Genomic DNA, 51,413 nt, shown 5'->3' with positions numbered 1-51,413 from the left:
TTCAGAGCATTGAAGATTGCCTGGAGTTCCAATATATTGATCGGGAGGACTCCTCCTGAGTCCACAGCCCTTGTGCCTTTTGGCACCCCAAACGGCTCCCCAACCGGAAAGGCTTGCGTCCGTAGTCACAATCTCCCAGGATGGTCTCAAGAAGCACGTGCCTTGGGAAAGATGATCTGGACAGAGCCACTAAGAGAGCGAGTCTCTTGACAGGTTGTCCAACACAATTTGTTGAGACAGATCTGAATGGTCGCCATTCATTGTCTCAGCATGCATAGTTGTAAGGGTCTGAGATTGAATCTGGCAAAGGGAATGATATCCATACAGGACACCTTGAGTCCAATCACCTCCATACACTGGGCCACTGAGGGTCTCAAGGAGGCCTGGAGGGCAAGACATGCAGTAGTTAGCTTGCAACGTCTCTGATCTGTGAGAAATATTCTCATGGATATGGAGTCTATTATTGTCCCCAGAAAATTCACCCTGGTATTTTAGAGTAAGAGAACTCTTTTCCAAGTTTATCTTCCATCCATGTGATCAAAGAAGACTGAGAAGGGACTCAGAGTGTTCTCCCGCTAAACGAAAAGATGGTTCCTGAACCAAGATATTGTCCAGGTAGGGCGCTACTGCAATACCTCATGTTCTGGCAATGGCTAGAAGCGCCCCCAGAACATTTGTAAATATCCTTGGAGCAGTAGCTAGGCCAAACAGAAGAGCTATGAACTGGAAGTGCTGGTCCAGAAAAGCAAACGTGCTGGTCCAGAAAAGCAAACCTCAGGAACTTAAAATCTTCCCTGTGTATCGGAACGTGAAGGTATGCATCCTTCAGGTCTATGTGGGTCATAAACTGTCCTTCCTGAACCAGAGGACGGATTGACCGTATTGTCTTGTTTAGACACTTTAAGTCCAGAATTGGACAAAAAGTTCCCTCCTTTTATGGAACCACGAAAAGATTTGAATAAAACCCCAAACCTCTTTCTGCTGTAGGTACCGGGACAATTACTCCTAGAGAGGAGAACGCAACCTAAAAAGGCAGTCCCCTTTTCTGGTCTTGAGTCTGGAGAATAGGAATCTGCCCTGGGCAGATGAGATTTTAATCCTATCTGGTATACCTGAGATACAACCTCCAGGACCCATGGATCCTGTACATCCTGGAACCAATCGTCTGAAAAATCGTCTGAAGAATCGTCTGCCTCCTACTCGATCCGATCCTGGATCCGGGGCCGCTTGGATTTGTTCTCGGTGGGCTTCTTAGTCTGTTTGGACTAATTCTAGGACTGAGCCAGCTTCCAAATACTCTTGGGCTGCTCTGACTTGGATGTGGATTGCTGTCATTGTGATTTGTCAGGACGAAAGGAATGAAAATTAAACGATTGCCGTCCCTTAAGCCTATTCTACTTATCCTGTGGTAGGAACGCACCCTTACCTCTGGTAACCGCAGAAATAATGGAGTCCTGCTGGACCGAATAAAATCTTCCCCTTCAATGGAAGAGAAAGGAGTCTGGATATAGAAGTCATATCCGCAGACCAGAGAGCCTGGCGGCCTAGGACCGCAAAGTCAGAAGTCTTTGGATTTAGGTGAATAATCTGCATATTCACGTCACAGATGGAGTTAGCAATTTTATTCTCTCCAGAATATCCTCGAAGGGAGTTTCCACTTCAATTAGCTCAGACAGAGTGTCGCACCAGTAGGTAGCTGCTCCAGCAACCGCGGCTACAACTGCTACCGGTTGAAATAAAAACCCTGTATGTTGAAACATCTTCCTCAGAAAAGTTTCCATTTTCTTATCCATAGGTTCTCTAAAAGAAGAACTATCCTCCAGGGGGATAGAGTACACTTAGTTAGAGTAGAAATAGCACCATCCACCTTAGGGATGAAGCCCACAATTTCAATTGAGGGACCGGGAATAATTTTTTGAAAGTAGACGAGGGGGAAAAAGAAGATCCTATTCTTTCCCATTTGTTACTAATAATGTTTGCTATTTTAATGGGCACAGAAAAAGTCAGAGGGACCTTCCTGTCTTCATAAACCCTGTCTAATTTAGGGATCTTAGGTTCCTCATGTAGTTTAGCCTCTATAACCTCTAGCGTAGACAGAATCTCCTTTAAAACCCCCGCAGATGTTCAATTTTAAATCTAAAGGAGGGTTTCTCCGCTGAAGGAGGTTTAGAAACTGAAGTTTCCGATTCACCATCTGAAGCTACAGAGGTTAACTCATCCGGGATAGCTGGGACATAGTAGCTAAATCCGACAAATATTTAGATGACTCTAGATCAGGAGAACTATGTTTAACCTTGCTCTTATGTTTGCTAGAGGGAGGTAAGGCACTCAGGGCTGCAGACACCGCCGATTTTAACTGCGCTGTAAAGTCCGCAGGAAAAAAGTCTCCTCCAGATGGAGGATTAGTTGAGCTGCGGGGAACTGCATTTGGAGCAGGTAGCATAGAAAGGGTAGTAATCTCTCGGAACATAGATTCCTGAGAGATAGACAGCTCAGAGGGGCTAATAGCGCTATGATTATTAGTAGGCTTGTCTCTTCTTAGACTTTAGAACAGTGCTTAGGCAAATGGAACAAAATTGAGCAGACGGGCTCCTCACAATCTAAACAGGAATTATTAATCAGTACAAAAGGAGCAGAACCTTCTAATGTAGTATCAGAGTCCTTCATAGCTAGCTAAGTGAATATCCACAGAAGGACAAAAAAAAAAACGCTTTTATTTAAAAACGGCACTTTTATAAAACCAATGGCTGGGGCACTCACCACCTCCTAGACTCAGACAGCTAACAGTCAAAACGCTCTCCTTAGGAGAGATGTCCGCAGCAGGATCGTAGGAAAATTAAAAGACTGCACCCGGCCAGGTGGTGCATAGAACAGGACTTCCCCTGCTATGAAAAAGGTGCTAAGCTATTCTGAGCTGCGCAACACTCAAAAAACGAAAGTGAAACCTGTTTGTTCCAAGCCAAAAGTACACAGTCTATGAGCCCAAAAACTCTCACATTAAAGCAGTTTTAAATAACCCCTAGCTGTACCATAATCTCCCTGAAGGAGATATTAACCCTTGATCCTATTGAAGCATAAAGGAGCCAGACTGTGACCCTGTATAGCTAAAGTGTATATATAAAACGATCTTTCCCTCCAGGATCCATGCTGTGGAACAGGCACAGCCTCTCAAGTGTGACAGTCTTGCAGCGAAGCTCTGACATGGACTTGAGTGTGTAACAGCAAGCAGTGAAACTCGTCAAAACACTGATTGCTCAGGAGCTGTTAGGCGACAATCTGAATGGGTTTGCAGAAAAACTTTCCCTGTATCTCCAGACTCAAACTTTCATCAATACTCTCACTGAGAGGTTGACACGTTTACTTAAAACTCCAGTCCTTTCTTGAAGGGAACATACCCATTACAGGACTATCCAAAATCTTATGACACTTCTCTGCCACCTCCTATAGTGACGAAAGGCAAAGAATGACTGGGGGGAGATAGGGGAAGTGGGAGGTATATTTAAGCCTTTGGCTGGGGTGTATTTGCCTCCTCCTGGTGGCCAGGTGTTGTATTTCCCAACAGTAAGGAATGAAATCGTGGACTCTCTGTGCCTTATGGAAGGACATCACATATATGTTTGTGCTAAAAACTAAGGGATAGATTACGTGTGGTGCGCTAACTGTTGTGTGTGAGTGAAAAGGGGTTTATTGTTGGGTTTTTCTTTTGTATTACAGGTTGAAAATAAACTTGAGCGCAATTTAAGTTAACGTGCGTTGGGTTAGTGCAACCTCAGAGCTCTGTTAAACTATTTCTCAAAACAAAAAGCTGCACAAAACACATCAAAAATACATTACAAAGAACAGTTACACTCATAATAGCACCATCTAATAAAAATTATTTTAAAAACAAATTGCACAAAAAAGGCAGACGAAGGTCTTTAACATAGAGATACATACATATACATGTCTAAAAATGCTTGTGGCTCTGTGGACAGCACAGCTTCCTGTGAGTGCCAGTGGCACCCAGGGCTGAGCATGTTGCAGGGTCATCGGATGTGTACCCGGTCCGGTATGAGAGTGCAGTTCCCTTCCGTGTTTTGTATATGTCTAGGGTGGTTACATATTCCTGTGCACCCTTCCCTTGTTTTCAGTTTGTTTGGATTTGAAAGCTTGCATTGTGTGGCTGTTTTAGGGTCTCAGGTATTGGAGAGGACCTTGACGTGGTACCTGAGCTTGTCCCATTTGGCCAGATGCGGTGACTAACCTTTCCATTTTTACTTTTAAATCTTAGCTGAGAGCTTGTAAGTGAGTGCTGGGTTTTCTCTGTGTGTTGTATTAATTTGTTTTGTAATTTTCCCTATGGTTCTTGCACCCAGACCTGTCTGGGGTTAACTGCTTGTGGCTCTGTGGACAGCACAGCTTCCTGTGAGTGCCAGTGGCACCCAGGGCTGAGCATGTTGCAGGGTCATGGGATGTGTACCCGGTCTGGTATGAGAGTGCAGTTCCCTTCCGTGTTTTGTATATGTCTAGGGTGGTTACATATTCCTGTGCACCCTTCCCTTGTTTTCAGTTTGTTTGGATTTGAAAGCTTGCATTGTGTGGCTGTTTTAGGGTCTCAGGTATTGGAGAGGACCTTGACGTGGTACCTGAGCTTGTCCCATTTGGCCAGATGCGGTGACTAACCTTTCCATTTTTGCTTTTAAATCTTAGCTGAGAGCTTGTAAGTGAGTGCTGGGTTTTCTCTGTGTGTTGTATTAATTTGTTTTGTAATTTTCCCTATGGTTCTTGCACCCAGACCTGTCTGGGGTTAACTGCTTGTGGCTCTGTGGACAGCACAGCTTCCTGTGAGTGCCAGTGGCACCCAGGGCTGAGCATGTTGCAGGGTCATGGGATGTGTACCCGGTCCGGTATGAGAGTGCAGTTCCCTTCCGTGTTTTGTATATGTCTAGGGTGGTTACATATTCCTGTGCACCCTTCCCTTGTTTTCAGTTTGTTTGGATTTGAAAGCTTGCATTGTGTGGCTGTTTTAGGGTCTCAGGTATTGGAGAGGACCTTGACGTGGTACCTGAGCTTGTCCCATTTGGCCAGATGCGGTGACTAACCTTTCCATTTTTGCTTTTAAATCTTAGCTGAGAGCTTGTAAGTGAGTGCTGGGTTTTCTCTGTGTGTTGTATTAATTTGTTTTGTAATTTTCCCTATGGTTCTTGCACCCAGACCTGTCTGGGGTTAACTGCTTGTGGCTCTGTGGACAGCACAGCTTCCTGTGAGTGCCAGTGGCACCCAGGGCTGAGCATGTTGCAGGGTCATGGGATGTGTACCCGGTCCGGTATGAGAGTGCAGTTCCCTTCCGTGTTTTGTATATGTCTAGGGTGGTTACATATTCCTGTGCACCCTTCCCTTGTTTTCAGTTTGTTTGGATTTGAAAGCTTGCATTGTGTGGCTGTTTTAGGGTCTCAGGTATTGGAGAGGACCTTGACGTGGTACCTGAGCTTGTCCCATTTGGCCAGATGCGGTGACTAACCTTTCCATTTTTGCTTTTAAATCTTAGCTGAGAGCTTGTAAGTGAGTGCTGTGTTTTCTCTGTGTGTTGTCTAAAAATGTATATATATATAATACATATATGTGTGTGTGTGTGTACATATGTATTTATATGTGTATAATGTATTTACAGACATATATACACATATAAATACATATGTTTATATATATATATACACTATAATACATATATATATATATATATATATATATTATATATATATATATATGCATTGGAGTTAAGTAGATGAAAACATGAAAAATCATATTTATCCAAAATTCATATTTAATAAAGTTTTATACTGTGTATTTACTTATTTCACATCCCAATGTTCTGCACATAGCAGAATATGTTCTATGTATTTATAAATAGATATATTCCTATATATATATCTGTATATAGCTATACCTACATATAATCCTATTTATATATATAAATATATATATATAGGTATAGATATATATTATATTGTAGCAAAGTGCATTAGATATATGTAGAAATAGCTTTTTATGAATAAATAGAAACATTCTGCTATGTGAAGAACATTGGAATGTGAACTATTCATATTTTCATGTCGGGTTAGCGCAATATGTGAATACTTTTGTTTGCTCCATTGACTTCCATGGGGGAATACATTATCGAGTGCGCGATATTCTAATTTCGTCTTTTTAAGTGTGTTGGGTTAGCACGCAAGCAAAAACAGTTTACTTTCAACTTGTAATATGATCACTACCCAACACACGCAAAAAGCTTACTTCTAGCGCAGTTAACCCTCAAGCGGCAATGTTACATAGAGCTCCACTTGTAATCTGGCCCAAACTGTTAATCTCATGATTAAATCTTACCGAACAACTTGTATCCTGAGGCAGCTGATCAGAGCCTGGGTAACTGATTCTGCCCCTTGTTTTGTAATCTGGTTCTTCTCCAGACTTTCAGGAGAAAACAAGAAGAATAAAAACAGTAAAGTTAGACTTGTCACATATGTAGAACATCACATGCAAGGCTGCATACTTTTTTACATTTCTACTTCTAAAGCTAAGGCTGGTCTTTAAGGGGTGGGTGCTTAATTAGTAGCAGGTATTTGTGCATTGGTGACCCAGAGCTGGATGCAATGTTAGGGTTAAAACTGGAGAGTTTTTTGACAGGGTTTGAAACACTAGCAAATGGCTGCTAGGGCTACCTAGGCATGCCCTGCAAACTAAGTGGTAATTAGTCAAGTTCCTGCTTGTTTGACAAAAGTGTAATATATATTTAGACTAGACCACTTTAAAAAATTCAAACTTTTATCTCTCGCTATATATATTGTCATGAAGACCTCATGATTTTAGGATGTTGGGGTTAATTTTCTTGCTGCTATTTACAACTTCTTATCAGAACCATCTAAATAAAGGCAATCGGCTAGATAACGAGTCTTGCGTTATGAGTAAAAAAGCAGCGTTAAGCCTCATAACACTGCTTTTTTACTCGTACCTGCTATTACGAGTCTTGTAGGTACAGCTGTCCCGCACACTTTTTTTGCCTTACCGCAAATCAAGTTACGCAATTTGCGTATGGTCTATTTTCAATGGGACTTCCATAGCTCGGGTATTATTAGCTTTTTTTTTGTGGCCAAAAAGTGAGCGGTACAACCTATCCCGCAAGATTCGTAAATGTATTCTAAAGTCAGTAGTTATGAGTTTTACACTACAAAGCCGTAGCATAAAAATAAAATAAAATTACCTAAATATCAAGAAAACCAAACACTAAATTACACAAAATAAAAAAACAAATTACAAGATATTTAAACTAATTACACCTAATCTAATAGCCCTATCAAAATAAAAAAAGCCCCCCCAAAATAAAAAAACCCCTAGCCTAAACTAAACTACCAATAGCCCTTAAAAGGGCCTTTTGCGGGGCATTGCCCAAAATAAATCAGCTCTTTTACCTGAAAAAAAATACAAACAACTCCCCAACAGTAAAACCCACCACCCACACAACCAACCCCCCAAATATAACCCTAACGAAAAAAACTAAGCTCGCCATTGCCCTGAAAAGGGCATTTGGATGGGCATTGCCCTTAAAAGGGCATTTAGCTCTACTGCTGCCCAAAGCCCTAACCTAAAAATAAAACCCACCCAATAAACCCTTAAAAAAACCTAACACTAACCCCTGAAAATCCACTTACAGTTTTGAAGATCTGACATCCATCCTCAACGAAGCCGGGAGAAGTCCTCATCGAAGCGGCAAGAAGTCCTCAACGAAGCCGGGAGAAGTCTTCATCCAAGCCGGAAGAAGTGGTCCCCCAGACGGGCAGATGTCTTCATCCAGACAGCATCTTCTATCTTCATCCATCCGGCACGGAGCGGCTCCATCTTCAAGACATCCGTCGCGGAGCATCCTCTTCTTTCTGACGACTAATGACGAATGAAGGTTCTTTTAAGTGACGTCATCCAAGATGGCGTCCCTTAGATTCCGATTGGCTGATAGAATTCTATCAACCAATCGGAATTAAGGTTGAAAAAATCCTATTGGCTGATGCAATCAGCCAATAGGATTTAAATTCAATCCTATTGGCTGATCCAATCAGCCAATAGGATTGAGCTGGCATTCTATTGGCTGATTGGAACAGCCAATAGAATGCGAGCTCAATCCTATTGGCTGATTTTTTCAACCTTAATTCCGACTGGCTGATAGAATTCTATCAGCCAATCGGAATCTAAGGGACGCCATCTTGGATGACGTAATTTAAAGGAACCTTCATTCGTATTTAGTCGTCGTAAAGAGGATGCTCCGCGTCCGATGTCTTGAAGATGGAGCCGCTCCGCACCGTATGGATGAAGATAGAAGATGCCGTCTGGATGAAGATTTCTGTCCGTCTGGAGGACCACTTCACCCGACTTGGATGAAGACTTCTCCCGGCTTCGTTGAGGACTTTCTTGCCACTTCGATGAGGACTTCTCCCGGCTTCGTTGAGGATGGATGTCGGATCTTCAAAACTGTAAGTGGATCTTCAGGAGTTAGTGTTTGGTTTTTTTAAGAGTTTATTGGGTGGGTTTCATTTTTAGGTTAGGGCTTTGGGCTGCAATAGAGCTAAATACCCTTTTAAGGGCGATGCCCATCCAAATGCCCTTTTCAGGGCAATGGGGAGCTAAGGTTTTTTTAGTTAGGGTTTTATTTGGGGAGTTGGTTGTGTGGGTGGTGGGTTTTACTGTTGGGGGTTGTTTGTATTTTTTTTCAGGTAAAAGAGCTGATTTCTTTGGGGCAATGCCCGCAAAAGGCCCTTTTAAGGGCTATTGGTAGTTTAGTTTAGGCTAGGGTTTTTTTTTATTTTAGGGGGCTTTTTTTATTTTGATAGGGCTATTAGTAGGTGTAATTAGTTTAAATATCTTGTAAATTTTTTATTTTGTGTAATTTAGTGTTTTTGTTTTTGTAATTTTGGTTATTGTATTTAATTTATTTAATTGTATTTAATTTAGGTAATTTATTTAATTGTAGTGTAGTATTAGGTGATAGTGTAACTTAGGTTAGGTTTTATTTTACAGGTAAATGTGTATTTATTTTAGCTAGATAGTTAGTAAATAGTTAATAACTATTTAGTAACTATTCTACCTAGTTAAAATAAATACAAACTTGCCTGTAAAATAAAAATAAATCCTAAGATAGCTACAATGTAACTATTAGTTATATTGTAGCTAGCTTAGGGTTTATTTTATAGGTAAGTATTTATTTTTAAATAGGAATTATTTAGTTAGCAATAGTAGGTTTGATTTAGATTTAATTTAATTATTTTTTTTTTTTTTTAGTTTTAAATGCTTTATAGAAACATTCACAATACAGTCATAATTAAGAACATCAGTTATCAAGGTTATAGGAACAGTAGTCATATCCAGCGAATTTTGCATTATGGTAAGGTGCACGGAGCAGAGTTCACAAAATGTAATGAGAGAACTGAGCTCTCAAAGTTCTCAGCGAGGTATAAAGTCCTTCAACATAATAAGGAACTGGCATCCATGTTCAGCATTGACATGTAATTATGACAGTATGATAACCATTGAACAACAAATAATTAACAGACATTTCAGGTTTAACTCACAGATAGTACATATATATCAGCAAGATAGAGCGCTCTGCGAGTTAGTCTATATTTAGGTCTCAACAATAGATGATATCTCCAGATAGAAATAGGAGGAGGACAGAAAGAAGAGAAGTAGAGTATATTAAAAGAGGAGAGAGGGGAAGAAGAAGAAAAAAAAAAAAAAAAAAAAAAAGGGGGGGGGGAGGGGAAAGAAGTGGGTGGTAGGCGGGGGAAAGGGGAAAAAAAAGGGAAAGGGGAAAAAAGGGATAGGAAGGCATCATTTTAAGGGCAGATAAATGCAGGTAGGTGGTGGGAAGCGGATCAAAATCCTAAGGACCAGGAGGGTCAAGCCGTAGGTATACAGAGTCTAATTTAATTAATTTAAGTTATTGGGTGTTAGGGTTAGGATTAGATTTAGGTTTAGGGGTTAATAAATTTGGTATAGTGGCGGGGACGTTGGGGGCGGCAGATTAGGGGTTAATAAATGTAGGTAGGTGGTGGTGATGTTAGGGATGGCAGATTAGGGGTTAATACTATATAACTAGTGTTTGCGATGCGGGAGTGCGGCGGTTTAGGGGTTAATATGTTTATTATAGTGGCGGCGATGTCCGGAGCGGCAGATTAGGGGTTAATAAGTATAATGTAGGTTTCGGCGATGTCGGGGCGGCAGATTAGGGGTTAATAAGTGTAAGATTAGGGGTGTTTAGACTCTGGGTTCATGTTAGGGTGTTAGGTGTAAACATAAATTTTGTTTCCTCATAGGAATCAATGGGGCTGCGTTACTAAGCTTTACGCTGCTTTATAGCAGGTGTTAGACATTTCTCAGCCGATTCTCCCCTTTGATGTCTATGGGGAAATTGTGCACGAGCACGTACAACCAGCTTACAACTGACTTAAGCAGCGCTGGTATTGGAGTGAGGTATGGAGCACAATTTTGCTCTACGCTCACTTCTTGCCTAATAACGCCGGGTTTATAAAAGCTTGTAATACCAGCGCTGTAGGTAAGTGAGTGGTGACAATAACGTGTAAGTTAGTACCACACCCCTCATAATGCAAAGTGAGCCGTAATCCTCTCAGGAGGCTGTTGTCCCACTATCTCATAATCTAGGTGGATGACACTCCTCAACCAAAAAGACAGAGAAGATGTAGTGACTTTCTGACCCCTACGCTTACCCGCATAGATGACAAACAAAGATGAAGATTGTCTAAACTCCTTAGTAGGTAAAACTTCAAGGCACAAACCACATCTAAGTTGTGAAGCAAATGCTCCTTCATCGAGGAAGGATAGGGCACAAGGAAGGAAAAAAAATCTCTTGATTAATGTTACGATCTGACACCACCTTAGGAAGGAAACCTAACTTAGTACGTAAAACCGCCTTATCGGCATGAAAAACTAGGTAAGGGGGTGTCACATTGCAAAGAAGAAATCTCAGAGACTCAGCGAGCTGAGGCAATAGCCAATAGAAATAGAACCTTCCAAGATAACATGCATGGGGTCAAACGGAGCCTGCTGCAACAGACAAAGAACAAGATTGAGGCTCCAAGGCGGAGCCATCCTTTGAAACATAGGTCTGGTCCTAGTCAGGGCCTTAAAGGGCTGCACATCCGGAATCTCAGCTAATCTCTTGTACAGCAACACTGACAGGGCCGATATCTGCCCTTCAGGGAACTAGCAGATAGACCCTTCTCCAGTCCCTCCTGGAGAAAAGATAAAATTCTGGCAACTTTAATCCTAATGCCAAGAAAAACTACGCTTCTCACACCAGTGCAGGTAAGTCCACCACACCTTATGGTAGAAGCATTGAGTCACTGGCTTACGAGCCTGAATCAAAATGTCAATGACACTCTCAGAGAAACCTCTCTTGGCTAAGACTAAAAGTTCAATCTCCATGCAGTCAGCCTCAGAGAATCTAGATTTTGATGTAGAAATGGACCCTGTAGCAGCAAGTCCCTGTGACAGGGTAACTTCCAAAGAGGAGGTGAGGACATCCCCACTAGATCCGCGAACCAAGTACTTCGCAGCCAGGATGGAGCAATTAGAATCACTGATGCTTGCTCCTGATTGATGCGGGCCACTACCTGAGGAAGAAGAGGTAATGGAGGAAACAGATATATGAGTCTGAACCTCCAAGGAACAGCTAGAGCATCTATTAGTTCTGCTTGAGGATCCCTTAATCTCGATCTGTACCTGGGTAGTTTGGCATTTAGACGGGAGGTCTTTCTCTGGCATCTCCCATCTGATGCATATCACTGCAAATACCTTGGGTGGAGAGATCATTTCCCCGGGTGAAAGGATTGCCTGCTGAGGAAGTCTGCTTCCCAGTTGTCCACATTCGGAATGTAGATCGCAGACAGTATACAATTGTGGGGCTCCACCCATTCTAGAATTTGAGATACTTCTCTCATCGCTAAGGAACTTCTCGTTCCCCCCTGATGGTTGATGTAGGCTATCAAAGTTATATTGTCTGATTGGAATCTGATAAACTGGGATGAACCCAGAAGGGGCCGAGCCTTCAGAGCATTGAAGATTGCCCAGAGTTCCAAGATATTGATCAGTAGAGAGAACTCCTTCTGAGTCCATGGCCTGGCCTTGTGCCTCCTGGCACCCCAAACGGCTCCCCAGCTAGATAGACTTGCGTCTGTAGTCATAATCTCCCAGGACGGTCTCAAGAAGCGCGTGCCTTGGGACAGGTGGTCTTGACAGAGCCAGGCAAGAGAGCAAATCTCTCGAGCTGTCCATTACTATCTGTTGGGACAGATCAGAACAGTCGCCATTCCATTGCCTCAGCATGCATAGCTGTAAGGGTCTGAGATGGAATCTGGCAAAAGTAATGATAGCCATACAAGACACCATGAGTCCAATCACCTCCATACACTTGGCCACCGAAGGACTCAAGGAGGCCTGGAGAGCAAGACATGCTGATGTAAGCTTGCAAAATCTCTGAACTGTTAGAAAGATCTACATGGATATAGAGTATCACCTAACCTAGGAAATTCACCCTGGTATTTGGAGTAAGAGAACTCTTTTTCAAGTTTATCTTCCATCCATGTGATCGAAGAAGACTAAGGAATTCCAAGTGCTCCCTTGCTAGACAAAAAGATGGTGCTTGTACCAAGATATCGTCCAGGTAAGGTGCTACTGCAATACTTCATGTTCTGGCGACCGCTAGAAGAGCCTCCAGAACCTTCTTAAATATCCTTGAAGCAGTAACTAAGCCAAACAGAAGTGCTATGAACTGGAAGTGCTGGTCCAGAAACCTCAGGAACTGAAAATGTTCCTCGTGTATCGGAACATGAAGGTATACATCCTTCAGGTCTATGGTGGTCATAAACTGTCCTTCCTGAACCAGGGGAAGAATTAAAGTATTGTCTCCATTTTGAAAGAGGGGACACTCAAAACTTGTTTAGGCACTTCAGGTCCAGAATTGAATGAAAAGTTCCCTCCTTTTTGGGACCCACAAAGAGGTTTGAATAGAACCCCAGACCTCTTTCTGATGTAGGTACTGGGACAGTTACTCCTAAAGAGGCTAGATCCCGAATGCAAACTAAAAAGGCAGTCCTCTTTTCTGGTCTTGTAGACAGTCTGGAGAGTAGGAATCTGCCCCTTGGGGGAAGAGATTTGAATCCTATCCAGTATCCCTGAAATACGACCTCCAGAACCCAAGGATCCTGAATATCCTGAAACCATGCATCTGAGAAAAGCGACAATCTGCCCCCTTCTCGATCCGATCCCGAATCGGGGGCTGCCCCTTCATGCCGATTTTTTTTCGGCGGGCTTCTTTGTCTGTTTGGACTTGTTCCAGGACTGAGCCGGCTTCCAAGTACTCTTGGGCTGCTCGGGCTTGGATGAAGGTTGAGATCATTGCGACTTGTCTGCATGAAAGGAACAAAACTTAGATGATTACCGTCCCTTAGGGCTGTTCTTCTTATCCTGTGGTAGGAAGGCACCCTTCCCTCCAGTAACCGTAGAAATAATCAAGTCCAGCCCTGGACTGAATAATATCTTCCCCTTGAAGGGAAGAGAAAGGAGTCTGGATTTAGAAGAAATATCCGAAGACCAAGACTTCAACCAGAGAGCCCGGTGGGCTAGGACAGTGAAACCTAAAGACTTTGCATTTAGGCGTATAATCTGCATATTCGCATCACAAATGAAGGAGTTTATCTAAAGGAGGGTTCCTCCGCTGGAGGAAATTTAGTAACAGACTCAGAAAGTTCACCCTCTGAAGCTATAGAGGTTAACTCATCCTCGGATAGCTGGGAAATACAAGCTAGATCCGACAGAAATTTAGATGACTCTAAGTCAGGAGAACTATGTTTGACCTTTCTCTTGTGTTTCCCAGAGATAGTTAGGGCACTCAGGTTCGCAGACACCGCCGAGTGTAGCTGCACGGTAAAGTCAGCAGGAAAAAGGCCCCCTCCAGATGGAGAATTAGTTGTGCCGAGGGGGATTGCATGTGGAGCAGTTTGAGTAGAGGGTAGTAATCTCTCGAGACATAGAATCCTGAGAGTTAGTTGGCTCAGAGGGACTAATTGCACTAAGTGTATTAGCAGACTTAGCTCCCTTTTTAGACTTTAAAACATGCCCAGGCAAATGGAACAAAATTGAGCAGGTGGGAAAACCATAGCCTCCTCACAGTATAAACAGGTATTATTATTCACAACAGAAGGAGCGGAACCTTCTAATGTAGTATCAGAGCCCTCCATATCTTTGGTATGTACTCTCACTGATGGAATAAAAAAATGAACACAATAAAGCACTTTATATATAAAACGGCACCTTTATATTCCCAATAGCTGGGGCACTCACTACCTCCTAGACCCAGACAGGCTATCAGTGAAACCGCTCTCCTCAAGGAGCGATGTCTGCTGCAGGATCGTAAGGAAGTGAAAGAGACTGCACCCAGTCACGTGGTGCGCAAGACAGGACTTTACCTGCTATGAAAAAGGGCACTAAGATAATATAAGCTGCACAACTCCTTTAAAATTTGGTAGCCTGGAAATCATGATTCAAGATATTTGTTAAATAATGAAAGCGTTTTGTTCCAAGCCAAAAGCACACAGTCTTAAACCCTCACAAAGTGAAAGCAGTACATAAAATCCCCCAAACTGTTCCAAATAATCTCCCTGAAGGAAATATTAACCCTTGATCCTATTGAGGTATACAGGGAGTGCAGAATTATTAGGCAAGTTGTATTTTTGAGGATTAATTTTATTATTGAACAACAACCATGTTCTCAATGAACCCAAAAAACTCATTAATATCAAAGCTGAATAGTTTTGGAAGTAGTTTTTAGTTTGTTTTTAGTTATAGCTATTTTAGGGGGATATCTGTGTGTGCAGGTGACTATTACTGTGCATAATTATTAGGCAACTTAACAAAAAACAAATATATACCTATTTCAATTATTTATTTTTACCAGTGAAACCAATATAACATCTCAACATTCACAAATATACATTTCTGACATTCAAAAACAAAACAAAAACAAATCAGTGACCAATATAGCCACCTTTCTTTGCAAGGACACTCAAAAGCCTGCCATCCATGGATTTTGTCAGTGTTTTGATCTGTTCACCATCAACATTGCATGCAGCAGCAACCACAGCCTTCCAGACACTGTTCAGAGAGGTGTACTGTTTTCCCTCCTTGTAAATCTCACATTTGATGATGGACCACAGGTTCTCAATGGGGTTCAGATCAGGTGAACAAGGAGGCCATGTCATTAGATTTTCTTCTTTTATACCTTTCTTGCCAGCCACGCTGTGGAGTACTTGGACGCGTGTGATGGAGCATTGTCCTGCATGAAAATCATGTTTTTCTTGAAGGATGCAGACTTCTTCCTGTACCACTGCTTGAAGAAGGTGTCTTCCAGAAACTGGCAGTAGGACTGGGAGTTGAGCTTGACTCCATCCTCAACCCAAAAAGGCCCCACAAGCTCATCTTTGATGATACCAGCCCAAACCAGTACTCCACCTCCACCTTGCTGGCGTCTGAGTCGGACTGGAGCTCTCTGCCCTTTACCAATCCAGCCACGGGCCCATCCATCTGGCCCATCAAGACTCACTCTCATTTCATCAGTCCATAAAACCTTAGAAAAATCAGTCTTGAGATATTTCTTGGCCCAGTCTTGACGTTTCAGCTTGTGTGTCTTGTTCAGTGGTGGTCGTCTTTCAGCCTTTCTTACCTTGGCCATGTCTCTGAGTATTGCACACCTTGTGCTTTTGGGCACTCCAGTGATGTTGCAGCTCTGAAATATGGCCAAACTGGTGGCAAGTGGCATCTTGGCAGCTGCACGCTTGACTTTTCTCGGTTCATGGGAAGTTATTTTGCGCCTTGGTTTTTCCACACGCTTCTTGCGACCCTGTTGACTATTTTGAATGAAACGCTTGATTGTTCGATGATCACGCTTCAGAAGCTTTGCAATTTTAAGAGTGCTGCATCCCTCTGCAAGATATCTCACTATTTTTGACTTTTCTGAGCCTGTCAAGTCCTTCTTTTGACCCATTTTGCCAAAGGAAAGGAAGTTGCCTAATAATTATGCACACCTGATATAGGGTGTTGATGTCATTAGACCACACCCCTTCTCATTACAGAGATGCACATCACCTAATATGCTTAATTGGTAGTAGGCTTTCGAGCCTATACAGCTTGGAGTAAGACAACATGCATAAAGAGGATGATGTGGTCAAAATACTCATTTGCCTAATAATTCTGCACTCCCTGTAAAGAAGCCACACACACTGTGACCCTATATTAGAATCCCTGCTATATATAATAAAGCGGTATTACCCTCCAGGATCCATGCTGTGGAACAGATACAGCCTCTCAAGTGTGACAGTCTGTGTGTAAAAGCAAGCAGTGAAACTTGTCAACACTGATTGCTCAGGGGTTGTTAGTCAACAGTTTGGATGGATTCGCAGAAAAACTTTCCCTGCATCTCCAGACTCTAACTTTCATCAATATTCTCACTGAGAGGTTGACATTATTACTTAAAACTCCAGTCCTCTCTTGAAGGGAACATACTCATTACAGGACTATCCAAAATCTTCTGACACTTCTCTGCCATCCCAATCTGCCCCTCCTCTTGTAACGAAAGGCAAAGAATGATTGGGAGGATAGGGGAAGTGGGAGAGATATTTAAGCATTTGGCTGGTGTGTGCTTGCCTCCTCCTGGTGGCCGGGTGTTGTATTTCTCAACAGTAAGGAATGAAGTTGTGGACTCTCTCTGCCTTATAGATAGAAACATAATTTATGCTTACCAGATAAATTCCTTTCCTTCATGGCAGGGAGAGTCCACGACTTCTTTCCTTACTGTTGGGAAATACAACACCTGGCCACCAGGACGAGGCATAGACACCCCAGCCAAAGGCTTAAATATCCCTCCCACTTCTCCTATCCCCCAGTCATTCTGCCGAGGGAACAAGGAAAAGTAGGAGAAACATCAGGGAATAAAAGGTGCCAGAAGAAATAATATAAAAAGGTAGCCGCACATAAAAAAAAAAAAATTAAGGGCGGGGCCGTGGAAAGTAATTTATCTGGTAAGCATAAATTATGTTTTCCTTCCATAAGGCAGGGAAAGTCCACAACTTCATTCTTTACTGTTGGGAAAATGATATCCAAGCTCCAGAGGACACTGAATGAATAAGGGGAGGGAACAGAAAAAAAGAGACAACCCCTATTCGGAGCGCACCACAGCCTGCAAAACGTTTCTCCCAAAAGCTGCTTCACCCGAAGCAAAAACATCAAACTTGTAAAATTTAGAAAAAGTGTGTAAGGAGGACCAGGTAGCCGCCTTACAAATCTGATCCATTGAGACTTTGTTCTTAAAAGCCCAAGAGGAAGCCACTGCTCTAGTGGAATAAGCTGTTATCCTCTCAGGAGGCTGTCATCCCGCTGTCTTATAAGCTAAGCGGATGACACTCCTCAACAAGAAAGATAGATAAGACGTAGTAGCAGTCTGCCTTCTGACACTTCTCTGCCACCTCCAATAGTGACGAAAGGCAAAGAATGACTGGTGGATAGGGGAAGTTGGAGGGATATTTAAGCCTTTAGCTGGGGTGTCTTTGCCTCCTCCTGGTGGCCAGGAGTTGTATTTCCCTATATTAAGGAATGAAGTTGTGAACTCTGATCTCCCTGCCTTATGGAAGAAAAAGGTCTATATAGTGAGCCAATGACATGAGGCATTCACGAGTAGCCACCAATCATTAGCTTGCTCCCAGCTAGCCTACCTAGATATATTTTAGCAAAATATGCCAAGAGAACTAAGTTATTTTGAAGATGTAATTAAATTAAAAAGTATTTTTTTCATGTACCTTTGAGCTCTCATTTAAATGCCCAAAGGCCAGTTAATAATTGGGTTCCAGTGCTTAAGTAAGCAAACATTTAACTCCTAACAACAAGCCTGTTAAAATTAATATAAAATAAACAAAAAAGAGCTTTTAAAGCCTCCTACCTCCCCGTGCTACTCAGTTTAGCATATAGCCGAGCAGAAGGAAGGTTAACAGAAAGGTAGGAAAGAAAAATCAGGGGGTGATGAGGTGTAAATTAAACTGCCACCAAAAATAAAAATGTAAGAAGGTGAGGTCTTGTAGACCCTCACCATCATGAAAGAAAGGAATTTATCAGGTAAGCATCAATTTAGTTTTCTTTAATAGGATTGTGAAAGTCCATGAGCCTGGACGTGCAGGCTCTAATACCCAACCTGTGGGGTCCACGAAAGAATGGGTGGGACAAAAAGAAGGCAGTTACTATTTGCCAGACACTTGCAGAGGAGGCAAAAACATTGAAATGAAAAATTTGGTAAATGTATGTAAAGAAGACCAAGTTGCAGCCTTGCAAATCTGTTCCATTGAAGTTTAATTTTTGAACTCCCAAGAAGTAGAAACTGATCCAGTATAATTGGCAGTAATCCATTTAGGGGGCACCTGCCCCGCCACCAAGTAAGCTTTGTTAAAATACTTGTGTTAACTAAGAGGCAAAAGCAACTGAATTAGCCTTTTGTCCTCTAAAAGAATTAGAAAAATAGACAAATAGACTGGACTTCTGCTCATTTAAATTTGCTGAAGAAACAATTTTTTAAAAAATAAATAAAAATAGGTGAGTTTATGGTGGATAAATGGGCTTTATCACAGATGAAATTCTAACCAAAGGTTTGAACATCAGGAAACTTTGCTAGTTTACGGTGAAATAAGACAGAAAGAGCTGATATTTGACCCTTTAAGGAATGTACTGACACATTCTTGTCTAACTCATATTAACCCTGTGAGTGCCCAGAGCCGTCGCTAGCACTCACCCACCTTGAGGGCAATCGTGGGCTACCATTGACTCCCACCCCGGGGACATGGCCTGTATAGTGACAGGCATCGCCGGGGCTTCACATTTTGCACGGTGATGTCACGTGCAATGACGTCACTGCACAACTTTATTTAAAATTTACAATGTACAATATAGGTAAATGGGGGCATGCTGCTTAGAAGCCTGCATATCAGGCATCTAAGCAGCTACAGACCCCCAAGACCCACCGCTGGAAAGGTATTAGCCTAACCTTTCAAATGTATAAGTCTTGGGGATTCCGCTCCCCGACATCGCCGCCACTATAATAAAGTTATTAACCCTATTCACCCACACCCCAACATCGCTGACACTTTAATAAAGCTATTAACCCCTATTCCGCCGCTCCCTGCCACAGCCGCCACCACTAAATAAAGTTATTAACCCCTAAACCTCTGGCCTCCCACATCACCGCTACGAAATAAACCTATTAACCCCTAAACCGCCAGCCCCCCACATCGCAAAAAACTAAACTAAACTATAAACCCCTAAACCTATTACCCCCTAACTTTATATTAAAATTACAATATCCCTATCTTAAAATAAATAAAATCTTACCTGTGAAATAAAAAAAACTAAGTTTAAACTGAAAATTAACCTAACATAATTATTATACTAAAATGAAAATAACTACCAATTAAAGAAACTAAATTACACATAAAAAAAACGAACACTACTAAAAAAAATAATCTAAAATTACAACAAATAAACAATATTAAATTACAAAAAATAAAAAACTAACGGCCAGATTATGAGTTTTGCATTATGAGGGGTGCGGTACGTTATATTGGGGGGGGCTTTTTTTATTTTAATAGGGCTATTAGATTAGGTGTAATTAGTTTGAAGATATTGTAATTTGTTTTTTATTTTCTGTAATTTAGTGTTTTGTTATGTTTTTAATTTAGCTAATTGTTTTGAATTTAGTTAATTGTATTTAATTTAGGGAATGTATTAAATTGTAGGGTTAGGTTAGGTGTTAGTGTAACTTAGGTTAGTTTTGATTTTACAGGTAAATTTGTATTTATTTTAGCTAGGTAGTTAGTAAATAGTTAATAACTATTTAGTAACTATTCTACCTAGTTAAAATAAATACAAACTTGACTGTAAAATAAAAATAAACCCTAAGCTAGCTACAATGTAACTATTAGTTATATTGTAGCTAGCTTAGGGTTAATTTTATAGGTAAGTATTTAGTTTTAAACAGGAATTATTTAGGTAATGATAGTAAGTTTTATTTAGATTTATTTTAATTATATGTAAGTTAGGGGGTGTTAGGGTTAGACTTAGATTTAGGGGTTAATAAATGTAATATAGTGGCGGTGACGCTGGGGGCGGAAGATTAGGGGTTAATAAATGTAGGTAGGTGGTGGCGATGTTAGGGATGGCAGATTATGGGTTAATAATATTTTACTAATGTTTGTGATGCAGAAGTGCGGCGGTTTAGGTGTTAATATATTTATTATAGTGGCAGCGATGTTCAGAGCGGCAGATTAGGGGTTAATAATTTTATTTTAGTGTTTGCGATGCGGGAGGGCCTCGGTTTAGGGGTTAATAGGTAGTTTATGGGTGTTAGTGTACTTTTTAGCACTTTAGTTATGAGTTTTATGCTACGGCTTTGTAGTGTAAAACTCATAACTACTGACTTTAAAATGCGGTACGAATCTTGACGGGATAGGGTGAACCGCTCACTTTTTGGCCTCCGAGGTCAAGCTCGTAATACCGGCGCTATGGAAGTCCCATAGAAAAAAGACTATACGCAATTTGCGTAAGTTGATTTGTGGTAAGGCCAAAAAATTGTGCGGTGCCCCTAAATCCGAAAGACTTTAACGCTGCTTTTTTACTCATAACGCAAGACTCGTAATCTAGCCGTAAATTACAAAAAATAACAAACACTAAATTACAAAAAATAACAAACGAAATTATCAAAAATAAAATCAATTACACCTAATCTAATAGCCCTATAAAAATAAAAAAGCCTTTCAAAATAAAAAAAAAACTCTAGCCTACAATAAGCCCCTAAAGCAATCAGCTCTTTTACATGAAAACAAAATACAAAGACCCCCCAACAGTAAAACCCACCACCCAACCAACCCCCCAAAATAAAAAACCTAACTCTAACAAAAACCTAAGCTACCCATTGCTTCGAAAAGGGCATGTGTATGGGCATTGCCCTTAAAAGGGCATTTATCTCTTTTGCATTGCCCTTAAAAAGGCATTTAGCTCTTTTAAAAAAGCCAAAACCCTAATCTTAAAAAAAAAAAACAACCCAAAAAAGTAAAAAAAAACTAACACTAACCCCCGAAGATCCACTCACAGTTTCTGAAGTCCGGACATCCAGGCGCCGAGAAGCCTTTATCCAGGCAGCGAGGTGTTCATCCATCCAGACGGCATCTTCTATCTTCATCCCGGTAGGGTCTTCTATCTTCATCCCAGCGGCGTGGAGCGTGTCCATCCTTTAAGACATCCAGCGCGGAGTGTCCTCTTCATACGGTCGCCGCCATACACTGTGTCTTCAAGGCAGGAGAGCCTTTTCAAAATGGCTTCCCTTGCATTCCTATTGGATGATTTGATTTTTGAAATTCAAATCAGCCAATAGGATGAGAGCTACTGAAATCCTATTGGCTGTTCAAATCAGCCAATAGGATGAGAGCTACTGAAATTCTATTGGCTGATTTGAATAGCCAATAGAATTTCAGTAGCTCTCATCCTATTCTCTGATTTTAACAGCTAATAGGATTTCAGTAGCTCTCATCCTATTGGCTGATTTGAATTTAAAAAATCAAATCAGCCAATAGGAATGCAAGGGATGCCATTTTGAAAAGGCTCCCTTGCATTGAAGATTCAGTGTACGGCGGCGACCGTATGAAGAGGACCCTCCGTGCCGGATGTCTTGAAGGATGGACCCGCTTCACTGGGATGAAGATAGAAGACGACCCCAGGATAAAGATAGAAGTTGCAACCTGGATGAAGATAGAAGACGCCACCTGGATGGATGAAGACCTCGCCGCCTGGATGTCCGGACTTCAGAAACTGTAAGTGGATCGTCAGGGTTTTTTGTTATTTATTTTTTTTAAACTTTTTTTGGGTGTTTTTTTTTTATATTAGGTTTTGGGCTTTTTTTAAAGAGCTAAATGCCCTTTAAAGGGCAATGCAAAAGAGCTAAATGCAATTTTAAGGGCAATGCCCATACAAATGCCCTTTTCAGGGAAATGGGTAGCTTAGGTTTTTGTTAAGAGTTTTTTAGGTTAGTTTTTTTTATTTTGGGGGGTTGGTTGGGTGGTGGGTTTTACTGTTAGGGGTTTTTTGTATTTTTTTCAGGTAAAAGAGCTGATTTCTTTAGGGCAATGCCCTACAAAAGGCCCTTTTAAAGGCTATTGTAGTTTATTGTAGCCTAGGGTTTTTTATTTTGGGGGGGCTTTTTTATTTTTATAGGGCTATTAGATTAGGTGTAATTGTTTTTATTTTGAATAATTTAGTTTGTTATTTTTTGTAATTTAGTGTTTGTTATTTTTTGCAATCTTAGATTTTTTTTTAGGGTTAATAACTTTATTATAGTGGCGGGGATGTGGGTGGACGGCAGATTAGGAGTTAATAACTTTAATATAGTGTTTGCGATGCGGGAGGGCCTCGGTTTAGGGGTTAATAGGTAGTTTATGGGTGTTAGTGTACTTTGTAACATTTTAGTTATGAGTTTTGTGTAACAGTTTTGTTGCGCAAAACTCATAACTACTGGTCTCAGACAGTGGAACGGATCGTGTTGGTATAGGCTGGAACGCAAGCATTATAGCCTCATTGCACAACTTGTAATACCGGCGCTATGGAAATCCCACGCAAAAACGTCATTTTTTTTGAGTGCGGGATTGATGTTGCATTGGCTAAAATGCTTGCGGTACAGCTATACCGACACGACTCGTAATGACTGCTTTATGGTTTTTAAAACCGTAAAGTAAAACTCGTAATCTAGGTGCTTGTGCTCACCCCAGTCGAGTTATTAAAGAGTCAGCACTAATTGCCTGAAATGCATTTATGTCAAAAGTTCTGAGATAAGGAGGCTGTCTGCAGAAGCTTAGATACAAGATAATCATAGAGGTAAAAAGTATATTAACCCCTTAATGACCACAATGTACCCTGTATGTCACTGGTCATTAAGGGTTTTTTCAGGACATAATAGCACAAGTCTAGCAAGAACACACTATTAATGCACTCCCTCCAGCAGGCTTTGTGGAATAGAGCAGTCTCAACGCTGGTAGCAAGACCGCGCTATAAAACAATCAAGTCCCAAAAAAAGGCCAGCGACATACAGGGTACGTCTCTGGTCCTTAAGGGGTTAATATAACAGTGTTAGCAATGCAAAACTAGGGAATGGTAAATAAAGGGATTATCTATCTTTTTAAACAATAACAATTTTTGGTGTTTACTGTCCCTTTAAAAGATGCATTAAGATCATTTAGCAGTGGTGCAGATGGAAATGTATTTTTACAATAGGTTCCTACGAAAGTCGCAATTAAGCAAAAAAATATTTTAATAACACCAGTACTGTTATTGTATTATATTGATAGTGAATATTATAGTTGACAGCGCCAAATTGCACATAGAAGCTCACTATTTTAGATCACCTAACGGGATCTAGGTAAAGGATATTGTAGACCAGAGCTTTCCAAACTTTTCATGTTGGTGACACACTTTTTAAACCTACATCATTTCGCGACACAGTAATTCAGTTGTACTAGCAAAAAGGAGGTTAAACTAACTTGTTTTAAGAGATACGGACACATACATGAATCATATAATAATGAAATGTATTTACAAGTAACAGTATGTATGTACAAGAATTAAAAAAAGTTTAATAACACCAATAGCTACTTGATATTTTAATGGGATGTATGAGGTTAATGGGATGTATGAGGTTGATGGGATGAACACAGTTTCTGAATATTTGGTGGAATATTAGATAAAGACACTCGCATTTCATCATCAAGCATTTCTTAAGCTTCCACTTCCTATCTATATATCAAGAGCAGGAGCAGCAATGCACTACTGAGAGCTAGCTGCAAAAAAAACAACACTGACTTCAGCTCAGCGTTTAAGCTACCGCCCTCAGAGCTCTGTAAGTCTGACTGACTACAAACACACTGCTGTCCCACTCACTGACTACACATGTAGTCACAAGCCGATTGAGGAGACTACACGTGCAGTCAGGGGCCAATGTGCCGCCAATGGGAATAGTTTCAGTTCCCGCTGTGCTGCGCTAATAGGTTAAGATGATCTGTGTCCCCCTAGGTATCAATCACGTGTCAACCATGTGATATGCGTAGCAGGCAGGCGGAAAGTCAGAAACCAAAAAAAAAAAAAAAATTTTACAAAATTGTGCTGAAGCAGGGACACACCTACACACTGCTGCCGACACACTAGTGTGTCCCGACACACAGTTTGGAAAGCACTGTTGTAGACAAATAATAGGCGCGCTTGCAGGCTAAAGTATGATATCAGGCAATTACTGTTATATGTAAAATGAGTACATTTATTATTGCAAATGAAAACATATAATGATCAATGGGTTAAGCAAATCCCAATGGTGGAATAGAAAATTTATAGAAAATCCCAATATAGGGTATAGTCCAAAATTTCCAAGATGTAAAATGTGAAATATTCTTGGTAAAGTCCTGAGAGTAAATGAAATGATGATCTTCAAATAGTGTTGTGATGTGATAATCCAAAAAAGGCGTTAATCCATTATGAAAAAAATGGAAAAATAAATGTAGTGCACTATAAAAAACAGAATCAAAAATAAAAAAAATATTTTTTAGGTTATTCACAGTGGACTTGCACCTTATTATCAGAAACCCCATAGGTTTTCATTATTATTGCTATTCTTATTTTATTTTTAAATATTTTTTTATTGAAAAATGTTCATAGGGTTACAGGTGAATAGAGGAAACATTTTATACATAATATCTCATGGTGAGAGATAGGTGTCATAACAATAATGCAATAGTCTAGGTTGTACAGTCCATATCCTCAGAGAGTGGTTAACATAATATTGTCTGTTAGATGTCTGTTCCTCTATATGAGACACATTGTAATTGTAGATGAAGAATACATTCGGTGAAATAGCATTAACAATCACCTAAAATACGAGTTTTGAGCGCTATAAGGAAAGTAAAGAACGCAACAAAAGTGGCGTTATTTAACCCCTATAGTGCTGCCATTACAAGTTTTGAAAAACACTGCTTGCGCTTGCGATATGGACATACTGCACACAAAACAAGCGGTGTTTTGACGTGCTCGTGCACACTTTCCCCATAGACATCACTGGAGAGAGCCGGCTAAAAAAAAGTCTAACACCTGCGATCGCGGAAACAAAAGCTCCGTAACGCAGCCCCATTAATGTCTATGGGGAAAAAGAAAAGACAGTTTAAACCTAACACCCTAACATAAACCCTGAGTCTAAACACGCCTAATCTGCTGCCCCCGACATCGCCGACGCTTGCCTACGGTTATTAACCCCTAATCTACCGCTCCCGATATCGCCACCACCTAAATAACATTATTGACCCCTAATCTGCCGCTCCCGATATCGCCGCCACTATACTAAAGTTATTAACCCCTTATCCACCGCACTCCAACATTGCCAAACTATATTAAAGTTATTAACCCCTATTCCACCGCTCCCGATATCGCCACCTCCTAAATAAAGCTATTAACCCCTAAACCTCTGACCTCCCACATCACTACCACTAAATAAACATATTAACCCCTAAACCACCAGCCCCCCACATCGCAACAACCTAAATTAAACTATTAATCCCTATCCCTAACGTAACCCTAACACCCCCCAACTTTAACATAATTAAAATAGATCTAAATTAAACTTACAAATATTAACTAAATAAACCTATTAACCCCTAAACCACCACCCCCCCACATAGCAACAACCTAAATTAAACTATATTAACCTCTAAATCTAACACTATCCCTAATGTAACCATAACCCTAACGTAACCCTAACCCCCCCTAACTTTAACATAATGAAATTAGATCTAAATTAAAGTTACTATTTTAACTAAATAATACAGTAATAATACTTACCTGTGAAATAAAACCTAAAGTAGCTACAATATAACTAATAGTTACATTGTAGCTAGCTTAGGTTTCTTTTTATTCACAGTTAAGTTTGTATTTATTTTAACTAGGTCGACTAGTTAGTAAATAGTTATTAACTATTTACTAACCACCTAGTTAAATACAAACTTGGCCTTTGAAAAAACAGTTGGCAAAACGCGCATCAGGCGTTCGCACTGCTTCTCCTGCCTTAATTTAATTTTGTTTAAAAACGAGCATAATACTTTTTTAATGTTGGCCTTATATGGCATTCAGTCTCTTATCTTTAGGCTTTAATCTAACTTGTTACCTCTCTAACGTAGCTGGCTACACTATAAATGAGCGACCTCCTAACAGGATATAAAAGCAGAGGTTTTAAGTGCTAAATCAGCAACGTGTGAGACAATCACTGGTACTCTTTCCCAACCTAGCTTTTTCTATTTGGGGTCTGAGGTAGATGCCCATTGGTGAGAGTGATTACATTTTACTTATGCTACTTTGTTGATAATAGGGTTTATAGAGATATAGGTAATAACTACCGCATTTCAGGAGAAGTATGTGTACAACACACCCCTGTGTTTTCCTTTGAACACAATTTTACATAACGATATATTATCTCTCACATTCCGTGAATGGATGATCTTTTAATTCTTACTTTTAACTAAAAGTAGATGTATGGGGTCACAGTAATAGTTAGCTTATTTACGTATTTATTGATCCTGACAGACCCTGGATATAATTTGTGGTGAGGTACGATGATATATTGTAACTGAACGTACCATTTGGGACTCTATGTAACATTTTTGATACAAAACTTATTGAACTCTCATCCCCTTACCACCTCCTATTAACAGTGGTCTCAGAAACAGGGAAATCCCATCACTACACATATAGATATTTAGCCCATCATCTACCTAACCCTTTTGTATATTATATGTGTTTGTAAAGTGTATAACAATATTTTTTTAATTTATTACTTAATAAAAGTTACATTTTATTAGCTACTCGCATCCTCTCTATCCATTATCATATGGTCAATTTAGTCTCTTATTTCAGTGTGCCACACTATACCTTTCTTTCCTTTCCCTTTTATTCTTTTGGATAATTATTATTTTGGTATTTAGGCACTGCCTTTGTAGGGATACGTGGGTTTACCCTCCTAGGATATTCTAAGAGACTTCATATTTTCTCCTTTACCTCTAATTTTAGAGGTTTCCTCAGACTTAAAGGGCCATTAAACCCAAATATTTTCTTTCATGATTCAGATAGAAAATACAATTTTAAACAACATTCCTATTTACTTCTGTTATCTAATTTGCTTAATTCTTTAGATATCTTTTGTTAAAGAAATAGCAATACACATGGGTGAGCCAATCACATGAGGCATCTATGTGCATCCACCAATCAGAAGCTACTGAGCCTATCTAGATATGCTTTTCAGGAAATAATATCAAGAGAATGAAGCAAATTAGATAATAGAAGTAAATTAGAAAGTTCTTTAAAATGGTATTCTCCATCTGAATCATGAAAGAAAAAAATGTAGGTTTAATGCCCCTTTAAATACAAACTTACCTGTGAAATAGAACCTAAGATACCTTACACTAAAACCTACCATTACAAAAAATAAAAAAAACACTAAAATCACAAAAAATAAAAAAACCTACCATTACAAAAAAATTAAGATTATTCCTATTCTAATACCCTTTAAAAAATAAAATAAAAACACCCCAAAATAAAAAAGCATAATCTGGAATAAACTACCAAGAACACTTAAAAGGGCCTTTTGGGGGGCCCTTAAAAGGACCTTTTGTAGGGTATTTCCCTGAGATAAACAGCTCTTTTGCTCCAAAAAAAATACAAACACCGCCTAACACTATACAAACCCCCAACCCCCCAAACTAGCAAGAGCCCTTAAAAGGGCCTTTTGGGGGGGCCATTAAAAGGGCCTTTTGTATGGCATTGCCCTGAGATAAACAGCTCTTTTGCTTCAAAAAATACAAACATCCCTTAACACTATACAACCCCCACCCTCCAAACTACCAAGGGCCCTTTAAAGGGCCTTTTGTAGGGCATTGCCCTAAGTTAAACAGCTCTTTTGCCCCCTAAAAATATACATTACACAAAATAACAAACAAATGATCAAAAATAAAAAAAAATATTCCTATTCTAATACCCATAAAAAAACACCCAAAAATAAAAAACCTAATCTAGAATAAACTAGATCTAAATGTCCTTTTAAGGGCAATGCCCATACAAATGCCCTTTTCAGGGCAAAGCGTAGCTTAGGTTTTTTAGAATGAGGTTTTTAATTTTGGGGGGTTGGTTGGGTGGTGGGTTTTACTGTTGGGGGGTCTTTGTGTTTTTTTACAGGTAAAAGAGCTGATATATTTGGGGCAATGCCCCACAATAAGGACCATTGGTAGTTTATTGCAGGCTAGGGTTTTTTTTTTTTGGTGGGCTTTTTTATTTTGATAGGGCTATTAGATTAGGTGTAATTCTTTTTTATTTTGGATAATTTCGTTTGTTATTTTCCGTAATTTAGTGTTTGTTATTTTTTGTAACTTAGTATTTTTTTGTTTTTGTATTTAGATATTTTGTAATTTTTAGAGTAGTGTTAGGATTTTTTTAATGTGTAGTTTAGTTTAATTTAATTGGTAGTTAGTTTAATTTTAGTTTAATCATTATATTAGTTTAATTGTTAGTTTGAACTTAGTTTTTTTAATTTGACAGGTAAGTTTAAATATAATTTAAGATAGCTAAATTGTAATTTTAATATAAAGTTAGGGGGTTGTTATGTTTAGGGGTAAATCGTTTATTTTAGTTTATTTCGATGTGGGGGGCTTTCGGTTTAGGGGTTAATAGGTTTAGTATAGTGGCGGCGGTGTAGGGCTTAATAACTTTAGTATAGTGGGGCAATGTGGGTGGAAGGCAGATAAGGGGTTAATGATATTACAATAGTTTTTGTGATGCGGGAGGGCTGTGGTTTAGGGGTTAATAAGTTTATTATAGTGGTGAGGATTTCAGGGAGAGGCGGAATAGGGGTTAATATTTTTTGAAAGTGGCGGAGATATCGAGAGTGGCAGATTAGGGGTTAATAAATTTATTATAGTGTTTGCGATGCGGGAGGGCCTCGGTTTAGGGGTTAATAGGTAGTTTATGGGTGTTAGTGTACTTTTTAACACTTTAGTTATGAGTTTTATGTTATAGCTTTGTAGCGTAAAACTCATAACTACTGTAACTACTGTAAGGCTCGCTTTTTAGCCAGAATGCAAAACGTAATTTTTACAAGTACGGTACTGACGTTGCGTTACAGGCTAAAAGGCTTGCGGTACACCTATACCGACAAGACTTGTAATGGCTGCGTTAGGGAAAATTATGCATTAGGAGCCACAACACTGCTATTTGACTCATAACGCAAAACTTGTAATCTAGGTGAATGCGTTTAATAAAATAAGCATAATAACATAAAAATCTGTTGAACCTTGTAATTTTTAGCTCATATAAGAATGTAGTATATGGCATATTTACTATTTTAGATTAAAGATATCTGTTGTGTATCGTTGGAGTGTAGATCAGTGGTTTCATATCTCCGTGTGCAGGGTCAAGGCTATACTATAATATAGATCCATCTGGCTAATTAATTGATTGTGAAGTTTTTCAAGTTTGACAGTGGAGTGTACTTAAGATCGCCATTCAGGGATAGAAGGGACAGACTTTTGTTTCCAATATCTAGGGATGACTTGTTTAGCGCTGTTTAGAAAGATAAGTAGGGCATGTTGATATGTTTTGGATAATTTTGGGACAGGTTTGTGTAACAATAAAATAGCAGGGTCAAATGGTATCTGTGTGGAGAGTAGTTAATTTATTTCTTCCAATACGGAGGACCAAAAATTGGAGATAATTGGACAGGACCACCATATGTGGATAAGGGTGCCCTTTTCCCCACATTCCCTCCAGCATCTATCTGATGCATTAGGATAAATTGCTTTAATTTTATTGGGGGTCAGGTACCATCTTAATAAGGCTTTGTAATTAGTTTCTAGAATTGATGCGGATATACAGGGAGTGCAGAATTATTAGGCAAATGAGTATTTTGACCACATCATCCTCTTTATGCATGTTGTCTTACTCCAAGCTGTATAGGCTCGAAAGCCTACTACCAATTAAGCATATTAGGTGATGTGCATCTCTGTAATGAGAAGGGGTGTGGTCTAATGACATCAACACCCTATATCAGGTGTGCATAATTATTAGGCAACTTCCTTTCCTTTGGCAAAATGGGTCAAAAGAAGGACTTGACAGGCTTAGAAAAGTCAAAAATAGTGAGATATCTTGCAGAGGGATGCAGCACTCTTAAAATTGCAAAGCTTCTGAAGCGTGATCATCGAACAATCAATCGTTTCATTCAAAATAGTCAACAGGGTCGCAAGAAGCGTGTGGAAAAACCAAGGCGCAAAATAACTGCCCATGAACTGAGAAAAGTCAAGCGTGCAGCTGCCAAGATGCCACTTGCCACCAGTTTGGCCATATTTCAGAGCTGCAACATCACTGGAGTGCCTAAAAGCACAAGGTGTGCAATACTCAGAGACATGGCCAAGGTAAGAAAGGCTGAAAGACGACCACCACTGAACAAGACACACAAGCTGAAACGTCAAGACTGGGCCAAGAAATATCTCAAGACTGATTTTTCTAAGGTTTTATGGACTGATGAAATGAGAGTGAGTCTTGATGGGCCAGATGGATGGGCCCGTGGCTGGATTGGTAAAGGGCAGAGAGCTCCAGTCCGACTCAGACGCCAGCAAGGTGGAGGTGGAGTACTGGTTTGGGCTGGTATCATCAAAGATGAGCTTGTGGGGCCTTTTCGGGTTGAGGATGGAGTCAAGCTCAACTCCCAGTCCTACTGCCAGTTTCTGGAAGACACCTTCTTCAAGCAGTGGTACAGGAAGAAGTCTGCATCCTTCAAGAAAAACATGATTTTCATGCAGGACAATGCTCCATCACACACGTCCAAGTACTCCACAGCGTGGCTGGCAAGAAAGGGTAAAAAGAAGAAAATCTAATGACATGGCCTCCTTGTTCACCTGATCTGAACCCCATTGAGAACCTGTGGTCCATCATCAAATGTGAGATTTACAAGGAGGGAAAACAGTACACCTCTCTGAACAGTGTATGGGAGGCTGTGGTTGCTGCTGCACGCAATGTTGATGGTGAACAGATCAAAACACTGACAGAATCCATGGATGGCAGGCTTTTGAGTGTCCTTGCAAAGAAAGGTGGCTATATTGGTCACTGATTTGTTTTTGTTTTGTTTTGAATGTCAGAAATGTATATTTGTGAATGTTGAGATGTTTATTGGTTTCACTGGTAAAAATAAATAATTGAAATGGGTATATAATTGTTTTTTGTTAAGTTGCCTAATAATTATGCACAGTAATAGTCACCTGCACACACAGATATCCCCCTAAAATAGCTAAAACTAAAAACAAACTAAAAACTACTTCCAAAAATATTCAGCTTTGATATTAATGAGTTTTTTGGGTTCATTGAGAACATGGTTGTTGTTCAATAATAAAATTAATCCTCAAAAATACAACTTGCCTAATAATTCTGCACTCCCTGTAGATGCTTTTGCAGTTCGTAGGAAATTGGCATTCCATTCTTCTTTAGATGGTGGGGGGGACATGAGGTCACGTGACCAGGTGTTGGTGTAGGTAGGTAATAAAGGAGGATTTAATGAAATTAGTAATTTATAAATTAGTGATAATGTGCATTTAATTGTTAGATTCCCTGAACATAGAATTTCAAATGGTAGTCTTTGCCTGAAGAGGTTATGTTTGTTAGGATGTGTGAATGTGAACTGTTGTAGTTGGAGATAGGTGAGCCAGTTCTTGAAAGATTCTAGGCAATTCTCAATTAGTTCTATATTTGTTTTCAGTCTTTCTCCATTTGAGATTGTGTAGAATGGTATAGTGTCATTTAATGTTGTCATTGGGGAGTGGCGGAAGAATTGTATAAATGGCAGAGAGTTGTCTAGTAATATGGGTGTCAGTGGGGAGGGTACAGCTTTTTATTTTTATTTTTATTCAGTTTTTTATAGTACACTATGTTATTTTCCATTTTTTTTATTATGGATTAATGGCTTTTTTGGATTATCACATCACGAAACTATTTGAGGATCGTCATTTTGTTTACTCTCAGGACTTTACCAAGAATATTTCAGATTTCACATCTTAGACATTTTGGACTATACCCTATATTGGGATTTTCTATACATTTTCTATTCCACCATTGGAATTTGCTTAACTCATTGATCATTATATGTTTTTATTTGTAATAATACATTTACTAATTTTATACATAACATTGCCTGAGATCATACTTTAGCCTGTAGGTGCTCCTATTATTTGTCTACTTTATTATAATGATAATCAAGACAGTGTGAGTGTGAGTTTTTTAGTCAAATATTAATTTTTTTAATTAAAAACATGTATTTGTAGATGTCTGAAGTGACTGTATAACTATGCCCATCATGCCAAGATACCTATAGAATTCATATGGTAAATGAGTGTTGCGGATGTATTCTGAGGACAATAAGTTAATGTCACGTGCAAATAAGTATCTTCCTTGCTGAGTGAACAAAGGGGTTACATAAATACATATATCTTTTAACCTTAAAAGGTATGAATGGGCTATTGTATGAGTCAGTTTTGGGGGACCTCCCAGTTTCTATTTCGAGAAGAAGTATTCAAACACATTAACAGTCTTTTTCGGGAGCTTTTCTGTTAAAACTCACTTGCGGCAACAAGGTTTTAACAAACTAAAGGATATAGCATTGTGATCACTCAAGAAACTCAGTGACCAATTCAGTCGGAAATGAAAAAGCCTTTTTAGGAACAAATCGCCGATAGATTGCAATAGAAACCATTGTCAGTTAGGTAAATATTATATTTATAAAACATAAGTCTAACAATTACAATAATTTGTGTGAGTGCTTTACACTTACTCCAAAATCCTTAGTTTCCGCATGTGATTTAACTCAGTAGCTAGAGCACAGGCCCCTTCATCACCAATACTATTCCAAGACAATCTAAAACAAAAAAGATTGCTGTTATAATTGACTTTTAAATGATTATCCTAAATATATTTTAAAGGTTAAACACTACATTTGTAAGATTATTGTTTACCAGACAATGAGTAGACTCGGTTGTATTGAAAAGTGTAGCAATATGTTGTCTATTAAAGTGTATTAAAGTATAATGGAATTTTATGACAATAAATTATTAGATTTTCAAAAGGAACAAAACCTACTCCTGTGTTATGTGAAATCCAGATAGTTTGTGTAACTGTAGTTCAACAAGAAATCCCCCCCCCCACTTTGTGGAATGTAATATATATCTAGAAAAATCAGTTTTAGAGAGTAGATTATATTGTTCTAGAAAGAAGTGAATTCATAATGGCTGAGAAATGATACTTTCTGAGTTCTTATAAGGGTTTATGAATTCCTTGGGAGCTATTTTGAGTTACTGTGGGTACGTCAATAATTTTTAAGTCATAAGAGTGTTCCATAGCTGAAAGAATTTGGGAAACACCAAGCAAAATTAATTAAGAGGCATCTACTTATACAACAATGTTTATATTACTCAAGGCAGTGGATTCACTAATGATAGTTTATTTATCAACTAGTGTTAAAGCCCAAGTACACGGGCCAAAACGGTAAAGGAAATAAATATACCTATCCCTCTATCTTTATCCCTATCCCTCTATCTATCTAGCCCTCTATCCATTTATCCCTATCCCTCTCCCGCTATCCCTCTAACTCTATCCATCTATCTCTATCATCTATTCCTCTATCCCTATCCTTTTATCCCTATCCCTCTATATCTATCCATCTATCCCTCTATTTCTCTATCCCTATATCTCTATCCCTTTATCCCCATCCCTCTATCTATATCCCTATCCCTCTATTGCTTTATTTTTCTGAAGTGTAGGATCCCCCTAACCCTCTGACCTCCCCTCCCCCCCCCAAACGGCTCTCTAACCCTCCCCCCCTCTAAGTATTGCCACCATTTTAGTTACTGGCAGCTGTCTGCCAGTACCTATAAACCCCCTTTTTTTAAAAAACATTTTTTTAATTTATATATTTTAAAAAAAAAATCTGTAGTGTAGTGGTCCCACCACCTCCCCCTCCTGTTATCGCCATTTAGTAACCCCCCTGCAATCCCCTTTTCTGTAGAGTAGCTGCCCCATCCCTCCCTGTTTCTTTAAAAAAAAAAATCTGTAGCGTAGGGCCCTCCCACTCCCTCCACTGCTGAGTCGCCCACCGGCAAAACCCGCCACACGCCGGCACCAGCACACAGTGTCACCGTCTGTAACGATCAGGCATCTGCCCTCATAAGGAGGCAGAACACCGATCACACTCCGGCTCCATATGCAGCAGATGCCTAGAGCTTTAGGAGCTCCAGCTCTCCGCTCTAAATTAAAGGGATAGTAAACCCAAAAAATTTCTTTTATGATTCAGATATAACATACAAATTTAAACAACTTTCAATTTAATTCTATTATCAAATTTTCTTTATTATCTTGTTATCCATTGCTGAAGGGACAGCATTGCACTACTGACAGGAAGCTGAAAATATCTATTTAGCCAATCACAAGAGACAGATGTGTGTAGGCACCAATTAGCAGCAGCTCCCACTAGTGTATATGTGCGTATTCATTTTTTAACAAGGGATACTAAGAGAACGAAGCACATTTGAAAATAGAAGTGTCTTAAAGGGACATTAAACACTAAATACATGCTAGATAGAATGATGCATTCAAAGAAAAGATTAGTCCATGACTAACATGTAGATGTATTTTTTAAAGTTTCATTAGTTGTTTAAAAAGTGACAAATAAGTGTAAAGTTTTAGTGTCTATAAAACACTGGGAGCTGCCATGTTGTAACTTGTGTTACCTTCTCTGCTGTGGCCAATTAGGGACAGTTATAAATAGGTCACTAGAGTGTGCAGCCAATGGTTGTGCTGGATTTAACAGTGTTCTGCACTTCCATTTCTAACAGGAACTGAAAAGCTCACAATTTCAGAATGGAATTACAGGCAAAGAGGACAAAATAAATAATGAAAGTATATTGCAGAGTTGTGTTATTATATACAATTTATCATTTTATATTACCATCTCAAAGTGTTTAATGTCCCTTTAATATTACATGCTCTATCTGAATCATGCAAGTTTAATTTTGACTTTCCTATCCGTTTAACAGCTGAGAGTGCTGGAGCTTTCTGAAGCTATCTCGCACCTGTGGTTAAGGCAAGGTATGTTTGTCCTCACGCAGTTTCTACTGTGCATGACTGTATCGGACAAACGTACCTGGCCTTTTATAATATAGGATTTTTCCATCTATCTATTCAGCAAGAGATAGAAAACTAGAGAAGCTGGAGAGGCTGGTAAGACGAATAAAGCTGGACAGCCTGAAGAGGCCTCATATTTTGCCCATTGTAGATTAATGCTATTACATTCACAAAACAACAGAAAGCTTTAAAGCCAAAAACAAAATTTATGCTTACCTGATAAATTAATTTATTTTATGGTGGCGAGAGTCTTTGAGCAATTACTTTTGAGATTCAACTCCTGGCCACTAGGAGGAGACAAAAATTCCCAAAGCTCTAAAAGCACTAAATACTAAATACCTCCCACCTCTCTGATATTCTAGTCTGATGTATAACAAAGAAAGGAGAAGTAGAAAGACAGGAAAGGACAAATTAGGGAAAATGAGGTACAATCTAGAACTGCCCCCAGAAAAAAAAAAGTAAAAAATGTAAATGGGCGGGTATCTTGGACTCTCACCACCATGAATGAAATTAATTTAACAGGTAAGCATACATTTTGTTTCCTTTCATAAGGTGGTGAGAGTCCACAAGCCATTTTTTCTTGGGAACTAATACCCAAGTTGTGGAGTCCACGAGTAATTGGGCAGGACATATAATGTTTAAGGAAGGCACCTACTTGCCAGGCAGAGCTGCCTTAAGAACTTTTCTACCAAACACATTAAAGTGGTAGAATTTAGAGAAAGTATGTTGCTGCCTTGCAAATGTATACAATATAATCCTCATTCTTGAAAACCCAAGAAGTAACTGATCTAGAAAAAGGGCAATAATACATTTGGAAAAATACTATCCCACCTCCACATAAACCTTGGTAATCAGGAGATTTAGTCAAAAAGCTAAAGAAACTGATATGGCCCTGTGACTTTTATGTGGACCAATGAACTAACAATTAAAGGATTGTCTAAAAACCTTTGTAATTTTTAAGTAGAATTCTAATGCTCTTACAATAAGAGACCATCAAATGAATTATTTGGATTAGGACAAGAAGATGGGCTATAATCTCCTTACTAATGATATCCGAAAAATCACTCTAGTTAAAAAACAAAACAAAACACAGTCTTCCAGCAGAAGATATTGCTAAAAACAACAAAAACTTTCAAGACAATCAAATTGTCCAAAGCATGCAGGTTTGAAAAGAGAAACCTGAAAAGCTTGTAAACAAAAACAAATTACTTTTTCAAAGAGGAGAAGTTGGTTTAGGCACTGAATATATCCTGACTAAGCCAGAAAAAAAACCTGGATGTCATAACACTTAGCAGTTTACCTGTAGCATGAAACAGAAAAAGCAGAAATATGACTCTTTAAAGAGTTACTCATTATCCAAAATGACTTGCCATAAGAAGAATTCTTGGAATTCTAAAAGAATGCCAGCTAAAACCCTGGTTTTCAAAATCTTTAATCCATCAAGCTGAGAGACTTGAGGTCTTGATGATTGGAAAAAGCTTGACATCTAAATAAGATTCACAAACCAAGTTCTGCGTGACCTGACTGGATTAAGAATTAATGAAGAATGCTCTATTCAGTTCGAACTAAGACTCTTGGAAACAGAAGCCATCAGGTCTATCTCTGAGTGTTTGTTGGGGTGTGTGTATGTAACACTATCTAATACTCCATGTACCAATTTACACAGTCAGCCCCTACTTCAAAATAAATACATACATAAATATGTACAGCACATATACAGTAAAAGACAGATACTAAAATACATCTGTACACACCTATAAAAAAAAAAATAAAAAAAAAAAATATATATATATATATATATATACATACATAGAGATACATATATGAATGTTAAAGCCCTTTGCATGCTTTCCCCCCCCCCTAATACCTGAAACCTTATATCTTTGAGCCCTTTGTAATGCAATATTTTTTTTAAATAATTTTTTATCAGACAGTGTAAATATGAGTGTGACTGTACTGTTAAATGTATTTTTTTTTGTGTCTTATGTAATATTTAACCAGAGCTCTGAAGTCACACTAACTAGCTATTTCCGTTGCATGGTAAAAGCAGAGAAATAACATTGCATGCTACAGTTAGCGCACCACTTGTAATCTAGCCCACAGCTTGTAAAAAAATTAAAAATCCTTCAGTAATAAGACCTTTGAAAATTGTCTGTTGCACTCAGAAACAAAGGACCAGTTGAGGAATTAGTTGAGGAAAATAGGCCAGTTACTAAATGTAACTGCAGTGCTATTTCAGTGCACGGAAAACATAGAATACACAAAGAGCCTCCCCCCTCACACTGGCAAACAGTTAAATCCTTTTTACTGTGTATATAACAGAGGGTATAAGGTTGCATTGAGATGTAACTCCCAGGTGAATTATCTGAATAGTAAATATCAGATATTATCAGATAATAAAGTTTCCATAATTACTAGACTAAAGGGCCAAATTATCAAGCTACGAATGGAGCATGATGCCCCTGGTTCCGCACGAGCCTTCAGGCTTCCTGGAAACAGCAGTTATGAAGCAGCGGTCTAAAGACTGCTGCTCCATATCTTGTCTGCCTGCTCTGAGGCTGCGGACATCAATCTGCCCAATCCTATGCGATCTGGCTGATTGACACCCCCTGCTAGCGGCCGATTGTCTGCGAATCTGCAGGGGGCCGCATTGCACAAGCAGTTCACAAGAACTGCTTGTGCAATGATAAATGCCAACAGCGTATGCTGTCGGCATTTATCGATGTGCGGTGGACATGACACGCTTCATCATATCATGTCCGTCCGCACTGTAATAAATCGACCCCTAAGTATGAAAATTCTAAGTAATAAAGGTGTAATTAGTCTGTTACATGCGTTTGTCCCCTGGCTCCCTACCAATAGCCTGTGGGCTATATGAGTGTAAGAAATGGCTGCACTTTGCTCAGATGCACCCATTATACTGTGCATACTGGCTGCAGGCAAGACTGCCCATACAATGAGAGCCCACCCAGTGCTGTGTACATCACAGCAGAGAATCTATGTGTGGAGTATATTGATGACCCAACAGGAGGAGGATAAGGGACCGGTCCCCGCAACATCTGTGGCAGGCTTGTGACTAACCTTCACTGGGAGTAACCAATACTCCAAACTACCCCCTGTCTCTCAGTAGCAGCTCTCTGAGGAGAAAATGGGCCTCAAATTGGTCTGAGGACCCCTCTCAACGAAGAATCTGGAGCATCTCAATTCTTCACCTTCCTCCTGTGAGGCAAATAAAAGTCTAGAGTTGGAGGGATTAAGTGCTCTTAGAGCTTTGGAAATCTTTTCCTCCTCTTACTGGCCAGGAGTTGAATCCCAGGAGTAATGGCTCATAGACTCTCACCACCTTATGAAAGAAAATTAATTTTAAATACATTTCTTACTTTTCTCAGCAATTTAATCTTGAAGTTAAACTAGTCATAATTGATCAGTCCCTAATTAATGCATTCCATCTAAATGACAGAGGATTTCAATGAATTTTTGTATTACCATTTTTTTTAAAATCTTTATTTATTTCCAGCACTGGTTACATTAATTAATAATCAGAATTTACAAAAAGTGATATGACATACAAGAATATAAAGCAATCACTGCAACAATGCTGGGGCTTTGTCTTTTTGTTCTTCCCCTCCCCATTCCCTACTCCCTCCTTGTTCCCTATCTTCAATCTAGTGAAACCTTCTAGGTTGCTGGTAAGCTAACTAGCCAGGATCGGCGTTGTAAACTCCACCCTTTCTTCTTCCCTAGTTTCCGGGTTGCTGTTGATGCTGGATGGTGTATAAATATCTGTCCATGTTACTGGTTTTTATTCTGTAGAATTTTACATATTAGTGCTCAGCTGGTGATTGGGACAATGTTTAGCCCTATACTGCCATTCACAACAGTTCATGATAGGGATGTGTAACTGAGTATCTTTTTATGAGCACAGCTATTTTGGTGCCGAGAGTCTCTCACAATGACCCAAAAAAGAAATCTCTGGAGGGGTCAACCTCAATTACAAAGGGAGAAGTCTCTGTTTGGAAAAATAGGACCTCTCATCCATCATCTCTCCCCTTGTTTAACAATCGATGTAATCCAGCTATAATTATAATAATATCTAAAATATTACCCCAGAGGTGTCACTCCTGGTTCCCCCTTCTTCCCCCTCGTCTAATTGTTTTCTCAGTAGATCTGTCATTTACTGTGCCTATTGGTCTCTTAAAATGTCAGCTGCCATTTTCCATTTAGTTGGGCACTAAGTATATACTCTGAGTCTTTAAAGGGGTAGATAATCTGTTTCTGATGTGTTAAGTCAAGGCTGCATATGAGGGCTTCCTGTTTGGTCATAAAATGTTTTGTCCTCATTGTTATGTCTCCCTGAGTATCTATTTGTTCATAGATCATTTGTTTCATTAGTGTTTCTTTGAGTTGAAGTAGACTAGGTGGTTTTGTCGTCAGCCATTGTTTGAGAATAAGCTCTCTAGCCTGTAGTATTAAATTGTGTATAAACTTTGCGTGAGTTTTAGGAGTTAACTGCGTGTGCAGAAAGATTACCATCTTTAATGATAGTCTTACCTTTTCAGTAGTTATGGACTCAATCCTTTTTTGTGTCATGCCCCAGAATTTTGTCAATCGTGGGCATTCCCATATCATATGTGTAATGTTTGGCTTGGGGTACAAGCATTTTGGGCACAGGCCAGAAGCATCTGGGTTCCACTTGTGGAACATTCTAGGTGTCACATACGCTTTGTGCTTATGTTTAATTAATGTATTTCAGCTGATAGAGTAGCGTTCCTTACCTTTGTGAAGCTTTGGATAATGCATGAATCCGGAATTATCTGTCCTGACAATGTATTCCGTGTGTTTTGGAGGTGGGTTTTGGTAGAAGTATTAGATATAGATTGAAGGGTGTTATATGTGTGTAAGATAGATGTCATCCCACCTTTCGTTAATATCAGTAGTCTGTAAATTTCACAGTTTGTGTTTGGCATGTCTTTTGCTTTTAGGAGATCTGTAACATAATGTCTCATCTGGAGGAAAGCAAAGTGGTGACTGTTGGGTATGTTAAAGTCTGTTTGTAGTTCTCTAAAGGATCGGATCGTTCTCCGATCCCCTGACAACACTTGTCGGAGTGTCATCACCCCCTCTCTTCCCACTGTTTGAAGGGTTTTGTAGTGAATCCCGTCGGAAAGTCTGGATTGCCCTAGAGGGATAAATATAAGGTGTGTCGTGTCGTGTGAAAGTCCTAGAGTTTTGCATAGCTTCCACCAAGCCCTTATAGGATTATATAGAAGAGGGGCATCTCCAACTATATCCTCAGCTTGTGCAGGTGTCATATGTAGGAGCATCTGTAGGGACCATGGCCTAATGATTTCTGTTTCAAGTGTGTAATCTGTGAAGTGGTTTTTATGTAACAACCAATCCATAACATACTTAGCTAGGGCTGCCCAGTTATAATGTTCTATATTTGGGAGGCCAAAACCTTCTAATGCTGTCGGGCAAGTCAATTTTGAGTAACTTAATCTGTGTTTCTTCTTGTTCCACAGAAATGTTAAGATGTCTTTGTTTAATAGTTTGAGGTCCTGTTTATGTAACAGCTCAGGGAGCATTTGAAGTGTATATAAAAGCTTGGGGAACAAGATCATCTTCACCAGACCCACTCTTCCCAACAGAGTCTAAGGGAAACCAGACCAGCTTACCAGTTTTTGTCTTAAATCGTTTAGCAGTGGTCTGAAGTTACACTCATACCATTGTTTATGATTGCTAGTCAGGGTAATTATTAGGTATATGGTAGAGGGAGAGGAGGGTTCTGGTTTCAGTAGCCACAAGAGCTCAGATTTATCATTATTGATCTGATATCCAGAGATCTCACCAAACTCAGCGATAATCTGCATTGTTTTAGGGCTATTTCTCTTGGTTCCTGTGTATACAGAACCATATCGTCTGCAAAAAGAGATAGGTGGATAGTTTCTTTACCTATTTGTAAGCCTTCTGTGTCTCTTCTTATTTTGCATGCTAGGGGCTCTAGTGTTAGATCAAAAAGGAGTGGGGAAAGGGGGCATCACTGTCTTGTGCCTCTTAGGAGTGTGAATGGTTTAGAGGGTGTACCATTAATTAAAATCGCTGCCTTGGGTTCTCTATAAATGGTGTGTATGGCTCTTAAGAATGATCCCTGTATACCAAATTTCCTGAGTGTAGTGAACAGAGGATCCCATAAAATCTTGTTGAATGTTTTTTCAGCATCCACAAGTAGCAAACAAGCTTCCTCAGGGTTAACTTGGTGGTCACTGTTACTACCTTTCCAATAATGTGTTAGAATCAACTGTAGCTTTCTCATATTTTTGACTGAGGAGCTACCCTTTACAAATCCCGTTTGATCCTCATGTATCAAGAGGGGAAGTATGTCCGCTAGTCTGTTAGCCAGTATTTTTGTGAACAATTTATAATCGGGATTCAGTAGGAATATCGGTTGGTATGAGGAGGTAAGTAATGGGTCTCTGTCAGGTTTAGGGATAACAGTCACATTTGCTTCAGAGAATCTGTTGGATAGCCTTGCCCCCCTCCAAGATCGCATTACATAGGAGTGTAAGTGTGTCCAAGGTCTCTATTTTCAATAGTTTATAGAATTCCCCTGGTAAACCTGCCAGGTCCTGGGGTCTTCTCCAGGGGAAGTGCCTCGATCGAATTGATTACTTCTAGAGGTTGGATTGGGGCATTTAGCTTCTGTATCTGTTCTTTGTCTAGCTGTGGGAGGTGTAAATCCTCCCAAAAGTTTTGCTTTTTCCCTACATCTACCTGTTGGTCACTGTATAGCTTGGAGTAGTAATCGCTTTGTGTATATCTGTCTCTTGTGTGTATATTTTCCCTCTCTCTCTAATTGCCACTACAATATTAGGTTTTCTGTCCAGTGGTGATTCTCGCGAGTAGCTTGCCTGTGCGATTCCTATAATGGTAAAATTTGGCTTGTAGTCTATTTCGGGGACTATGTGAGGTTTGTAAGATATGTGTGTCTCTAAGGGTTTTAATGTCCCTGTAATTTTCCCGGTTTGTCTGTGTTGGATTACGTAGATAACGATTTCTAGTGTTTAGGAGTTGACGCAGTAACAGCTCTCCACTTAGCCTGCGTTTTTTCGTTAGTTTAGCTGCGTACACTGTCACCACCACACTAAACACTGCTTTTGATGACTCCCAGAAAAGTGAGACGTCGTTCAAGTGTTGAATATTTAGCTCCTTATAAGTGAGACATTCCCCTTTCAAGTGATTGCGTAGTTTTAGGTCATGATAGAGGTAAGTAGGGATCATGTTTTTGTCTATTCTAAAGGAGACTGGAGCATGATCTGAAATAGTGATGGGGTCAATTTTTGCGTCTCTGATACGGTGCAGATGGGAGTCGAGAACAAGAAGAAGTTTGTACGAGATAATGTATTTTTGGATGGGTGTAAGCATGTATGGTTCCTAGCCTCTGGATTCCTCTCCCTCCAGAAATCAGTCAAAAACAGTGTGTTTTTAAAATTTTGTAATATTAGTGTTTCCCTTTTTAACCCTGCCCATGGATAATGTTGTGTAGTGTTATGTTCTGGGTTGCGGAATCTGTCTGCTGGCATACAGGACCATATTTTTTATACGTACATGATCTCCTCAAGGTGTTGACAAGATCTAAACCCATGTGCAAGAGTTTTAAAAATGTTGTCCAAGATTCCACATAGTTTTAAACTACAAAAAAGAAAAAAAAAGGACATCATTATAAGTATGAATAATTTGAGATGTAGAGGGAAAAAAAAAGAGTATAATTCCTATGCTTTTAAATTTTACCTATGATGATTTTTAAAAAGCAGCATTAGTGTGCATATATTGTGTGTGTAAACAAAGCTGTCAACATAATAAGGATGGACAAATGTTACAGAAACTTGCATACTTTTTTTATTCTCTCAAAAATATTTGATAACATATAATGGATTACAGTATAAACAAAGCTAACAATAGGTACAGTGTACTAATGTATAACAATAAACATTTTTTATACCCTTTACCAAATCAATATATATATATATGGGGCCAATTTATCATGCTGCAAAAGTTAAGAAGCAGCGGTCATAAGACCACCGCTGCTCCTTAACTCATCCGCCACCTCTGAGGTGACGGATAGCAATCATCCCAATCAGATATATTATCGGGTTGATTGACATCCCCAACTAGCGGCTGATTGGCCGCGAATGTGCAGGGGGCGGCATTGCACAAGCATTTCACACAAAATGCTTGTGCAATGATAAATGCCGACAGCGTATGCTGTTGGCATTTATCGATGTTGGGCGGACATGATCCTCCACCCAACACTTGATAAATCGGCCCCATACTTTGAGAAATATCAAATTCCTATGTCATTATGTGAGAAAAACATAAATTATGCTTACCTGATAATTTCATTTCCATCTGTGGGAGGAGAGTCCACGGCCTCATTCATTACTTGTGGGAATTAAGAACCTGGCCACCAGGAGGAGGAAAAGACACCCCAGCCAAAGGCTTAAATACCTTCCCCACTTCCCTCCTCCCCCAGTCATTCTGTCAAGGGAACAAGGAACAGTAGGAGAAATATCAGGGTATAAATGGTGCCAGAAGAACAAAAATAAATTTAGCTCCTCCCACAGATGGAAATGAAATTATCAGGTAAGCATAATTTATGTTTTCCATCTTAATGGGAGGAGAGTCCACGGCTTCATTCATTACTTGTGGGAAACAAATATCCAAGCTCTAGAGGACACTGAATGAAAAAAACGGGAGGGCAAAAGAGGCGGACACTAATCTGAGGGCACCACAGCCTGCTTATGCCAAAGCTAAAACATCAAATTTGTAAAACTTTGTAAAAGTATGTAAGGAGGACCAAGTAGCCGCCTTACAAATCTGCTCCATAGAGGCCTCATTTTTAAAGGCCTATGAAGAGGCCACAGCCCTAGTTGAGTGAGCCGTAATCCTCTGAGGAGGCTTATGTCCCGCTGTCTCATAGGCAAAGCGAATCAAGCTCCTCATACCAAAATGATAGGGAAATGGAAGAGGCATTCTGCCCCCCTGCGCTTCCCTGAATACACAACAAATAAAGATGAAGTCTGTCGGAATTCCTTTATGGCCCGAAGGCTCTAACCACATCCAAATTATAAAGCAACCTTTCCTTTGAAGAAGAAGGGTTAGGACACAAGGAAGGAACCACTATCTCCTGATTGATGTTACGACTTGACACAACCTTGGGAAGAAACCCGAACCCAGTGCGAAGAACAGCCTTATCGGCGTGAAAAAACAAATAAGTAGGCTCACATTGCAAGGCCGCCAACTCAGAGACCCTGCGTGCAACAGCCAGTAGGAATAGAACTTTCCAAGAAAGAGTTTTAATGTCAAGCGAATGCATAGGTTCAAAAGGAGCCTTCTGCAAAATCTTAAGTACCAAGTTTAAGCTTCAAGGGTTAGAGGAATTTCTAAAGACAGGCCTGATCCTAGACATAGCCTGAACGAAGGACTGAATATCAGGGAGCTCTGCAAGCTTCTTGTGTAACAGTACTGATAAAGCCGAAATCAGTCCTTTTAAGGAACTGGTGGCAAGTCCCTTTTCAAACCCATCCTGAAGGAAGGACAGGATCCTGGATATAATAACCTTATGCCAGGGATATCCACGTTCCTCACACCAGGACAAGTAGGTCCTCCACACCTTATAATAGATGTGACAAGTGACCGGCTTCCTGGCTTGAATGAGAGTATCAATCACTCTCTCAGAAAATCCTCTCTTGGCTAGGACTAAGTGTTCAATCTGCATTCAGTCAGCCTCAGAGAATCGAGATTTTGATGTAGAAAGGGACCCTGAACTAGCAGATCTCTGCGACAAGGTAACCTCCATGGAGAAGATGATGACATCCCCACCAGATCCGCAAACCACATCCTCCGTGGCCACGACAGAGCAATCAGAATAGCCGAAGCTTGCTCCTGCTTGATGCGGGCCACTACTCTAGGTAGAAGTGGCCACGGTGGAAATATGTAGACTGGATTGAACTCCCAAGGCACCGCTAAGGCATCAATTTGTGCTCTGTGCTGGACTTTACTCTCTTTACTATATTCCTAAAGGATTACCCTCTTCCATTTGGAATTTGTGCTCTGTGCTGGACTTTACTCTCTTTACCGCTAAGGCATCTATCAGCTCTGCTTGGGTATCCCTGGACCATGACACGTATATGGGTAGCTTGAAGTTGAGTCTGGACGCCATGAGATCTATCTCCAGCGTCCCCCATCTGTTGCAGATCTGTGCAAACACCTCAGGATGGAGAGACCATTCCCCCGGATGAAACAATTGTCTGCTGAGAAAATCCGCTACCCAGTTGTCCACACCCAGAATGTGGACCACTGATAGCGAACAGTAGTGGGTCTCCGGCCATTCCAGAATCCGAGAAACTTCCCTCATGGCTAGGGAGCTTCTCGTTTCCCCCTGATGGTTGATGTAAGCCACCGAGGTAACGTTGTCCGATTGGAATCTGATGAATCGAGACGACCCCAGGAGGGGCCAAGCCCTCAGAGCATTGAAGATCGCTCGAAGTTCCAGAATATTGATCGGGAGAAGCGACTCCTCTTGAGTCCACCTGCCCTGTGCCTTGCTGGCACCCCAAACAGCTCCCCATCCTGACAGACTTGTGTCCGTGGTCACAATCTCCCAGGATGGTCTCAAGAAGGATGTCCCCTGGGACAGCATTGAAGATCGCTCGAAGTTCCAGAATATTGATCGGGAGAAGCGACTCCTCTTGAGTCCACCTGCCCTGTGCCTTGCTGGCACCCCAAACAGCTCCCCATCCTGACAGACTTGTGTCCGTGGTCACAATCTCCCAGGATGGTCTCAAGAAGGATGTCCCCTGGGACAGTTAGCCCGGGCAGATCCACCAAGAGAGGGATTCCCTCGTTTGGTTGTCCAGGGAGATCTGTTGGGATAGATCTGACTGATCGCCATTCCATTGTCTCAACATGCACAACTGAAGAGTTCTGAGATGGAACCTGGCGTATGGAATGACATCTATGCTGGATACCATGAGCCCAATCACCTCCATGCACCGGGCAGCAGATGGCCTTAAGGAGGTCTGGAGGGCAAGACATCTGGACGCAATCTTGCAACGTCTCTGATCTGTAAGGAATATCTTCATGGATATGGAATCTATGATCGTGACCAGAAATTCCACTCTGTTGCTGGGAACCAGGGATCTCTTTCCTTCGTTTATCTTCCATCCATGGGATCGAAGGAGAAGAAGAGTCCTCGAATGGTCCTCTGCTAGACTGCATGACGAAGCCTGGACCAGGATGTCGCCCAGATAAGGTGCCATTGCAATACCACTGGCTCTCGCTACCGCGAGCAGCGCTCCCAGAATCTTCGTAAAGACTATTAGGGCAGTTGTCAGACCGAACGGTAGGGCCACACACTAGAAGTGTTGGTCTAGAAATGTGAATCTTAGGAATCTGAAGTGATCCCTGTGGATTGGCACATGAAGGTAAGCATCCTTCAAATCTATTGTAGTCATAAACTGTCCCTCTCGAACTAGGGGCAGAATAGACCTGATCGTCTCCATCTTGAATGATGGGACTAACAGAAATTTGTTTAGGCACTTTAGGGCTAGAATCGGGCAAAACATGCCCTCCTTCTTTAAGACCACGAAAAGGTTTGAATAATACCCCAGACCTCTTTCCGCTAGAGGTACTGGTACGATTACTCCGAGAGAGGAGAGATCCCTCACGCACTCAAGAAAGGCATCTCTCTTCTCTGGACTTGAAAATAGGTTTGACAGAAGTAATCTGCCCCTGGGCGGATGAGTCTTGAACCCTATCCTGTATCCCTGGGCGATGACCTCCAGAACCCAAGGATCCTGAACATCTCTCATCCAAGCCTCTGTGAAAAGCAATAGTCTGCCCCCTACGCAATCATGAGACGGATCGGGGGCCGCCCCTTCATGCCGATTTTGTCTCGACGGGCTTCTTGCTCTGTTTGGCTTTGTTCCAAGATTGAGCAGGTTTCCAAGATCCCTTGGACTGCTCGGGTTTCGCGGCAGGTTGCTGGCATTGGGACTTGTCCGAATGAAAGGGATGAAAAGTAGACCCCTTAGGCTTATTTTTCTTATCCTGCGGTAGGAAAGCACCCTTGCCTTCTGTGAACGTGGATATGATAGAGTCTAGGCCTGGATCAAAAAGAACTTTCCCCTGAAATGGGAGGGATAGATAATCTACACTTGGAAGTCATGTCAGCAGACCATGACTTTAACCACAGAGCCCTACGGGCTAGAACAGAGAACCCTGATGTCTTGGCATTCAGGTGAATAATCTGCATATTTGCATCACAGATAAACGAATTAGCCACCCTTAAAGGGCCACTAAACCCAAACTCTTTCTTTCATGATTCAGATAGACAATACAAATTTAAACAACATTACAAATTACTTCTATTATTTATTTTGCTTCATTTTTTAAATATCCTTAGTTGAAGAAAAAGCAATGCACATGTGTGAGCCAATCACACGAGGCTTCTATGAGCAGCAACCAATCAGCAGCTACTGAGCATATCTAGATATGCTTTTCAGCAAAGAATATCAAGAGAAAAAAAACAAATTAGATAATAGAAGTAAATTAGAAAGATGTTTAAAATTGCATTCTCTTTCTAAATCATGAAAGAAAAAAATGTGGGTTTCATGTCCCTTTAAGACCATAGCTGACAGAGTGTCACACCAGTAGGTAGCAGCTCCAGCCACCGCAGCGACCGCCGCTGCCGGTTGAAATACAAACCCCGAGAACATCTTTCTCAACGTGGATTGTATTTTTTTATCGATGGGCTCTTTGAACAATGAACTATCCTCGAGTGGGATAGTTGTATGCTTAGTGAGCATGGATATTGCTCCATCCACTTTAGAAATGGCCCCCCCACAGTTCAAGCTGAGAGTCCGTAATGGGGAACAGTTTTTTAAAAGAAGTAGAGGGAGAAAAGGATGAACCAAGTTTCTCCCATTCATTCTTAATAATATTAGCCATCTTAACGGGAACCGGGGAGGTCTGAGGCACCACCCTGTCCTCGTAGACCCTATCTAGCTTAGGGATCGAAGGTTCCTCCGGAAGTTTTGGTTCCCGAACCTCCAACGTAGCAAGCACCTCTTTCAGCAAGAAGCACAAATGCTCCATTTTAAACTTAAAGTCTGGCTCCTCCGCAGCCGGAGGTCTAGATGTCGCCAATTCTAACCCAGAGAAAGCGTCCTCTGAGGAGTCAGAATCGTCTTCATCAGAGAATAATCTGTCAGAGACATCCAATGGAGTAGATGACGGATAGCTATGTTTCACCTTTCGCTTACGCTTAGCAGGGCGTGGTAAGGCATTGAAGGCTGCAGTGACTGTTGTTTGCAACTGATCAGCGAAATCTGGCGGCCAAAGGGCCCCTCCCGCGGGAGGATTAGTAGTGCCCTGGGGAGCTGCATGTGTAATCCGAGATGAATGTAGGGAAGGCACCTCGCGGGACGGAGAACCCTCAGAGGTGGACGGCTCGGTTATACTAAATATCTTATTCTTTTTAGATATTGCAATTTTATCAAAGCATGTGGAACATAGTTGAATAGGTGTATCTACCAGAACCTCCTCACAATAAACACAGGTATTAGATCTGGTTAAGGAGGAAGTACCCTCTAATAGTAGTCCTCTATAGCTTGCGCCTTTATTACGGACTAGATAGAATTAAATGGCACCTTTATATCCCAATGGCCGGAGCACTCACCACCTCTTATGACCCGGACCACAGAGAAACAGTTTTGTCTCCTGCAACCGCCGATCAAGAAAGAGGAAGTTTAAAAAGGCCACACCCGGTCACATGGAGTGCCATGCAGGATCTCCCCTGCACTATAGAGAAAACGCGCCAAAAAGAGGACGTGCCGAAATCTCTCAAGAAAACCTGACTGTTCGCAGATTACCAGAGCCTCATCTCACACATGTCGTAGCATCAAACACAATAAAGAATATTATGCATAAATCCCCCCTGTTCAAATAACCCCCTTTCCGGGGATATTAACCCTTGATTCTATACAGATAAAAGGAGACACACTGTGATCCTGTCTTCTTGCGTTATCATATGTATATAAATTAAACGATCTTACCAGAATCTAGACTGTGGAACAGGAACATGGCCTTTCAAGTGTGACAGGTTAGTAGCATCACTCCTGACATGGACTTGAGTTCAGAAAGCAGGCAGCAAAACTCGTCAACGTTGATTGCTTACGGAGCTGTTAATCTGAGTCGGGATGGTTTCGCAGAAACACTCTCCCTGCATCGATGGACTCTAACTTTCACCCATGCTCTCACTGAGAGGCTGACAGGACTACTTAAAACTCCAGTCCCATTCTGAAGAGTACTACCCTCCATAAGAGACTACTCCGAATCTTCCAACACTTCTCTGCCAACCTCCTGTGATGAAAGGCAAAGAATGACTGGGGGATGAGGGGAGTGGGGGAGGTATTGAAGCCTTTGGTTGGGGTGTCTTTGCCTCCTCCTGGTGCTCAGGTTCTTAATTCCCACAAGTAATGAATGAGGCCATGGACTCTCCTATCATAAAGATGGAAAATATAGCACACTCAAGTGAGGAAATACCTGCTGGTGTCTTGGATTCTTGATGTGTCTCTGATACAAATGAATAATCTTAACATTTAGTTCACAGTTTTTATTTCAGCTAGAAAACTTTTGTGTCATACGTGTATTAGAGAGCATAGTATACATATGGACAGTTACCTATGTATCACTGATTCATGTACTATCATTGGCAGACATTGTTTTTTCAATAAATGTATTCAAATGTTGTTAGTGTATATGTATCACTGTTTTTCAAACCTCAGACCTCCCTAACAGGCCAGATTTTGAGGATATCTGAACTGGAGTACAGGTGAAATAATCAGCTGATTAGTAAACATGGTTATTTTACCTGCTCTCACCCAAGGTTATCCTGAAAACCTGGCCTGTTGGAGAGGCTTGATGACAGGTTTGAAAACCAGTGGTGTAGATCTTTGCTTATAATTGAACACCAAGTTTAATTCAAATGAAACAGCTAATTTACAGTATATAGTAGCAAAATTGGGAACCTAGTGCACTGCAATAACATGACATCATTATGACATCAATACTTGCTAGTAGGGGCGTAAATACAGGAGTCTCAGAGGTCTCAATTGAGACCAGGTCAATACCTCTGGGAGGCCCATGTGGGCCTTGCAATCAGTAGTGGCATCACTCCACCTGCATCATATATGGCCCCTCTATGTGCCTTACTGCAAACCATTCTCACTGTTTAAATAAAGTAGGGATTTGCTAGTACAATATGGTGGCAGGTTTTCCAAGATAGCCAGCAGAGTATTGCTGTATAAAAAAAAACTGCCACCATTTGTACAGAAAGGCTGTGTATATCTTCTGGGGCAGACTAACCAAGGAGGAAGGATAACTCACTGGCATAGAGAAGCAGCTCATCTTTCTCCTATGTGGTTGCTGTTCAGCTTCTACTGATTGCAAACAGCCAGAAATGGCACTGTTGAAATGAGGGCCCCATCACATGATGCCCAGCTACCCCCCACTTGCTAGTTGTAATGTACAGCACATTTTACAAGCTCTAAAAAAATTCTGGAAGCAATTTGACAATACTACCTAATAGAAAAAATGTTTAATATCTGATGTTATCTGTTCTTAACTTGGACATTTTTGTGTTATATGTTGTGTTGCTTTTTATTTGTGTAAAAGTGCTCACTAATACTTTTTATTTAACAAGGCAGTAGCTGGTAATGTGCCCTCTGGGGCTTTATCAACTACTTAGCTGTAGAATTCGAAAAGTCAAAAACAGCTGAAAAAAAAAGTTTGATTGTGAAATGTATAGAGACATTTTTCAGAATAAAAGCAGAGTTGTTAAAAACTGTTTCTAATATGTTTCTAATTGATTTTATGGGGATTTCTGTAGATAAATAATTAGATAATCCTTTCGTAAGGATTGTGATTAAACCCCATAGTGTTTAGAGCAATAAAAAAAAAAAACTTACTCTAGGTTTCTCAGATGTTTCAACCGCGGA

At 40.3% G+C, this 51,413-nt stretch overlaps 1 protein-coding gene across 1 annotated transcript; it reads right to left on the bottom strand.

Annotated features, from left to right (window-relative positions):
• Positions 1-6,363: 6,363 nt before the first annotated feature.
• On the bottom strand, positions 6,364-43,044 carry LOC128643920 (ran GTPase-activating protein-like; the record flags this gene model as incomplete). Its single annotated transcript, XM_053696693.1, has 3 exons — positions 6,364-6,447; positions 33,011-33,094; positions 42,961-43,044. Coding segments are annotated over 3 exons (252 nt in total), but the record flags the coding sequence as incomplete, so codon positions are not given.
• Between the last annotated feature and the right edge of the window lie 8,369 nt (positions 43,045-51,413).

The sequence above is a fragment of the Bombina bombina genome, unplaced genomic scaffold, assembly GCF_027579735.1.
Source record: "Bombina bombina isolate aBomBom1 unplaced genomic scaffold, aBomBom1.pri scaffold_1723, whole genome shotgun sequence".
Classification (NCBI taxonomy): Eukaryota; Metazoa; Chordata; class Amphibia; order Anura; family Bombinatoridae; genus Bombina; species Bombina bombina.
The sequence above is the reverse complement of the archived record's forward strand: the minus strand, read 5'-3'. Positions and strand labels throughout refer to the sequence as shown.